Source organism: Camellia sinensis, chromosome 5 (assembly GCF_055761805.1).
Source record: "Camellia sinensis isolate YWXY chromosome 5, ASM5576180v1, whole genome shotgun sequence".
Classification (NCBI taxonomy): domain Eukaryota; kingdom Viridiplantae; phylum Streptophyta; class Magnoliopsida; order Ericales; family Theaceae; genus Camellia; species Camellia sinensis.
Genome location: NC_138965.1, coordinates 183370884 through 183430621, shown reverse-complemented (window position 1 = coordinate 183430621; position 59738 = coordinate 183370884). Strand labels below are relative to the sequence as shown.

At 38.6% G+C, this 59738-nt stretch overlaps 3 protein-coding genes across 5 annotated transcripts; 2 read left to right on the top strand and 1 right to left on the bottom strand.

Annotated features, from left to right (window-relative positions):
* Positions 1-17092: 17092 nt before the first annotated feature.
* On the top strand, positions 17093-30745 carry LOC114263018 (putative clathrin assembly protein At2g01600). 3 transcript variants are annotated; one of them, XM_028203510.2, is made up of 15 exons: positions 17093-17493; positions 17585-17654; positions 17773-17870; positions 22306-22444; positions 22542-22669; positions 22894-22986; positions 23115-23165; positions 24600-24665; positions 25023-25088; positions 25240-25320; positions 25411-25491; positions 25696-25875; positions 26832-26907; positions 26990-27111; positions 30082-30745. In XM_028203510.2, the coding sequence occupies exons 1-15, from the start codon at positions 17404-17406 to the stop codon at positions 30472-30474; spliced, it is 1734 nt and encodes a 577-aa protein (XP_028059311.2). In that variant the 5' UTR covers positions 17093-17403; the 3' UTR covers positions 30475-30745. The 3 variants fall into 3 exon arrangements, with proteins under 3 accessions (XP_028059311.2, XP_082726802.1, XP_082726803.1); XM_082870676.1 differs by lacking the exon at positions 24600-24665 and having other exon boundaries at positions 17115-17493; XM_082870677.1 differs by lacking the exon at positions 25023-25088 and having other exon boundaries at positions 17115-17493.
* Positions 30746-35151: 4406 nt separating this feature from the next.
* Positions 35152-36848, top strand: LOC145791931 (uncharacterized). The gene is made up of 3 exons (XM_082872384.1): positions 35152-35164; positions 35248-35906; positions 35983-36848. Exons 1-3 carry the CDS (start codon positions 35152-35154, stop codon positions 36706-36708), a joined length of 1398 nt encoding a protein of 465 aa, XP_082728510.1. The 3' UTR covers positions 36709-36848.
* Positions 36849-47406: 10558 nt separating this feature from the next.
* Positions 47407-51551, bottom strand: LOC145791038 (uncharacterized). The gene is made up of 6 exons (XM_082870675.1): positions 51231-51551; positions 51042-51123; positions 50849-50900; positions 50686-50754; positions 49484-49564; positions 47407-47888 (listed from the first exon to the last, which is right to left on the bottom strand). The coding sequence occupies exons 1-6, from the start codon at positions 51256-51258 to the stop codon at positions 47607-47609; spliced, it is 594 nt and encodes a 197-aa protein (XP_082726801.1). The 5' UTR covers positions 51259-51551; the 3' UTR covers positions 47407-47606.
* Positions 51552-59738: the final 8187 nt, after the last annotated feature.

Here is a 59738-nt window from a genome sequence, read left to right as displayed (position 1 = left end):
TGTTTTATTGGCCATGGATAAGGCCAAGCTCTCTATAGACACCACGCCCGAATAGCTGGTGGGCTTGGTTTTTTCGGGAGGAGCTACCCTGATATTGACCTTTTCTGATAAAGAACTGCCACCTGAAGGTGCGAACCATAACAAGCCACTCTACATCTCCGTGGAGTGCATGAACAAGTGGATACCCGTGGTGCTTGTAGACACAGGGTCCGCCATCAATGTGTATCCAGCGAGGACTGCCTATGCAATCGGCTTGAAGACCGTGGACTTTGTGCCAACAGCCCAGGTGATTCGGGCATACGACAATACAAGCAGAGAAGTCATGATGACAGCAAAAATTCAGACCAAGGTTGGGCCGGGGCAGCATGAAATTGACTTTCACGTCTTAGAGGTTCCCGCCACTTTCAATCTGCTCTTGGGGCGGCCATGGCTGCATCAAGTGAAGGCAGTTTCTTCTACCTTGCATCAAATGGTGAAATACCCCCATGGAAAGGGAGTAGCCATTGTTTTTGGGAATTCATCGATCCATTTACCGCCGGAAGTATCTACGCCAGTTTTGGAAATTAAGCACGGTATGAAGGATGTGTTCTTATCCGGTTTTACCCTAGCTGAGGCCCGGGTCGTGCAGAACATCTTAGCTGTTAATGAGGGGGTGTATGTCAGTGCTCAATCAGTATACCTCATGAACAAGCTTCAACACATCCCCGGGATGGGATTGGGAAAGAGCGGCCGGAAGGGCGTCGCAGCATTGGCCGAGGTGCCACACAACCCACATACCTTTGGCTTGGGTTATCTGCCCACCAAAGAGGATTAGATAAGGAAGGGTAAGGAGATGGCTGGGAAAGCCAGAGCGAAGAAGACGGGGAAGCCTTTTGACTTAATGCACCGGCCCATTCAGGGTGCCCTAAACGGACGCTTTGTTCGAGAGATGAAGGACTTTCCGTTTTGTGGTTTCCCAGAGCCGTGGCTGAACGCGGAGAGGAAACGTGTGCCGAGATTTGAGATATTCTTTGATCTGTAGTTACCCGAGGATGACGTTACCGAGGAGCAGATAGACCCATTGGCTGAGGCTGAGCAGAGTAAGAAAGTGCAGTTTGAGGACGTTGAAAATAAAATGGGGGTAGCACTGGCATGTCTACTTTCAGATCCTCCGATCGAACAGAAGTGCTTGGGGGATAACTTCTCGGTATGCATGATCGGGAATGGAACGGCTGCGGGCCTACCAGCAACTATTTTGGATGCATCTATCGCACCCTCTCTCATTTGGCAGTATGAAGAGGGATTTTTGTCAAGCAGCACCGGGTTAGGTAGTGAGCCGAAATCTGATTCCATCGAGTCTTATGAGTCGGAATCAGGTTCTAGCTCAACTGAGTCTGAGTCCGGTATTCCTGGGGGTGATAACCCGGATGCCACAGTCCTGTCCAGGTCGTCTTTTTCTTTCTCTTTTGAGTCTGTTGTAACAGAAGAATCGAACGGTTCAGAAACACTTAATGAGAATGATGTGGATGTGGTTTCTGAGTACTTTTCTGTGCCTTTGGTTTATTGCTTGAATTAGGACTTTCAAAATTTTGAAAAAAACGACGAGGAAGAAATTCCTCCAGTTTTGCAACGATTAATTGATCAAGAGCAGGAAAGATTTGCTAAGCCTTTAGTTGATGAAATCACTACTGTGAATATTGGTACTGAGAAGGACCCGCGGCTAGTCCAGATCGGGTCCACGTTGTCTTCGGAGGAACGCGAGCGCTTGGTCACTTTATTAAAAGATTTCAAAGATGTTTTCGCATAGTCCTACGAAGACATGCCTGGGATCGATCCTAAGATTGTACAGCACCGGATCCCTCTTGACCCCGAGGCCCGACCCATCAAACAAAAACTCAAAAGAATCCGCCCTGACTGGGCCATCAAGATTAAGGAAGAGGTCACCAAGCAAATCGACGTAGGGTTCTTGCTGGTATCCGAATACCCGACTTGGTTTGCCAACATTGTTCCGGTGCCGAAGAAGGATGGCAGGATCAGGGTATGCGTGGATTTTAGGGACTTGAACAGAGCTAGTCCGAAGGACGACTTTCCTTTGCCGCATATTGATGAGTTAGTGGATTTCACAGCGGGGCATGCTTTGCTCTCATTTATGGATGGCTTCTCAGGCTATAATCAGATAGTGATGGCACCTGAAGACTGGGAAAAGACTGCATTCACCACCTCGTGGGGGACATACTGCTACAGAGTAATGTCGTTTGGGTTGAAGAATGTTGGAGCTACATATCAACGGGCTGCGACCACAATATTGCATGACATGATCCACAAAGAGGTTGAGGTGTACGTGGACGACATGATTGTCAAATCCGAAGAAAGAGAGGGCCACTACACCGCCTTGCAAAAGTTCTTTAAAAGGATCAGAGAATTTCGGTTGCGGCTGAATCCTCAGAAGTGTACGTTTGGTGTTACAACGGGAAAGATGTTGGGATTCCTGATTACACAGAGAGGTATCGAAGTCGACCCTTCCAAAATCAAGGCCATCTTAGAAATGCCACCACCAAGGACTGAAAAGGAGGTGCGAGGCTTTCTAGGTAACGTGCAATTCAGATAGCCGAAGCAGATTGGCAACAGAGCAGATTTGAAGAACTCATGCTCTTTGACGAGCGCAGACTGAAAGCACTGTACCATGTTCAAGGTTATCAGCGCAGAATCGCCAGGGCTTTTAACAAGAAAGTTAAGTCCAGGAATCTGAAAGAAGGAGATTTGGTGCTCAAGGACAACCGAGCTCCCATTCACGACCCTAGGGGCAAGTTCAGGCCCAATTGGACTGGTCCCTACATCATCAAGTCTATCTGGTCAGGTAGAGCTGTGGTTCTGATGGATCTAGATAGCCTAGAGTTCTCACAACCGATCAACATGGACAAGTTGAAGAAATATTACCCCTGAGAGGCTCGCTAGGCCTAAAACCCAAAAGGGCGACCTAGGCAAAAGTTAGAGCACAGAAAATTGGAAAATATAAAAACCGAGCTCGCAAGGTTGAAAACCCGCAAAGGGCGGCCTTGGCAAAAGTTAGAGCGTAAAAGGAGAGTGAAAATACTCGAGTGAACCTAAGCCTGAACTATGTAAGGCTTGATTTCCATCTTTGGGATACGTAGGCAACTTCATCCTGAAGTTTAGCCATAAGCTTTTCCCCGATCAACTTAGTTTATTTGATCATCTCGGCCATCTTCATCTATTCAGCATTCAAGAGTTTGGTTATGATCTCCGGTGCAGTGCTCTTCAGACTAGAGGCAACTTTCCGTTGCTGTGCAGTACTGTGGTGCTAGTTAAACTAGGGGCAACTTTCCAGTTGCAGGGATCCGGGGTTGTGCATCTCAGTAACAGATTTCAAGCGTGTCCAGTTCTGATCCATATCGAAAATGGTTTTGAAAAGTTTTGATAAAAGTTGACTTTGTTCAAATTAATCTTTTTACAACTTAGACCATTTTTGGACCAAAGCGAAAAATTTTCAGTACCCATAACCTTCAATTTCATTGGTTTCAACACAGAGTTCTCCTGCTCCTGCATACAAATTGAAGTTGTTTTTTATTACATTCATAAAGAAAACTTGAAAGTTCTGATAAAGCAATAAATCCGGGGCATAGACAAGTCAGGTGCTCCTACGCCCCCTCCCAGAGCTGGTCGAAGCCTCTAATGCCAAGCTGGGCCCAATCTGTGCCTCTTCATTAAGCCAATATATGCACTCATCAGACAAAGTACAACTAAAAGTGGGAGCGGGGGCCAGGAGTTCCCTAGCCCCCCATGTTGTGACATGCCAAGCAAGCTGTGCACCTCGAACCGGGAACATAGCAGGATACTCTATCCCCTCTGGCGGACAAGTTTGATCGTGGCCAAACTGACGCTAGAACCGGAACGGGAAGTAGAACACACAGTGGGTTAAGCCAATCAACTAAATCCCAATCTGCCGGGACATGCTGTAGCCCATCGCCGGTAGGTTAAGCTAAGGGCACCGCCAAGCAATGCGATCTGCAGACAAACTGCACATCCAGTCGAACCACCAGCCTTCATCAAGGGCATTGACCAGACGACGTCGGAAGAAGTAGCCGGGAGCTGAGTAGGCCGGGCAAGAGTCCACAACCTGCAACTTATCCATCAACCACACCTGGGAAGGGATGAAAAATGAGAGAATAAAGAATAGAGAGATGTACGATGTGAGAAAAGTAAGAAAAGGGTTTTGTGAGAAAAATCGCGCTCGAGGGCCGAGTGGTGTCAGCAATACATATGTGAGATCGGGTGAGAAACATTACCTGTAGCAGTAGTGGACTTCCCGCAAATCTGGTTGTCTTTCGGCGATAAATGGCATCAAAGCCTATCAACGTCTCAGCCAGAGTCATGGCAATACTGCCCTTGCCCTCCTTCAAGCCTTGGGCAACCTCAATCAACCGGACGCTAGACCCTCCGGAGCCCGAGACAAACAAGAAATGGGATAACATGCACAAACAGAGGGCATGTCGCCGAAAACCTTGCCAATGATGGTCACTGCGGTCGCCGGCATCAGAAAACTGACAAATCAAACTCGGAACATCCAACATTTCGTCACAAATCAAAGATCGAGCGTCGTGCATAGTAAGTCCACACATTCGTCCTAAGGCTTGGGCGTGGCCAAAGTGAAGCTGAGGTAAGATTTCCTCATTACGCTCAGATTCCATCAAAGCTTGGAAGTTTTCGAAGGTAGGACACACCTCTTGCCCGCTAAAGCTAAAGACATGTGTTATCGGATTCCAAAACCTTGCCGCGGCGTAGAGAAACGGAAAGTGTAGCGAAGTGCGACTCAGCGTGAATAGTGTATTCATACCGAAACCCCGGAAGTTCAGCTTTTCCGAGCCGTCCAAGTTGGCAATCCAAGCTGTGAGATTTTAGGCAAGAAACTCTTCCATTTGGAGCAAATCAATATGGAATTGGGAAAAACTATGAAGCTGAAGCCTTTTGTACGGGATAAGGTTGAGTGGAGGACAGATGTCAGCATTCTGCTGGTCTCTGCCATTTATGGCCGGCCGGCCAAGTATAGTGCCAACCGACCATAACTTTTGGCCGATTATCAAAGATTCTGGCCGATGGCCACTTGTTGAGGCCGATGGTTTTCCCCTGCGGCCGGTGGTATTCCTTCTTGCTCCCTGAGCTGTTTTACATGTTGAACATGCTGAGGATTTGGGGAATACCACCATCTCCAATGCCCTCCGGTGATGATTTCTGCGGAGTCACGCCCATTTGCTTATCGAGTGGTTGTACATTTGCTTATCGAGTTGTATTTCACTCTCTTTAAGTCTTTGTTTTTGCTTACCAAGTTGTACTTACGCTCGGTTACCTTATCGAGTTTCTTTGTTTTGCTTATCGAGTTGTAAGTCGGTTCATTACTTGATTATTACGACGCAAGTGCTTAATTTTCAAACAAATTTCAATTTCATTCACATTGTTATGTGATACCGTGCGATACGATGCATAGAACAACAAATGTAACTCCTTTTTGAACAAATAGCCGCTTCATTTCCGTCATGCCTTTTGAAAAAGGTAAAACCTGCCTGAGGCAGTGCAATGTGCTAAAAACTAACAGTAGAGAAAGAAAGTAAAACAAAAGCAGAGCAGGGTAGCAGAGTATTGGGATTGATACCGGTAACCTCTCCTTGCGGTCGATGCACCTTCTGCGCCCTTGTTCAAGTCAATTATACGGTTTGGCACCTTCATTACTCGAGATAGTGCAAGAAAGTGCGCTTTGGAATGTTAACTGGTCTTCGTGGTTGACCTTGAGCCATGTCTTCTAGGTGCGATGTTCGGTGCATGCAAGGAGCATCCTTTCCCCACGCTCGTTACGCATCTTGCTTTCAACAAATGCCTCGTCTTGATTTGGTTGCATCTCAACAAATGCGAGTAGCTTGCCTTCACTACACTTATGTTGAAAATGTGTTCATTCTTGCTATACACATTGCCTGCATTATTGCATGCTTTACTTACATGTGTATATGTATTCTCAGGTGGTTACACATTGTGTACGTTTCTGCGTGTACTTTACTTACATGTGTTCATACCTTGCTCGCTTTACACATTGCGTGCATTTCCACGCATGCTTTACTTACATGTGTTTGCGCATCTCCCGGGAGGTTACACATTGCCTGCATTATTGTATGCTTTACTTACATGTGTTCAAGTTTCTTTCTATACACATTGCATGCGTTGTCGCGTCATGCTTTACTTACATGTGTTCAAGTTTCTTTCTATACACATTGCATGCGTTGTCGTGTCATGCTTTACTCACATGTGTTCAAGTTCCCCATCACACACATTGTACACATTGTCACGTGTTCTTTACTTACATGTGTTTGTGCCTTCATAGCATTGTTATGCTTGCCCCAAATTGCATTGTTATGCGTCCTACTCGACTTACGTTGTCACGCACTTTCAATTGCATTGATTGCATACTGCTAACAATATTATACTTGTTAAGTTTTCTTTCTCTTTCAGGCACGATATTGTATGTACGGTTCATTTGAAGCTGGTGCAACCAGACGAATTGCACAGGTATTGTATTCTCCGCGTGAAACGTAGCGAGAATTACATGATTCTCTTACATCCTTTCTGCATTGTAATGTAGTTGGATTGATGTATGCTAGCTTAAAACTGTTGCATGTTATGCTTCGTTACAGCTTTCTTTGCATGATCATAAGTTATGTTCGGCTTCTTGCATTGTCAGTTGCATTTTGCCCCCGCTTTCGGGCGCATATCTTATCTGTAGCTTATATGTTTGTCTAAGTCTTCGGCCTTGTCAAAAATGGGTCGTCTCTGGGCTTTGACACTCACTCCCGTCATTGTTATGATTTTCGAGTTCTGTCAAAGAGGGGCAACTGTAGACACCCTATTTTTGACCGTCCTCAAGACTTGGACGTCACCGTTTGAACACTCGATGATCATCCATGCTAGTGTTTGTTTTGAGTTCCCGGAGGTCTCGGCTACGTGCCTTGCCTCAGGATCTCTCGACTTGCTTGTTCTGTGCTTGGTTTTGCACCAAGGACTTGTGTGTGTTTGTACCTGACGGTAGAGAGTAGCTTGTTAGCTACCCCTGACACCCACCAGCCTCGGATTGAGGCCATCGGCTGTGTATTATTGCTACCTGCTATTGGTGAAATATACTATTGGCCGGTCGGCACTTAGTGTGGTCGGCCGACCATCTGTTTGGCTGATGGCCTCCTTTTCTGGTTGATGCCACATTTTTGCCTTTTTCAGGCATGGTGCAAGCCAGCTGTGCCAGCTGGAATGCACGGACCCTTCTCCCCATGCACGAGTGTGGCTGTTTTGCCCCTTTTGCACCTTTTTAGTCTAGCTTCTTGAGGAAACTTGGACCTTTGTCTTAGCTTCCTCAAGAAGCTTGGACACTTGTCCCAGCTTCCTAAGGAAGCCTTGGCCCCTTTGCCTTGGCTTCTTTAGGAAGCCTTGACCCCTTTGTTAGCTTCCCTTGGAAGCTTAACCTTTTCCATTGTCTATATAAGGAGCCTCCCCCTTCCTTTGTCTTGGTTGAACAAAAATCAGAGCAAAATATAGATATATATCTGATATACACTTTCTCTCTCTATATCTCCCTCTCTCTCTTCATTTTGTGTGTGTTTTATAGCCTAAAAGTGTGTTTAGTTCATAGTATTGTACTAAAACACACACTATTACACCATACTTCGACTTGGGAGGCCTTGAGGGTTTGTTCTTGAAGTTTTGAGCTGATTTTGATCATAAGAAGGGGTCTGAGCTTGCTATTCTTCAAGGGTCCTTCAAGGGTAACATTACTTACTTTATATTCCCCGATTTTGCACTAGCCTTTAGCCTATCTTGCGAACTGTTTTAGACTTTGTGTATAACTGAAAAAAGTCTTGTATTTTTATGCTTAAGACCTTTCATTAAGGTCATTTTGGTGTTGGGGGTCGACCTCTCCCTCTTAGGCCTTGTTTGGCCCCTTTTGTCCCCTCTTTGATTGAGCTTTGAACCTTTTGTGTATTGGCCTTCTCACCACTGAAACCCAGTGGATTTTCAGTGGTGAAGAAGAAGTTTTGAGGTCTTTCATAGGAGAGGGACACCCCTCTCCCCTTGTGTTTCTTTTGCTTGTGTTTAAGGCTTATTAAGGTAGCATGCATGCCTAGTTGTCTTTGACTCTATTTCAGAGGTTTTTGGGTGTTTTTTGGTCATATTATACCTCTGTCCCATGTTGGTTTGATGACCCTTTGCATGCATAATACACTTGCTTTGTATTCCCCCATTTTGCCTAGAAATGCATCTTGCTATTAGACCATCATGCTGGCATTTGTTTGCCTAGCTTTGTGAAGTTTTTGGTCATTTTTTTCCATGCTTGAGGTCTGTTGGGTGTTGATTTGGTCGTGTCTTTCATGCTTCGTATAGTCTCTTTACATTCTAGCATGTTGGCATCGGGTGTGTGAGTCATTGGCATGCATTACCTTGGCTATTTCAGTAATTCGGACTCACTTATTATGTCATTCCAGACCATGTTTTGGGCTTACATGCTTGCATTTGTTATCCTTTCAATGCCTTGAAGAGATGTGGCCTTAGGCTCCATGTTTGAGTCCTTGTGCATGCTTATGTGTTTGAGTCCTTGGATTGCCATTCATGTAGGTTTTAGGGTGTATTTTGATGCATTAGAACTCTGTTTTTGGTTGGAAACTCCATGCCATATTTGGTTGGGGGGAGGTGTAGAATAATGCCCTTTTGGTGACCTTGAATGCCTTTGTTTTGATGCCCATTTCGTAGCATGTTTCTTTTTGGCCCTATCCCATGCATGTTCCAGCCCTGTTTTAGGAGTCCTCTAGGACTGTTTTAGGTCATTTTTGGTCCATTGGGATTTGATTAACGTGGCCATGGTTTGACCCCTCTTGGTTGGCTTCAAGTTTGGATCATTGTTGCATGCCTTGCTTGCATGACATGGTTGATTTGGCATCTTCCTCTATGCATTTTCAGAGCTTAACATGTTAGTCTAGCATCCATGTTTGTCATCTAGTGAGTGTCCTTGAAAGCTGCCTTTCATGCCTTAGTCTTAAGCTCATTAGTTTGCATGCTTATTTTGCATGATTGACATCATTACACTGCTTGGTTTGGGGTGTCAAACCAAGCGCGAAGATTGAGGAGTGTTCGTACCCAAGGTGACGTAAGACGTCTCAATCCTCGGTCGCCGATGTCCTTGATCTCAATATGATAGGGTATTGGCACCCATTTGTTTGTTGCATGCATTTACATCAAGTTGCAAACTTGGCCGCTTAGGCCATCATGCATCGAAATGCACAATTGATGGCCCAAGGGTCGAGGGTCGCGCTCCATGGGGTTCATTACATGATAGGGAGTGTGTCCATGCATATATTTGCTTGAAAATTCCATACCATACATTGCTTGCCCTCTGCTGCTGTCAACTGCAGGTTTCAGTAGGAAGATTTGGCCGGCCGGCAGTGTTGAGTGCCGACCGGCAAAGAATTTTTGGCCGAGAGCACAATATTTAGCCGATGAGAGTATTCCCATGGCCAGTAGCATATTCCTTTGGCCGGTAACATTCCACAACACTCCAGGAGCAGTTATAAGGACTTTCAGAATTTTCAGAGGGGCAGGGCAGTGTTAACAGAGGCAATAGTGCTATGACAGTGAGTTTCCGAGCGGGGCAAGTCAAGCATGCATCATTCGCGCATTCCGAGGCAGAGCTGCGACAGTCTCTTTAAGCTTCACATTTAGTTTACTTTGTAATTAATTTGTTAATTAATTAAGGGTCTGTAATAATTAATTAGCTAGGATAGTTGATTCATTATTCGGACTGTATTATTCTTTCGGTCCCTTCGAGTGAGGGCGTATTTATAATAAATGTGCGTGAGTGTGTGCACGTCTTCCAACCCCACGTCTTTCTTCCCTTTTATTTGCCCGCTTATGATGGTTAGACTAGGGTATATTTAAAATTAACATACCTTATGCTATGCATGCGTGCATCCATACATTTGTCTTACATGCACCCGGCTCGGCGCATTATACTAACTGCATTTGTATTTCAATTCCAAAGTTGAATACAAGTTAGTTGTAACATCATCACATGCCATCTTAGAATAGCCGAGCCTATTGTAGTTGCATCTTGTATGTGTTGCATTAGCCATCTTAACATGAGCTAGGATCATGCATTGATTACTAACTAGCTTTTGTTTTGGCTCGGAGTACTAGGTAAGCTTTTATGCTTTAGCATCTTGCATGAGTGTGAGTGTTTGCCATGATAGCATGCTTACCATGAGGCTATGTGCTTACGTGTTATAACTGCCTGAATGCCTGTGGGTGAAGGCTGGGTTACTTAAATTGGAACAATGCATTAGATGCGAATTTTAAGCCCACTTGAGAGTGGCAAAACCATATTTTCTAAGCCCATTCGAGGGTGGCAAAATCCATGTCTTAGCCTACTCGCGGGTAGCACCATCAAACCATTCTCAAATAAACAAACATGAAATGTTTTGTTCCAATTTAGGCGACTTAGTCTATACTTGTTTGCAGTGCACATCATGTAGTAAATCTTGGCTAATAACCAGAATAAGAACGCATAATGTTTTTAAAATCAGATATCATGGTTAGTAGAGGCTGGTCTTCGGACCGGGCGAGAGGGGGTGCTCATAGCTGACCTTCCCCAATCGTACCCAAGTTCCTGAGCCGAGGCAACTTTGGTGATGACGGACACGTGGCCTTTGGCACCGAGTCAGGGTTTCCTAAATTCCCCCAATTAAAAAAATATTTAGGTGGCGACTCCATATCTGGCAAAACAGTCCATGTTTGGCACTTCTTTTCTAAAAATCTGTTTTCTCAAAACGATTTGCCGGATTTGGACTCTTTGGTTCAGATTAAGAACCGTGACAAAAATCGAGTCCGAACTGTAGCATGAAGGCCTCACGCGGGCGTGTTTACAGGTTGTCGGGCGGCGTTGGCACTGGGCTCCAATGAAATGGCTGAGGAAGGAGTCGCTGAGGTGCTGGAAAGTGGAGACAAAGTCTGCTGGTAACTGGCTGAACCACAGTCGAGCTGACCCCTTCAGTGTCACGGGGAAAGCCCGACACATGATCTCGTCACTGAAGGCATGGAGGATCATAAGGGTGCGGTAGATCTCCAAATGGTCGACTGGGTCCGTCGTACCGTCAAAAGAGTCAATGGTGGGCATCTTGAACTTGGCGGGCAGAGGTTTGCCCCGGATGGAGGTAACAAATGGTAAATTTGCCGTGGTAGAGGGTTTATGCTGAATGTTCTGCATGACCCCTTGGAGTTGGAGCTTCATTGCTCGGAGTTCAGCGTCCCAGAGGGGAACGTGGTCACCATGGTCAGTCAATGGAGGCTGGACGCTGCTGGCTTCCCCTTCAGGGGCTGGTGCTACGACCGACGGGGATGGGGGTGGGGGTGGTGGTGGTGGATTTATATATAAGTGAGGAGGTTGCAAACCTTCCAAGTTGGGTGGATGGGGTTGCAGAGCGGTATGGCTCGGGGCTCTTTCTTGGTTGGGCGGAATATCTAGGGGTGGTGGAGGAGGCATCGGAAGGTTTCTTTGGAGTAAAGCATTTATCAGGGCTTGGTTTTGCTCGGCCATGCAGTTAATGCTGTTGGTAAGCTCGATAAAATACTGCGGTGGGTTGTTTGGATTGGGGGGGTCGGCTTGATGGTTGGCAGCATTATTGTGAGAAGCCATGGATCTAGTCGTGACCATACACTTTGACGGGTAGGAGGAAAAGGTTATTGGAACGGGGTCTTCGGCGACAGTGAACACAAATGGCGCGAAGAGCAAAGCGTTCCCACAGACGGCGCCAACTGATGATACAGTTTATCCCAGTCAGTGGAGCGAACTGATCCAAGCCCCTCAAGCCCAAGTCCAGATGATCAAGCCCACCGGATAACCTGCAAACAAGTTCCACGGGGAACGGGGTAGTCCCCCAGGGAACCCTCCGACGAGCAAGTTAGGAAGAGAAGTAGAGTATAGAGGGAGAGATTAGAGATAGAAAGCTTAACTTTCTTCTTATCTTCAATGTTTGCTTATATCCTTTGGTAATCATTTCGCTGTCCTTTCCCACTTGCCCTACTCGCCGAAAGTCTATGTTGTAGCTTACCTTGTTCAAGGTAAGGGGGTCCTGTTCCGACGGGGAGGTGTTGTCGTAATAAATGCTGTGATGGGCTGCATTAATGGTGATGTGCAGTGACAATAACTTTGCAGATCTTTGTCTGCTGATGTGGCTCGTCCTTCACCTGCCACGTGTCTGAATGCCACCAGCTGGGTTATGTATTGGGCTCCAAGTGACGGGCTTGGGTTGTCTATAATGATTCATGGCCTTTGTGGACTTGTACATGTCAGGTTGGATTGTGTTGAGTTGGGTTTATGACTATTTTAGTTATAAAATGATAAAATAAGTTTTTTAACCTAATAAGACAAAAGATCACATCTAACCCATAATCATTGCATTCTTTCTCTCACAAAAAATCAAAAAAGTCAAAAAGCTCTTCCCAAATAAGACTTTTTAGCTCTAGGCTAAAATAGTTAAAAAGTAAAAAAAAAATGGATTGGCTTTTTGATTATTTTAACCTGGGGCTAAAAAGCTTAGTTTCAGAAAGATTTTTTTGGTTTTTTTTTTGACGTTTTATGAGAAAAAGAATGTAATGATTATAGGTTGGATATGATGTTTTGTCTTATCGAGCTAAAAAACATATTTTACTTTTTTTTTATGGCTATTTTAGCAAAAAAACCCAAAAACCTATTATGCCAAACGAAGGCTAAAGTCATCCCAGGACATCTCCCAGGATGATTGGCCGGACAACCGATATGTCTACTAGGAAGAAGATGAGCAGCATTTTAAACAATATTGTTGTGCTATCAATTTTAGTTGTAGGTAAAATCTGGCACAAGAGATAATAATTGCTATTTTTAGCAACTTGAATGGTAGACCATTAAAATATCATATTTTCCCATACCCTGTTATGTTTTGCCTTTAGCAGCCCTCTTAGTAAACCGTTGGAGATGATATAAGAGATGAATGTAATTTCCTGAACTAAAATGGTCAATTTGTTTATTCAATTTGTATTTTAAACAAATTTTACAGGAGTGATTCTAGTAACCTAAAAAAAAAAATGTGATTCTCATTACACTTATTATATTACTAAAACTAATCTTAAAGTAAGACTCTTCAAAACCCTTTCATATATTTACACCAATAGTTTTTTGAGGGAAAATAATGGAGCAGAGAAAAATGCAATAAGGGAAAAAAGAAAGACATAGGAAAGATAGTAAGTAGAGCATACATCGAAGTGCTTGTTCGGTCATACAGTGCTAAACAATTTACATTCCTCCGGTGTTTTGTTGCCGAAAAAAATAAACTTCTCCAGCGTTTTTTTGCTATACATTTACAGAACCACTTTATTCCAAACAATGATTTTTAAATTTGTGCCGGGCCTGTTCGGTAATACAATGCTAATGAATTTGAATTAATCTAGTGCGATATTTTTTCCCCATAAATATGTTGTTGTTCGATTGAATATTAACAAGAAATCAATTGGGGCCACTTGTGAAGTGCCTGTTCGGTGATACATTGATATACAAATTAGATTACTCTAGTGTCATGTTGCTCAACTATAATAAATTTGTCTAACTACCTATCGTTGTACATTGAAAGATTTAGGTTGTGTTTGGTTAGACTTTCAAAGTGTGATTTCACCATTTGGTTTCAGTATGGTGTTTGTTTGCAGTTTTCAAAAATTGATTCCACACTCATTTTTCAAAACACGTTTACCTGGTCATCCTTCCGTCCACCCGGATGTTAGGCCAGTTGACCGGAACAGTGTTCGTTTATTTTATTTTATTTGCACCTGTTATTTTTATATTTCAAATAAAAAATATTTTGGGATTCTTTTAAATTTTTTTAATGAATTTTGAATAGAATTTTGGGTTGTGTGTTTGGTTATGAGTTGTAAATTTTTGAATCAAATATCATATGTCACATCACTTAATTTAAACTCAATTAGAAACTCTTTTCAAAATTATAACCAAACAAATTTTCCACACTCAAATCATAATTCCAAAACTCACAAACTCAAAATACAACTCTATTATTAAATCATAATTCTAAAACTCTACCAAACGCAACCCTACTTTTTCCTTCAAGCATCCATAGAAAACATCCATAAATCAAACAGACATTCATAAAATTATACATAAAAAGTATCCATAAAAATATTCATAAAAATATCAAATGTACGAACATCCATAAAAGTATTCATAAAATCTGTCATTGTTTATATCCATCAACCAAACATGTTATCACAATTCGTCTATATCGATAGTTTTGGTAGTTACTACATCAGGGCTGATAAGCGTACATAATTAATAAATACGGGTAGTATATGCTTTCTCCCATCCACTAACACACGAGTGATGAAAATGAATCTAATTATTTGCCATCTAATGTATTTATAACAATCACAAATCTAGCATTCTTCTCAACGTCAAAAACTCAATTAATTAATGTTTGACGACTACTAAAAATTCAAAGATAATAAATGTATTTATACGTCAAATTATTAAGGCCTTGTTTGGTGTGTCCTAAAAAAGTCAAAAAGTCACAATCCTATTTAAGTCATATCATTTTATTTAAGTCACATCACTTTTCTACTACATCACTTCAAATCCAATCTATATTTTATAAAAAGTCAAAAAGTACATTTTTTAGAACATCCCAAACAACCCCTAATAAAGCTCAATACAATTAAAAATAATAAAAAAAATTGATTTTATAAAAAAAAAAACTTAACAACCCTTGTCTATAATGAATTCATAACTGGAGTCCACTAATAATGCAGTACTTGCATTATTACAATGAGTAGAAATATAATCCTTTCAAGTAAACAAATAAAAATATAAAAAAAAAAAAAATTAGAAATACATGGTGATTAGTAGTCAAACAAATTAAAAACATTCGGCTTTGAGTTATCGAAAATGTATTTTTTATTCGGCAGTTGGTTACTAGACATATATTTTTTGTTCGGCAATATAATGCCGGATTATTTTATTTTGTTCGATTTTAAAATACCGAACAAAAGTAGAAGAACAGTCAGAAAAACAAAACAAAAACCTATCAAACAAATAAAAAACTAATCATTTTACTTTTTTTTTTATGGTTCTTTATCATTGTTTTTTTATCAATTTATTTCTTTTATGATCAAAACAAGGCCTTGTTTGGTTTAACTCTTAAAACATAATTTTTTTAAAAAACATTTCAAAATTTTGTCTGGTTGGAAATTTTTTTATTTTTTTTTTCAAAATCACTTTCTCTATCCTACATATCAATAAATCACTTTTTCTCTCACACACATTTACTCAATTATAATAAAATATCAAATCATTCCAAACTCCCATACTCTAAAATTATTTTTAAAATATACAACTAAACAAACCAAAAAAATTTCTAAATTCTTTCCTCATTTTTTTTTTAAAAATTTATCTCTCAAAATTAAACCAAACACACCTTATGATTCTCATTTTTTTGAAAAGAATAAGAGAGAAGAAAAATTGAAAAAAAGAAGAAGAGGAGTAGGGATTAAACACTAAAGAATGTAAGGAGATAATAAAATTTATCCTTAAAAGTAATAACTATGCTTGGTTTCATTTTTTCAAAAACAGTTTTCAGAAAATTTTACTTTCTTATTTGTCGTGTTTTTTTGTTTTTACTAATTTTTTTAATATTTTAAGATTTTTTTTTTTACTTTTTAGACATGCCTAAGACCATCTCCAACGGTGAACCAAACCCAGCATCAGATTTAAATTTTGATGAAAAACCCACTTTTTCACGCTCCAACGGTTTCACCAAATCGATATCAAATCCAGAATTCAGCAAAAATGGTACCAAACTGAGTGCAGGCGAAGCATTTCAGCAAATCACTGTTCCTAACCGTTGGGATGAGACGAACAGGTCGACCATCCGGTTGACCAACCGGTTAACCAACCGGTCGCCCCGGAGAAAGTTCAGACCGTTCACAAAAAGGTTCAAACCAGTCCAAAAAAAATAAATAAATAAATAATTTTGCCTAGGTGGTCGACCACCCGGTCGACCGGCCGGTTGACCACCCGGTCGACCACAAAAAGTTCAAAAAGTTCCAAAAAAAAGGTTCAAACGGGTAAAAAAAAAAAAAAAAAAAAATTTTTTTTTGCCATTACCGGTTGACCGGCCGGTCGACCGGCCGGTCAACCAACCGGTTGCCCAGCGCAAATTTGATGAAACGGATTTGATGTTGAACCGTTGGAGCGCGAAGTATCAAATTAAGGAAATGACCCATTTTTTACACAGATTTGGTGAAATATTTGGTACACCGTTGGAGATGCTCTAACATAATTATACCTAAAAAGTAAAAAATTTGTGAAAAAAACCTTTTAAAAATTCACTAAATACTAAAAATACAAAAAAAAAAAAAATTATGTATATTTTTTGTATTTTTATGTATTTATTAATTTTTTAAAATATTTTTTTACAAATTTTTTACTTTTTAGATACATCTAAGTAAGGTGTATCTAAAAAAGTAAAAAAAATGTTTAAAATGTTAAAAATATTCACTAAAAATAAAAAAATACAAAAATCAAAAAACTTAATTTTTAAAAAACTTAGGCCTTGTTTGGTTTGTATTTCGGAAAAAATTTTAGGAAAAATTCTCTACAAATAAGTTTTCAAAGTTAATCAAACCAAACAAATTTTTCTAAATTTTTTTTTCCAAAACTTGTCTGGTTTACAAATTTTTCAAACAAATCTCTCTCTTATACACATCAAATCAATCATTTTTTTTAAAATCTCTCTCAAAATAATTTTTCAAAACATCTTTTGAAAAAAAATCAAACCAAATAAATTTTCATACTTTTATCTCAAAACATATTTCTCAAATACAAACTAAACAAGGTCTTAATTCAAAAAACTCAAACTAATCCACATGAATAAAATTGTAAAAAAAATCTCATATAAAGGTACAAGGAGGTAAAGTAGTAAGGAGGATCACTCTTGTACAGGTGAATTTATAAATTATTAATAAAAAATCTCATATAAAGGTTCAAGGTGGTAAGGAGGATCACTCTTGTACAGGTGTATCTATAAATTATTAAATAAAAAAAAAAAAAAATGAAGATGAACACACAGAGAGAGAGAGAGAGAGAGCGAGAGAGAGAGAAAAGAAGAAAAAAAAAAGGTAACATCCTGACATTTCTGTAATAGAGGCGGAGAGAGCGAGAGAAAGAGTGAGAGAAGAGAAAGAACAACACGTAAAGTGAAAAAATCACACCATTTCCCAAGAGAGAAAGAGAGAGAGAGAGAGAGAGGGCGATCTCAACGGCACCGGAATAGTACTAATTGACAGAGAAATATGGGGACGCTACAGACTTGGCGAAAAGCCTACGGCGCTCTCAAAGACCACACCAAAGTCGGCCTCGCCCAAATCAATAGCGATTTCAAGGTCCCTCTCTCTCTCTCTCTCTCTCTCTCTATCCGTATAACACATATTAATTAGTACATATATTGAATTCCTGATGGCGTTATATAATTAGGATGTTGATGTTGCGATCGTTAAAGCTACCAACCATGTTGAGTGTCCACCCAAAGAGAGACACATCAGGAGTGAGTTTTTATTTTTATTTTTGGACTAGCAGATCAAATATTCTATTTTTGGGTTTGGGGTTTCCTAATATTTGTGCAAGTATGTGAATTTTTGGTTTTTTTGGGTTAATTGTTTCAGAAATTTTTGCTGCCACATCAGCAATTCGGCCTCGGGCCGACGTTGCATATTGCATTCATGCGCTTGCCAGACGATTGGCTAAGACGCATAATTGGACGGTATGGATTTTCGCCTTTTTGAGTTCAATTTTGATTCCAGAGTTTATATATTTTGCCCCAATTTGATAGATTTTATGTGGGTTTTGTTCATATGTTTGGAAATGGATTGTGGTTACTCATCACTGTTATTTTTTCTGTAATTACTTAAAAACAATAAATTTCACACCTTTTAACAACAATTTGGCCCTTTTGAAGCTTTGGTTGGTGTTCACGTTGGGAGCATCCCAACAGAGAAACTTTGACTTAACAAATTCAAAAAATAGGACTAGCACAACAAAGACATGACAATGTTCTTGTACATTAATTTCTTAAGGACGCAAGGACATGGAAATATTGAAAAAAAAACCTAGTAGACACTAAGACCCAAGTCTTTTCCATTTTTAGGTGGAGCTGCAATGGCAGTTAGGTCTAGAGGGAAGTTATGAGCGTTACCTTCATGCATAACTTTACATTTGTTAAGTTGTTGATGATGGTTTCTGTTGGGCCTTCTTGGGCCTTTATGGTCCTAAAGGCATCATGGGATTGTGCTTGGTGTTTGGGAGGGGACTTCAATGGTGTAAGGTTTTCCTCGTGAGAGAGTGGGGTGCGAATCATGAAGCAAGGCTACAACGGATTTCTCAACTTTTATCTCTCAAGAGACTTTGGAGTATATTTTCTTTTGGTTGGTGGTAGCTTTACATGGCACAATAGTTGTTCTATGTCTAGGTTAGATTTTTCCTTGTTCCCTGGAGTGGGAGGACAACTATCTAAATATGAGTCAATCATGACTTCCTAGACTTACATCAGATCATGTGCCATTATTTTGGATTGTGGCAACTTGTGGGGGTCCAAGTCCCTCTTGCTTTAAGAATATGTGGCTCAGGAAGGAAGGATTTGTCGGTATGGTGAAGGATCAGTGGCAGGGATATAGGGTGGAAGGTCCCCAAGTTATGGGTTGATTGACATTCTCAGGCCTGGCTTAAGGGTTAGGCCACCAATGCTAATGTTTTAGGCCATTTATGTTACTGAGGCCCCAAATTTTCAAAAATTATAGTTAAAGCCTATATAGTTTTATCATTCTTTAATTTAAAACAGGCTTCACCCATTAAAAAAAAAAACCTTAAAATTGTTATTTCAAATGAGTAATATTATATAAATATTTTTTTTTACTAGTTTCTTTTACTAACCTGAAATAAATCTCTAATATGAGTAATGATGTACAAACTAACAAATTTTACAAACGTTTCTTACTCTTTGATGTGACATTTTCTTATAAATTGATGAAAAATTTGATAATGAAACAATACAACTTTTCAAGAATTTTTAGAATTAATTGAAGTATTAAACTTTGTAAAAAAAAAAAATTTAGTCATTTTCAAATGCATGTATTGTTGACAAAATGACATGAAAGAGATTAAGTGGATAAACTATACTATTAATTCAAAAAAATATATTAACGAAATTTGATATGAAAATTTAATTGGTAATTACGTATGTCAAAATCCTAGAAAAATAACTTCTAAATAATATTTTTATAATAACATTAAAAAATTGTAAAAAGGCTCTTTTTAACTTGTTGCTTTAGGCCTTAATTTTTCTTGAGCCGGCCCTAGACATTCTTTTAGAACAATGAAGTTTTTGCTAGGCTTTTAATAGAATCTAATATGCATATTCACCAATGGAATGTATGTATTACAATATTATGATTGATCTATTTGTTTAGATTGTTTTTGGATTTGTTTTATATATATATATTTTGTTTTTTTTTTTTTTGGGGGGGGGGGGGGGGTGAATAATGGATCTGCTATCTTAATCATGGCATTCTTGATTTGCAAAATTTTGAATTTGTTAGCATATCCCAATCTCATTTGTCTTTTGATGGAGCTTACGTAGCTTGTAGACTAATGGCAAGAAGTCTTCATTTTATGAAAGCTGTAATTTCTTAACTATCTCTTTGCTTGTGTACTTGGGTTGCTCTTCATCTGGCTATTATTATAATAACAATGGAACTTCATCTGACCATAGATTTTCAGTTTCATAGATGCAATGCAATCTTCGTCTCTTTTTCCAAATGAATTTGGTTATTTGCTGAAACTTTCAAGACTATATATTCACTAAGAAATCTAGCAGGATTAAGGTGATCATTGAAATTGGGACATTGATCCCAGGGCTGCGACTCCCATTGAGTTGGAGGTCAGACTCAACACGAGCAATGCAATTCTCTGTTTGAACCCAATCTGACCAGACTTAGCTCAGCCCATACTCAATTAATTCAATGATCTTGAGTTGAGCTCAGGTTGTCTGGACTACTCAGGTTTGGAAAGCTTGGTATGGGTTCCCTAAGTGGAGCACATGTTAAAATGTCTCCATGAAGGATGGGGAATCAGTGGATCCCTTTCCATTCACCACCTGGTATCTGGGGACCTTTGAACCTCAATCCTTTCTTGTTTTAGTATGGTTTGGGTGTTTCCGGCAGGTGTGATGGAGTTTCTACATTGCTGGCAGGGAGCGAAGGTGGCAAAGAGGCGGAGGAAGATTTGGACACTTTGCCTAGTGTGGCTCATTTGACGGGAAAGGAACCACGGACATTTCAATGCCGTAGGGAGTCCTTTGTACAGATTAAAGAGCTCTTTTGTTAGTCTATTGTATAAACGGCAGTCAAGGACTAATCATTCTTTAGACCAATTCATAGATTTTGTAGAGTTTTTTGTTGATGCGTATAGGGCATTTTTGTTATAGTGGCTTGACTTTATACATGGGTGGTATTCCTTTAATGTCTTCATTTAATAAAATTTCTTATTTATCAAAAAAAAAATCTCCATGAAGTAAAAACATGAAAAATACTCACCTTACAAATCATACGCTAGAATTGAAAATAAGATAATAAATCTAAATTCTAGAACTTGAAGTGGTTAATGCACCAAGATTGAACCAAGGGGTTGGAGTCTGTGTGGCTAGATACGTTACACATATTCTTTGAAATTTGGGAGGTACTCGTGTTGACATGGCATGATACGGGTACGAGTGTGGGATACAGCCGGGATACGACTCTTTACAAATGGATATGGCTCTATTTTGCCGTAAATGGAAAAGAAATGAAAGAGAGAGCAAGGGGAGAACCTGGTCTCTGGCTTTGATCCTTTATTTGACGATTTCGATCTCGTGCCCTTTGACTTCGACGAGTGTGGCCCCTCCGACTTCGTCTTCGTTGAGCACCACCGTAGACGATCTATCTTCGATGAGCTTGTCGATCTATCTTCTCTCTCTCTCTCTCTCTCGATCTTTGTTTCTATCTCTTCTCTCTGTCAATCTGTTTTCTTTTTTATTTGGTGAATATCAATCTGTTCTCTCTCTCTCTGTCTCTGTCTCTCTATCTCTCTCTCAAAAGAAATTTAATTAAATCATATATAATAAAAACAATCTAATAAAATCTATAAAACAAATCATCCATTTTTTATTTATTTTAACATAATTTGTTATTCTTTATTTGTTGTACTTTTTTATTTATAATATATATGTCAATTAAAAATAAAAAAATTATATAGATAAATTAAAAATATTATCAATAAAAATAATACATAAGATAAAAAATAAAAAATATATTTAAAAAATAACTATTTAACTAATCTTTATATAACAAATATATTTAAAAATTAACTATTTAACGTATCCCCGTACACGTATTTAAATTTGGATCTATATCCATGTATCCCAATTTTTAGTTTTGAAGTGTGTGACCCCTAGATACGCACCCACATCTGATATCCGCACCCGAGTCCATGTGACATAGGTGGCTAGCCCTTTGGCAACCAAGTCTCTCCTAAGGAGAAGTTTTGGGTTCTACTGTTAGGAGTGGAATGAGAGGCAAGATTTAGTGCTTGCAAGGAGAGGGTTTGTGAGTTGAACTCTCCCTAGGCGCTAATCTAACAACTAATTACTAACTTTTGCCAATCAAAAAAAAAAAAAGAAAAGAAAAGCATCAAGATTGCAATATATAGTTATCAAATGGAGCACTTATTTTTTCAATTTAAATGACAGAATCAAATAATGAAAATTATTACAAAAACTGGGTAAAATCTTTGCATTGAAAATTTTATACTTGGAGCTGGAAATTTTGATGCTCATATTTTTTGAGGGGGTTTTAAATTCTTCTTTATCCCTGTAGCTTTGGATTGCTCTGCCTGGGCATGTCACTGCCCTAGGGATTTTAATTTGAGTCAATTTTAAGGCAAAGCACCATAATTTTCTTATTTCATTTGGTAATATTACTCTGAAAAAAATTGAATCCTTGAAAATCTATGTTGTGATCTTTTCTTCATAAACTCTTCAATAGCTACTGAAGCTACATACAATTTGAGACAGTAACAATTGATGGTTACATCTTAGGCAAAAGTCTAGTTCATAATTATCCTGTGCATGCTCATAGCTATAAATATATTTCTTTTTTGATGAACAGGTGGCATTAAAGACATTGATAGTTGTTCATAGGACATTGAGGGAGGGGGATCCTACTTTTAGAGAAGAGTTTCTGAATTTCCAACAAAGAGGACGGATTCTACAATTGTCTAATTTCAAAGATGATTCAAGCCCTATCGGTTAATTTTAGCACTCTATACTTTTTCTAGTTTACTCCAATCATCACTGACATTTGTCCTGCTGACATGAGTTATTTTATTAATTTTCTACCTGTAGCTTGGGATTGCTCTGCTTGGGTACGTACATATGCACTGTTCTTGGAAGAACGACTCGAATGCTTTAGGATTCTGAGGTATGATATTGAAGCTGAGCGTTTACTTAAACCTGGCCAAGGGCAGGAGAAGGTATGCACCAAATGAATTATTACAGTTCTACTGGGGGAACCGGGAGGTTTAAATGGAAGACGGCACTTACAATATCTGAATTATAATTTAGATGGATATGATAAAATAATAAGATTATAAAACACTTGAATTATTTATATTGCAATATTTTGGGTGTCTTCAGTTTTAAGTTTTAACCAGTTTAGTTCTGTGACAGTTTCTTTGTTATTTCTCTTTACTGATAGGGCTACAGCAGAACTAGGGAGGTGGATAGTGAAGAACTGTTGGAGCAGTTGCCTGCTTTGCAGCAGCTGCTATATCGTCTCGTTGGATGCCGGGTACTCTTCTGAAACCTCAGACTCAGATGATTATATATAAGTTTCTATTTTTTAGATGATCTCTATCTGGGGATTCAGACTGTAGTAAAACATGTGAATGAAAATAAATGTTGTATTTTACTTTACAGCCTGAAGGAGCAGCAGTTAGCAATTACATAATACAATATGCTTTGGCTCTGGTATGTATGTTTTTATTTATTTCGTTTTATTTTATTTTGTGCTTCATACTCATGTTGAAAAGGAAATATGAATTGACTTGTCAAGTAGAGAATTAAGATGGTTTTCTGGGTTATCTAAATTGACATGCAGTTTAAATAAATTAAGCAATTGGAAACCTCTGAATTGTTGAACCAAGGGGGTTCTTCCACCTGTCCAGAGGTGAGTTGTTCACCACGGTTCTACCCTCGTAGGCCTTCCCCATGCACACAAGCACAAGATTAACATGAATTTGTCTATAATTGTGTTGATTCTGAGAATATCAAGAATATAGAATACAAAGAAAAGAAACTCCCTCTTTGAAATTTTATTAAACTTCAAAACTCTGATTAGTGCTAAGGCTTAAAAGGCTATATATAATAGAAGAAATCCTAATCCTTGCCTAAGGATTGGAATAAAAAAAAAGGAAAAATTATTGGCGAATAAGAGCTAGTCCTAAATTTGACTAAATTTTTAGGCCTGACAAAAAGCCTTGAATAAAGTCAAAGTTAGAAGTTCACCAAAAATTGTAAAAATAATGTTCTTTAAGTAACTATGCTCCTGTATTAGTAATGAAATCACGTCTTCCCTCTTCGACTACTGCCTCTCCCCGCTTCCCAAGGGTAGGAGGGATAAAGAAATTGCCGTGTAATTAATATGGGATTTAATCTGATTATTACCTATGAAGTACTGACACTTCCAACTTAGTTTTCATACTCATATCAAACACTTGTTGGACATTGATAAGCCTTGGACGTGCTGGGATTCATACCTGTTTTGTAATATTTTTACTTCGCCTGGATGCTTTAGTTACATATTATAGACACGCATGTCCTGCCATTGGATTGGCCCCAAGACATGATTATCTTGTCATGAGCTGTAAAAATAGTCTTTCAAATTCATAATCATGAGTGTGTAAACATGTCTGTGTTAATCATCATTATGTAGACTCTTATTCTTTAAACAATACAAATAAGTGCATTCCCTTAATTTTTTAATTAGTGTTTGATTGTTGAAATTGTTAATATAATATATATATATATATATATTTACTTGTAATGGTTATAGGAAAACTAATCTTCTTCTATTTGTGCTTGTAGTAACATCTATGATATAATGGTTTATGATTGATGAAATAGTATTTTCTATCTTAAAGTTCAAATTCTAGATTGAGTGGTTTTTTTATGTTGAATTAGTATTAGTTTTCATTTTTTAAGTTATCTGTGGATGTGGATTAATATTCTTCATATACATAGCAAATAGAAATATATACAAAATTATTTTTTGCTGTATCACCCCATGTCTATATCCTGATTTTTGAAAATTGCTGTGTTACGTGTCTGTATTTGTGTTTGTATGTATCTATGCTTCTTTGATAACAACTTATGCTTGACCTCGTTAATATATGTAATTTTCAGGTGCTCAAAGAGAGTTTTAAGATTTATTGTGCAATTAATGATGGAATCATCAATCTGGTTGATAAGGTGAATTGCCTTTATTTTCTTGCAATATTTCTAACTTTAACATGGTATTAGGTGGAGCTTTTTGCTTGCTTAGGCCTCGTTTGGGAACCAGCCAATTTAGCCAAAAAGCTAAAAAGTTACTAAAAAAGCCAAAAAGCCAACAACCCATACCAAAAAGTCAAAAATTCTCTTTTCTCTATACTTTTTGCACATCTTTTCGTAAAAAGTCAAAAAGCCATCCCAAACATGCTAGTTTTTTTTAGCTCATATTACTAAAAAATTAGCCAAATAGCCAAAAAATTACTAAATTAGCCTGTTCCCAAACGAGGCCTTAGCCTTTATGCTTTAGTTTTTTTATTTTTTATTTGTGTTTTTCAGTTTTTTGAGATGCCAAGACATGAAGCAATGAAAGCCTTAGATATATATAAACGAGCTGGCCAGCAGGTGATATTTGCATTGATTTTTGTTTGAATCATCACTTTTCAAAACTATTTTGTTAAATTAAAATGGGATGGATCTGACGTTTAGACTCTGGACTTGGTTTTAATCATTCAGATTCAAGTTCTAGTAGTTAAAAAGTTGGTGTTTACTGCAGGCTGGAAGCCTTTCTGATTTTTATGATATTTGCAAAGGTTTGGAACTTGCTAGAAATTTCCAGTTCCCTGCTCTAAAAGAGGTATGCTTTGGCTGAAATCCAATGTTTAGTTGGTTATATTGGTTTTTTAATGCAATTGTTTTCACTGGACATTTTGTTCATCTTTTGCAGCCTCCACAGTCCTTTCTTGCAACCATGGAAGAATATATAAGAGAGGCACCACGGATGGTTTCCTCACCAAGAGAGACATTGGTCAGTATGATTATATTGTTTGCAACATCAATTTTTATTGCACGACGTAATTTCTAACTTGGATTTCGGACTTCTAGCTATTTTGCTGCCACATTGATTGTTTTTTGTGATTTGTATCTGTTTAACTTTATCATTCCTTGCCAATTCAAATATGTTTTTACGAATTGTGTGTTGTGGGACTAACATGTGGTCATTATGAATCAGGAATATCCAGGAATGCTTCAATTGACATATAAACCAGAAGAAAATTCTTCTCCATCGGAAGATACAAATGTATCTGTTAATGAACCTCGGCCACTGCCTACAGATAATGTTACTGTCTCAAATTTTGAGGTTCCTTCCCCTCCTACTCCTCCAAACAACTTGGATACTGGAGATCTGCTGGTAAAATTCTCAACTCTTATTTTTGTTTTGTCACTTGATATTATTCTTCCCTATGAAGCATGGATATGAATATGGGATACGGAATTGGCGACACTGCAAAATCTGAAGAGATAGGATATGGGTATAGTCAGGATACTTCGAAAATATATATATATATATATATATATATATAATTTTTAATATTATAATAGTGAGAAACCATTCTTCTAGAATTAGACACTAGTTTAAGAGTCAATAGTTTGTTTACTTTCTTTTTAGTGGATATTTTAATTTGATAAAATCTGAAAAATTAATTTACTACTTTAATCTCACTATTTTTTTCTTTGGCTATACATAATTTTTTATTTATTTATTTATAAAAAAGCTAATTTTGTATTTATTATACTCTAATGCTATTCAAAAATCATTGCAATCTCAATTTGTAATAGTTTGGATATGCGATGTTTGAAAAGTATCCGATACTTTTCAAAATTGGCATCATGTATTTGATACGTTTAGAAAGTGATGCAGGACGATTAGGGACAGCCACAACAGTAGGCGTTGGGGCTGATTTTACACTGTTTTAGGGTGCTGTGAATAGGCTACAGCCCATGTAGGCAAATATAAAATTAACAAAATGCCCTTTGCCTAAAAATCCTAGAAACATAAAAATAATCATAAAATAAAACTATAATAATATTATAAACATGATTATGTATGGTTCTTATTGCTTTCTCTTTGAAATCATTCCAATTTCCGAATATCACCGCTACTTTGAATTTACTCTTCCTTGAGCTTCTCATATTTCGCATCAGAAAGGATTTGATATGCATACGTGTGTTTTTGAGTAGTATCGGTATCTTATATGGGTACAACTGCCCTTGTAGAAGTACCCGTGCTTCATAGATTCTTCCCCATCCTCTCTCTCTCTCTCTCTCTCTCCTGTGACTAATTCTTCTCTATTTTTGGTTTTTCAGGGATTATCTGTCACCAACCCTGATGCATCTGCAATTGAGGATAGCAATGCTTTGGCTTTGGCCATCATTCCATCCGGTAATCCAGCTGTACTACTGCACATATTTCTCTTGCATATTTTTGTTTTGTAAGAAAAGTGGTTATCTGTTTTTATGTGCAGATACAGCTTCATCACTCGACTCTGGTGCTGTTCAAGCAAAAGATTTTGATCCTACCGGCTGGGAACTTGCCTTGGTCACCACACCTAGCAGCAACATGTCTTCTGTTAATGAGAGACAACTGGTAGGCCCTCGTGCATTTTTTTTTTTTTATTTTCCCCTTTATTTTATTCTCATTGCTTTCTAGCCATTAGCTAAAGTATATTACTACTTCTAGTTTCTCTAAAAGGATGATGAACTAAGCATCTGTTCTTCCTGTGATTTAGTATATGTGTTGTGATTACATTGCCCAAACACTGATATGAGCAAAATAATTAACAATTGTAAAGAAATAGGATAGCAGGAGAATATGTTTGAACCTATGTTACCAAAAAATGTTAATACCCTAGCAAATTACGTATTGGTATGCACGTTCCAAAACATGGTACATTTTCGCTCCAAAACGATAAATTTAGTGATCCGAAGCGATCCCCAAATTTTTTTCCAACATATTTCCTTAAATGTTAACTTAGGAGGAAACAAATCAAATATATGAACTAAAATCCAAGGTGAGTTAAGTTTTGACAAAACAAGAATTAAAAATGAGTCATAATTTTTTTAGAAATGATTTGCTACATGAAAGAAAAGAAAAAAATATATTGGATACTTAATTATTAAAAGAAAATTACTTTAGAAGTATCTTAAATTGTTAAGTGTAATATATATGAGTCTACTTCTATCGTACCACATTTTAGAACATGTGGTGTACTACGTTCCCGTTCCATGTATCGAAACGATCCACGTTCTAAGTAACATAGGTTTGAACAATGTCATGGTGGAATCAATAGTTTCTTCAACATATCTACTGCATGCACACTCAGTTAGTTTCACGAGTCGGGTCGGACCGGGTTTGGCGTACACCCGTCACTCGAACTGATTACGTCAGGTTCAGCATATGCCCATCCGAGTTTGACCGATGCATTGTTTGAAATCGAATTGCTCACACTATTCGGATTCACGGCCGGTGGCAGATGGGTCTTGTTTTCTCAATTTGGGCTTCACACATTAAACAAGAAGAAGAAGAAAGGAGAAGAAGAAAATTACATGTGTCAAAGATCAGATCCAAACTCATCCCAAAATATCCAACAAAAAAAACTAAAATCATACACAAAAAAAACATAAAAAAATCCAAACTTAACCCCTTCCCAAATAAAATAAAAAAATTACAGACTTATCTCTCGATCTAGACTTCCAATCTCTTTGACTTGATACTTGTCGGATGTTGCAAATCTAGATCCAGTAGGTGCAACACCAAACAAACCCATCATCTACGATCACCTTCATCATCTGTGATTCTAACGTGCTAGGATTTCGGAAGGGAGTAAGACTAGAAGAGGGATTTGGAGGAGATCAAAGGGGGGTATGGGAAGAGTATTATCAGAGTGGGAAATAGTGCAAGAGACGATTGAGAGTCTCTAGTAGATGAGAGTGAGAGTGAGAGATGTTTTTACCAACTAAACTTCATCAGCGAAGTATTGAAAGAGATGTGAAAAATGAAAAGTTAAAATTTGTAATGATGAATTCCAGCTAAAGGGTTGAATAAGTTAAATGTATAAATATGATGTCTAGTTGAAAAGTTGAACAGATTGTAGTAATGATGCCTATACCCTAGGTTATCTTGGTAGATGAAATAAAACTAAATAAACACCTTATGTTGGTAATATTTTAATATCTATCTCCAACTAGTAAAGAGCAAACACGTGGATAGAAGCATCGTTTTAAAACATCGGTTGGGTCGGGTTAACCGATTTTTTATTCTTTAAATCCGACACTTGACTGCCAAAATGAAAATTTTCGGGTCAGGTCGGGCCAGACAATTAAATTGGTAGGCAATAACAAACTTCATTATTGCCTGAAATAATTGCATTGTACGCAGTTCCAACCTGAGTTAGTAAGATATTCTCTGAATTTTACTGCTATTCAATAGCTGTTGATGTTTGAATTCTGAAAGAAACTGGGAGGCTTTATAGAGTTTTTAGGCTGTGTTTGGTTATATTTTCTAATCATAATTCCACCCTTCCGTTTGCATGCACTGTTTGGATGGAGTTTTGAAAATGTGGTTCTCTCACACATTTCAAAAACATATTTTTCTTTCACGTTTGGCAGATTCGTACATACTTTCTCTCTTTTGTCTTTTTCATTCTGAAAAGTAGAGGAGTTTTGAATTTTGGATCTACTTGGTCATCCTCCGTTCGGCCGGCTGGTTGACCGGAACAGTGTAATTTCTTTTTTTTGCAATCGCCAATCGCCACCTATTATTTGGGGGAAAAAAAAAATATTTGTTTTTGATATTTTTTAAATGTAGAAATTATTTTTTTAGACCAAAATGACAAATTATTTTTTTGAATTGAATTTTAAAAAAAGTTTGGTTGTGAGTTCTGAATAGAATTTTCAATAGAGTTTTGAATTGTGTGTTTGGTTATGAGTTATAAGTTTTGAAAATTCTTTTCAAAACTCATAACCAAACAACTTTTCTCATTTCATGTCTCATCAAAAATTTAAAACTCTTTTCAAAACTCATAACTAAACAACTTTTCTCTTTTCAAATCATAATTCCAAAACTCACAAACTCAAAATATAACTCTATTTTCAAATCATAATTCTAAAATTCTACCAAACACTACCTTAATTTTTCTTTTTCCCTCTGGCTCTGTCCCCTGGATTAAAAGAAGGGTAGCGGTGCTGAAGTTGCCAATCGATATTCTATCAAGTGTTTGATAATGCATGATTACATAGTGCTTAAGTTTTAAATATCTACTTAAAATGGGTTTGAATTTTGAGTCAGGTTTTATGTACGATTGTATAGTAAACTTGAATTACCAAACATGCGGGTGCACTGGCAATAAGTATGGGTGGACACATATCTCATACCCTTTTTGTGCAACAGTTGTCTATCCAATGTGTATACTAACACATTTTGTGGAGTCCAAGAATGCTACAAAAAGCATATACACCACTTGCATTATGGTTTATTGTTTTTTGACTATTGCAATTTGTGAGTTTCAAGAATTACTCGGTAATCTTACACATGCTTCCCAAACACCATTAATGTCAGGCTGGGGGATTGGACTCGCTCACTCTGAATAGTTTGTACGATGATGCTGCATATAGAGCATCTCAGCAGGCCATGTATGGAACACCAGCCCCAAATCCATTTGAAGTCTCAGATCCATTTGCTTTCTCAAACAATGTTGCCCTTCCTCCATCGGTGCAAATGTCAGCAATGGCTCAGCAGCAGCAGACCAATCCCTTTGGTCCGTACCAACCTGCCTATCCTCCACAGCCACATCAGCAACATTTGATGATGGGCCCACAAAATCCATATCAGCAACATTTGATGATGGGCCCGCAAAATCCATTTGGCGATGCAGGGTTCGGAGCATTTCATGCTAACCCTGTTGGTCATCCACAAACAAACAATCCATTTGGAAGCACAGGTCTACTCTAAACATCTTGGAAGTTGGGAACATCTAAAATAGTGTAATTGTAACTTTACCCGGCGCAGTTAAACTTTTGTGTATTTGGAGGTGAGCAAAAAAGCAGTGTGTGGCTGTGTATTCCATTTTTTTAAATTTTTTTTAATAATTGATGATTTTAGAGCTTGAATTATATGCTTTTGTAGAAGATAGTATGGTAATTGGGTAATGAAGATGTAACATTTTTCAGTCAAAATGAATAATGATTCCATGTATAGTCATTTATACAGTCTCCCTTGTTTATTGGGGCTTGGTGTATTATTGTTGGTTACATTACATGCTTGGCTAAACACGAGCTTCATGTGTGTGACATCTGGCTTGGGTGAAAGGGCAATCATTACCAACACGGAGTTGGTTCAGTGGTAAGGTTTTCGGATTCTTTACTTAAAGTTTAGGTTCGAAAATCTATAATATCTTGTTAAGGTTAAACATAATTTTTAGCACTTAAAACACGTGAGAGCCTTGGCTTTGGTCCAAACGTATCTGCGGTGGGATTTTCTATAGATATATTGTGGGTGGTAAGGAACAATTCTTTGGTAAGGTATGTGGAGTAGTCTGTCTATATTTCTGTTTTATAAATCTAAAAATGGGCAATCACAACTAAGGGTGAGCTTGGCTTACAACTATCAGCTCCCTTTCTTCATACATTTTAATTATGTTCTCTGCACTTTCTCTGCAACCACTAAGCATTATTTCTTTTATCAAACAATCGAACATGAAAACTAAAAATACTATAAAAAAAGAAGAAGAAGATATTTACATAAATATACAACACACTTGATGATGATCCGGCTCTAGAGGTATTTTTATAATTGACTCTCTTGCTCTTGCACTTGCTCCAGAATTTTGTTATTTAGATTTTGATGAAGTTGAAATTATTTTATGAGTAAACTACCAATAAGTCGTAATAGTTGGATTTAATTGCCATCAAGTCATGTTGAAAATAAGTCTTAATAAAAGCATTGTTAAAAATAATTTGTTGTGACCCTTTTTGCATGTCGCTGAAAATTGACATTGGGTATTTTTTTTTTTGTCACGGTTTTTATAAATTGTCGCTAAAATTTACAATTAGTGACTTTTTTTGTGACGAATTTTTCAAATTGTCACTGAAAGTTGAAACTTAGTGATTTTTTTTGTGACGATTTTTTTAAACTATTGCTAAAACTTATAATCAGTAACATTTTTTGTGATGATTTTTAAATTGTTGCTGAAAATTAACAATTAGTGACTTTTTTTTTTAATAATGTTTGATGAAAAACACCATTAATTCTCACAAGATTTATTGGATAATAAGTTTACTTATTAGAACATACACGTCAGTTCTCCTTATTTTAAAATGTTCTAAAAAAGTCAACAAAAAAAAAAAAAGAAAATAAAATTTATTATTGAATGTATTTTACCACTTTATTTTATTTATGTAATTATATATCTATATATACATGTGAGATTCATCATATTTACAAATTATTAATTGAATTTCCATGATACATAAAAAAAAATCATATCATATACAAAAATTAAGAGTTGTTTTAAAAAGGGTAAATTAGAAATACAATTCTTGAGATTTGCTTAATTACAAATACCTCCTGTCAAAATTTTTTATTTAGCAGAATTAATTGAAAAAGTGAAATTTCTAACTGTTCACCTATAAAATAATAAAATTATCTAAATTATTAATTGAAATAAAATTTTTACATTATTAAAAACTGTTAATTAACTTAATGATTTATTAATAAAAGGACATATTTGTTATGAAATTAGAAACCTTAGGGGGCATAATGTAATTTCTAAAGTCACAAAAGATAATTTATAATTTATGTAAATCTCAGGTTTGTGTTTGTAATTTACTCTTTTAAATAACATTTTCATCATATATAACAGCCATATAGAAAAGAAGGAAAAAAAATATATGGTTCAAATGATGAATGTCCAGGGCCAGGCCACCTAATGATTAACCCACACAGTTCATTATGTAAATATGTATATATATATATATATATATATATATATGTTTATCAGCAAAAAAAAAAGATGATTTTATTATAAAATTTTAGAAATTACAAGACAAGTATATAAATATATTCTGTTTTGTACGGGGAGGAAATAATTCTCCTCGTATAATCCTGTTGACCAAGTCCACGCTCCTCCGTACGACGTCGCTTTGTCACCTGAAAACACAAACGTGAGCTAGCCGGCGGGTGTGTGCCGGAAACCTCTCCGATGCCTAAGTCAGAAAACTTGACAAATAGACAAAGCTCTAAGTTCTCAGAAAGATTGTGTTCAATTACCTCCTCCAAGGTGTTGCTTGTGAGCTTTTATAAGTTTCGTATGGCACAATCCTAGTAGGACTTGTACTTCTCCATGCAGAGTCCTCCTAGGATTCATTCTCCTAAGGATAATGCTTATCCTTTTGCACCCTCCCCCACTGCTTAAACCAAGTGGGATGGTTTTTTATATGACCGAACTTCCACATGACCGAAGTAAAATTGGCTATACCGAGCCACAGAGGGCCGAACTATACTTAGCTCGGTCTGCTCCTCCAATTGATTACTTCGGCTGCCCTGTTTGACCTTGATGTGCTTAGTTCAAACTTCCAAGTAGCAAGTTCTGACCGTCCCAACCGCTGTATGTCACGACCGGACTAATTCTAAAACCGGTCTTCCCAGAACATACTGCGGCCGGACTAACTCTGAGACCGGCCTAACTCCGAGTTGCCTCCGGACCGGAGTGGCTTTACTCTTCCTTGGACCGGAGTAATCTCACCTCCTCGGGCCGAAGTAACTTTGTCTCCTTAAGGCCGGAGTAACCTTGCCCCTAGGCCGAAGTAGCCATTACGGCCTTTTTACTTAGTCCTTCGCGTTTTGGGCCTCGAAGCCAAACTCGGAGCTCGGCCCAATTTTTCCCAAAAATTACCCTCTCAATTGCCCCTTAATTCCATCTGTGCAACAAGATTGGGATTACCAGTCTACTGGCCGAGCTAGAGTTTCATTAGGCTTTTTCAGCCGATCTAAGAACCCTTTAGCCTCTCTAGCCGATCTAACTTTACCTCGGATATCACTATGTCCGGTCAAAAACGTCTCTTCAATCACAGCGACTGTAACGCTTCTCATTCCAATGACACGTGGCAGGCTCTGATTGGTTAAGGACGGCTGTCACGCCGTCTTCGTGCTTTGTGATCTTGAAACGGTTCCCGCCCAAATTTTGGGCTTTCTAACAAAAGTAATTCCTGAGGCTAGGGTCTCTACACTTTTGCTATTCCTTCGTCTTCTCTCTCTGTTCTCTTGCTGCTCGAGTTCTGAGCTTACTGTGTTCGTGCTTCTGTTGCTGCTACTGCTCCATCTTCAGCTTCTTCTTCTTCAATCTGGTAAGCAGGTCTACCCTTCTCGCTTTTGTTACTTGTTTTTCCATCTGTTTTTGCTTTGTATGCTTTTTGCAAACATTTTTCTTCATTTGTCTGCTTTGCTCTTCGTACTTTGATGAAGAAACCATAGAACCCAAGAGTATATGTCATATACCCTAGAGAAAACTCGATTTCGATCCAGAATCACATCCCAACCGAACCAGGATACTGTTTGTGTTGTGTATGTAGATAGATTTCAGAGAACAACCGAACTAGGACTCAAAGGAATAGCAGTAGTTTCTTCTCAACCACTCTAGCCAAGATAAACTCACCGGAAAAACGTGCACGTACCGAACTAGGTACTTCGGTCAATAACCGAGCTAAGGCTTTCGGGGCCCAGCCGGCTTTCTTAGTTCTTAAACCGAACTCAGAAAGCCGCCCCTAGGGGCTTCGACCGAAGTAACTTTCCTCAAACTGCAACCGATTTAGGCCTTGGGACTAAACCAGCTTTCTGAGTTTTTTAGACCGAACTCAGAAAGCTGCCCCTAGACGTTAAAACCGGTCTAACCTGCTCAAAACCGAGTTAACAAACCTTCTGATGAGCCGAGGTAGAACCAGCCCACTGAGCCGAAGTAGGATTTGTATATCTTGCTTATAATTTGTAGCGCGGTCCCACGATCTGTGCTTAACCCCTTTGTTTTCTACCTTGCAGACTTAGGTTGCCCAGGCACTCCTACGTGTGCTCAACCGGGCTACTGAGCCAAATTTTTGTACCGAAATAATTTATTCGTAACTTATTCAACAAATGGGTAAGTATAGATATTTAGTCGAAACCCCTGGTGGCATGGCCGAATTCAGGCAGGACTACCAGATTCCTGATGATGTCCAACTGGAGTTGGCCAAGAAAAATGCTACTCCCTGGGACAATGAAGGCTCCGTCCCTTTTACCCTTCAGTCAATAATTGAAACCGGACTACGGTTTCCTGTCCAACCGCTCATCTGCGAATTTCTTAGACAGACTAGGTTATGTCCTACCCAACTGTCCACCAATACTTACCGTATTATAATGGGAATAGACGCATTAAACCACCAAACCGGACTAAATCTTGGTCTAGCCGAAATATTCCATCAGTATTCCATCGGCTCAAAGAATGCTGGGTGGGTCTACTACCTCAGAATTCGCCGCCGCCGAGAGAAGATAATTAAGCATACTCCGGACAAAGATCTTAACGATGATGATTTCCTTTGGGTCTCTGGGAATTTTGAGGATTATCAAGCTCAAATTCCTGGCCGACCTATAAATTGGAAAATGGGAGAGCCTGGTAATTTTGCTTCGGTCTTCTGTCTTGTTTGTTATCTCGGTTGTTTAGTTTATTAGCCGAACTAACACTTCTCTTTATTGCAGATTTCGCCCATCTCCGTTCCCTGTACAGTTATCCCAACCTTGGGGTTCTGCGAGCCGCACTACGGGTTAAAGAAAGAAGTTGGTCAAAGCTGCTAAATTTTGAGCCGACCTACCGGTATAGCGGTCGCCGCAAAGCAAAGGTAACTGATTTTCTTCTCGAGGAAGCACCGGAGCCGGACCCAACTCTGCCCGAGATAAGACTTGTCCCTCTAACAGCAGAAGAAGAGATGGCGAAAAGGAGCAGAGTTAGGGCCCTTCTTACCGAAACGGCTAGGCCCGAAGTAACGCCTCCCAGTCAATCGCAGCCTGCCGTTGTCGCCCTCCCTTCCCAACAGCCATCCTCTTCCCGCCGGACCAAACGTCCCCGGACTGCCGAACCCGAACGAGTTTTGGTTGATGAAGAACCTGTCATTCAGCCGAGCTTACCACCAAGCCCTCGACCGGAGTCTTCCGACCGGACCATCAGTTGCTGGGCACCGAAGCTATCTTTCAACGACCGAGACATTCTGGAAACAGACTCGGTTGTTGCTGAGAAGGACCACCTGTTGGCCATCAATTTGGCCAAGAGTGTGTGTCTGCCTAAAGACATGGAACATCACCACAAACAGTTAACCACCGAGCTGAAGTCCATCCGGTCAGCCACGAAATCAATGATTCTGGTAAGTAACTTCGGTCGTATTTCTGTTTTTCTACTTTTCTTTTTCTTCGGCTAAATTGAAGTTGTTGCTTTGTCAGGCTATCCAGAAAAATCAAATCACCCATAGGAAGGTGCTGGAGCTGAGGAAAGTGACAAGGCAAGCTGCGGCAGAGGCGGAGGCGAAATCGGCCGAACTAGAGGAGGCCAGAAAGGAAATGGCCGAACTCCGAGGTGAGGTCGGTCGTCTGACCGGAATGGTTAGTTCGGCCGAGGCCGAAAAGCAAAAGACTGCCATTGTGCTGAAGGACAAGTACTTGCGCGAGTTGCTAAAACTTGAAAGAAAGAAGGATGCCGAAATAAAAGAGAAGGTGAAGGAAGCCGACAAACAAGGCTTCAAGAGGGCAGAGGATGCTTATGCCCAACAATGCAATGCGGCCAAGGATCTGTTCTTTAAGTGCGGCTGGAGGGGAGCCGTTGAGAAGCTTGGTCATGATCCTCAGACCGAGGTTTTCAACCCTCCAGCCTACTTTATACCGAACTCCCTGATGGATTATGCCACGGCCATGCAACAGCAGTTCCTTGAGGGCTCAGACGATGAAGTTTCTGATGAAGACTCTGCCCCTGAGGATACTTCGGTTGTGAATGCAGATCAGGTAGTTCGGTCGGAGCCCGTGGTGGAAGATCTAACTCTTGATCAACCAAGTGAAGCCGTGGCTCCAGCCGAACCCGTTCTTCCTTCTGAAAATGTTGTAGTGCCCGAAACCGGTCTTCAAGTTGACGCCGATGCTGCCTTCGACGCCGAAATAGATGAACTTTTTTCTTAATTTTGTAGTCTTTTCTTTGTAACCGAACTAAGCAGCCTTGTAATGACTTCTTTTTGAATGAAAATTTTACTTCTCTTATTCCGGTTATTGTGTATATGCTTGCATTTGTAATGTCTTCTATTACTCCAAGTGTTGTTTCGGTTTTTGGTTGGTTAAACTATACTTACCAGCCAACCACTCCTTAGCCGACATAATTGCTTCGGCTGGGGAGTACTAAGTGTTGGTTTAATCCAGCCAACCACTCTTCAGCCTTACACTTACTTCGGCTGAAGAGTAACAAGAGTTGGTTTATTCCAGCCAACCACTCCTTAGTCATGCACTTACTTCGGCTAAGGAGTACAAAGTGTTGGTTTAATCCCGCCAACCACTCTTCAGCCTTACACTTACTTCGGCTGAAGAGTAACAAGAGTTGGTTTATTCCAGCCAACCACTCCTTAGTCATGCACTTACTTCGGCTAAGGAGTACAAAGTGTTGGTTTAATCCAGCCAACCACTCTTCAGCCTTATACTTACTTCGGCTGAAGAGTAACAAGAGTTGGTTTATTCCAGCCAACCACTCCTTAGTCATGCACTTACTTCGGCTAAGGAGTACAAAGTGTTGGTTTGTTCCAGCCAACCACTCTTCAGCCTTACACTTACTTCGGCTGAAGAGTAAGAGTTGGTTTATTCCAGCCAACCACTCCTTAGTCATGCGCTTACTTCGGCTAAGGAGTAACAGGTGTTGGTTTATTCCAGCCAACCATTGAAGTTTGTTTTTCCAGCTAACTTCTAGTATTTGGTTATTCCGACCAAATGTCCTGCAGCCTGGATCCTTATCCTGGGCTTAGGATGGGTGTTGGTTTAATCCAGCCAACCTTTAAGTTAGTTTTTCCAGCTAACTTAGAGTAACATGTTTGTAATATACGTAAGTCTTGAAAGCTAACTTTTACAAAGGGTAATTTGCGCCAAAAAGAATTTCTTATTTTATTGAAGGAAGAGAAAATTACATATGTTTGAAAAAGAAAAAGCTAAAAGTAAAATAACTTGAGATTGGCCGTGTTCCATGGCCTAGGGATTGCCTTGCCGTCCTTGTCTTCTAGGTGGTATGCCCCTTTGCCTGCTAATCCAACCACCTTATAAGGACCTTCCCAATTTGGGCCTAACTTGCCGTCTCCTGGGATTAGGGTGTTTCCCATTACTTTGCGTAGTACCCAATCCCCAATCTTGAATTGTCTTGGATGTACCTTTTTGCTGTATTTTCTGATTAACTCTCGTTGGTAGGCGGCGATGTGAACCATTGCTTTTTCTCTTCTTTCTTCTATAAGGTCGAGTTCTAAGGCTATGGCTTCTCCATTTAAGTCTGGATCAAAATTTTCGCTTCGGATTGTGGGGAGGCCAACTTCTAGTGGGATGACTGCCTCTATTCCATAGGCCAAGGAGAATGGTGTTTCTCCTGTTGATCGCCGAGGTGTGGTTCGGTAAGCCCATAAGACGTGAGGGAGTTCGTCCGCCCATTTGCCTTTTGCTTTCTCTAGCCTTTTCTTTAGTCCATCCAAGACGACTTTATTTGATGCTTCAGCCTGCCCATTTGCTTGAGGATATGCCGGAGTAGAATTGTAGAACTCTATCTTGTATTCTTCGCAAAAGCTTCTAAAGATCCTGCCGTCGAACTGAGTTCCATTGTCTGAGATCAGTGCTTTTGGTATGCCAAACCGAGTGATAATATTCTGCCAAACAAACTTCTTCACATCCTTCTCTTTGATTAACGCCAATGCTTCTGCTTCCACCCACTTTGTGAAGTAGTCTGTTGCTGCGAGAAAGAATTTTCTGCCACCGGGCGCTGTTGGAAGTGGTCCTACTATGTCCAAGCCCCACATTGCGAAAGGCCATGGGCTAGTTAAGGGTAGGAGTTCTCTTGCTGGTTGATGTATTTGGTGCGCGAATTTCTGGCATTTTTCACACTTCTTCACATATTTTTCTGAGTCTGCTTGCATATATGGCCACCAATATCCTTGCGAAATAGCCCTGTAGGCGAGCGACCTTCCCCCTTGATGACTTCCACATACCCCTTCATGTATTTCGAACAGGAAGGCTTCTACTTTGCTGGGATGAACGCACTTGAGGTAAGGCCCAGAGAATGACTTCTTGTATAATGCCAAGGATGGAGATAGCCAAAATCACTGCGACTTTGCCCTTATTTTGTTGGCTTCTTTTTTCTCTGCTGGTAGGATGCCGTCTTTTAGGAACAGGATGATGGGATCCATCCATGAAGGGCCTAATTCAGTGCAATATACTTCTTCTGCTTCGGGGTCTTCTATACTTGGTCTTGGTAAGAAGTCGATGAGTAATGGATGAGGGATCGATGTATCTGCCATTGAGGCCAGGCCTGCTAGCTCGTCCGCTCGGCTGTTTTCCTCCCTGCCAATTTGTTCTATCCTTACCACATCAAACTTCTTGATCTCTGTTCTGACTAACTCTTGGTACTTGGCCATTCTGTCGTCCTTTGCTTCGTATTCGCCCGAAATTTGGTTTACCACCAGCAGAGAGTCACTGTATACCATTAGTTCGGCTGCTTTCATGAAGTGTGCTGACTTGAGTCCTGCGATAAGCGCCTCATACTCTGCTTCATTGTTGGATGCTGGGAAGCCAAGGTTGATTGCTTGCTCTATAACCAGGCCGTCTGGAGAGATGAGGACTATGCCAAGCCCTGCACCATGTCGGTTGGATGCTCCATCCACAAAGAGCTTCCACATCTCTCCAACAAATAGTTTCCAGCATGTGGAAGGGTCAGACGATGCCGTGGGGTCAAGGATGGTGTTTTCTTCAAAGTCCATATTGGCTGTCTGCCCTTCGTCCTCTGTTTGAAGTGCTGGTGAGCCTTCGTTTGGCTCCTCCTTGTCGTCCTTAATGTGGTCTGCCTTTGTGCTTGATGGACTACTTTCCACTAGGGGTTGCGCTATTCCGGCGTCAACTTCCGTCCTTAGTTCGGTTGATGGACTATCTTTCACTAGGGGTTGTGCTATTCCGGCGTCAACTTCCGTCCCTAGTTCGGTTGAGTCAGTCAGGTCGACTGGGCAGATATGATGACTTCCAGGAGTAAACTCTGCGACGAAGTCTGCCAAAGATTGAGCTTTTATTGCGGTCTTCGGTTGGAACTTGATATCGAATTGTCCCAACTCTACTGCCCATTTCAAAATTCGCCCACTGAAGTTCGCCCTTTCAAACAGAGCTTTTAAGGGAAAGGCCGTGAGGACGACTATGGTGTGGGCATGAAAGTAGTGCGCCAATTTCCTGGATGCCATCATTAATGCTAATGCTAGTTTCTCCAATGGTAAGTACCTTGTTTCGGCTCCCAATAATGTCTTGCTGACATAAAAGATGGGCAAGTGTTGTATTCCTTCTGCGCGAACCAACACTGCGCTGACTGCGTGTTGAGAGACTGCTAGGTACAAAAAGAGTTCTTCACCAGGTACTGGAGTAACAAGAAGTGGTGGGGAAGACATGTATTCCTTTAAGCTTTCCAGAGCTCGGTCGCATTCTTCATCCCACTCAAACTTGGCCTTTAAAGCTTGGAAGAACGGTCGTAGTCTGTCCGACGATCTGCTTATGAACCGGTTGAGTGCAGCCGCCATACCAGTAAGATGCTGCACTTCTTTGACTGAGTTTGGTCTCTCCAACTCCTGGATCGCTTTGATCTGAGAGGGGTCGGCTTCTATACCTCGGTTGGTCACCAGGAAGCCCAAGAATTTGCCAGATCCAACTCCGAATGCGCATTTGGACGCATTGAGGCGTAGCTTGTGTTTCTTCAGGATCTGGAACATCTCGCCTAAGTCTTTCAGATGGTCATTCTCATCCTTGCTTTCGACCACCATGTCGTCGATGTATGCCTCCATTGTTCTGCCTAACAATGGTTCAAACATCTTGGTGACCATCCTTTGGAATGTCGCCCCTGCGTTCTTTAGGCCAAAGGGCATGGCCTTGTAGCAATATAACCCCCTTGGTGTTGTGAAGGAAGTGACCTCTTGGTCTGGTTCGTGCATGGCGATCTGGTGGTAGCCTCTGTATGCATCCAAAAAGCTAAGTCGGTTATGTCCTGCTGTTAAGTCCACCAGTTGATCTATCCTTGGTAGAGGGAAGCTATCTTTTGGGCACGCTTTGTTGACTGTTTTGTAGTCGACGCAGACACGCCATTTACCATTCTTTTTTGGCACTACGACGGTGTTGGAGATCCATTTTGGGTAGTGCACTTCCCTTATCGCTCCTGCCTCCAACAGGTTGCCTACCTCTTCTGCCACTATTTCGGCGTGGTGGAGCGCCGATCTGCGTGTGCGTTGAATGACTGGTCTGGCGGATGGGTGGACATTGAGTTGGTGACTGATGAAGTTTGGATCAATGCCTGGCATGTCGTACGGTGTCCAGGCAAACACTTCGATATTAGAGGTCAAGAATTCCATGACCTCTAATCTCTCAGCGCTGGACAATGATGAGCCAAGCAAGAAGAACTTATCCGGGTTCTTCTCATCTATTTTTACCTCCACCAAGTCTTCCACCGCTTTCTGATCAGCCTCTTTGCCGACGTCCGCGAATAGTTCATTACTCTCTGGTTCTTCCACCGAATGAACGTATCCTTTGGCAGCTCGGCTTCCATTTGCTGTGGCGAAGCACTGTTTTGACATGATCTGATTGCCATAGACTTCTTCAATTATACCGGCGTCATTGGGGAACCGCATTACCTGATGGTATGATGACGCTACTGAACGCATGGCATGCAGCCATGTTCTGCCCAGGATGATGTTGTAGGTGGAGGGGACCTTCAATACCCAGAACTCCACCTGTTTGGATACACTTCCTGCTCTGACTGGAAGGATTATTTTGCCGACAGGCCACTCAGGCATGGAGTTGAATCCAATCAGGGGAGAAACTGCGGGTGCCAAGTCTTTGTCTTGCAGTTTTAGTTGTTTGAATGTGTCGTAATACATGATCTCACATGAACTACCCTGGTCAATCAGAATCCGCTTGACGTCAAAATCCTTGACTCGGAGAGTGACAACCAGGGCATCATTATGGGGGCAGTAAATTCGTTCCAAGTCTTTATCCGAAAAGGACATGACGTTTGTTGCCTCTGTCCTCCCCTTCTTGATGGCGGGTTGGGCACTTAATACTTCCCTAAAGTGTTCAGCCTTCTTGATTGAACCTCTAAGCTCGCATACGCGCTCAGGTTCAAAAACACCATGAATTACATTGATAATGCCTTGTGGTGGTGCTTCGTTTGGCATTCTGTTGGGTTGGTCATCATGATCATGGGGGGCCGGTTGCGCTCCTCCTTCAATGTATTCGTCCAAGTGGCCTGCTGCCACCAATTCTTCTAAATGTTGTCTTAGTGGCGTGCAATTCTCAGTTCGGTGCCCCTTTTCTTTGTGGAAGGTGCACCGTGATCTGTCGTCGTAATTCTTCTGAGCTTCCCCAAGCTTGGCTGGCCACTTGACAAAAGGCTTGTCTTTGATTTCGCTCAGGATCCGATATATTGGTTTTTTGAACACCGTTGTTATGGCAGTGCGGATTCTCAACCATCTTTTGTCTGGGTCTTCTCCGTTATCTCGTCTACCACGCCCGTTTTTGTTACTTCGGTCCACCGTATTAACCTTTGCTGAGGTTTTCTTTTCTGGTACCATGGCCGCACTTGTTTTGGCTTTGGAACGTGCGCCATCTTCTTCTACCCTGATGTGCTGATGCACTCTCTCCATCAGGGCTTCCATGGTGAGGGGTGGTGTCATGGTAATTGAATCCCTTAGTCGGTTCCCTACTGGTAGGCCTCTTTTATATTGCGCAATGGCTAGATTGGTGGGGCAGTCTCCAATCTGGTTGAATGTCTCCCAGTAGCGACTGTTGTAAGATCTGAGGGTTTCTTTCTCACCCATGTCGATGGAGAGTAGCTGGTCTATCTCCACCGGTGTTTTAGTATTTGTCCGAAACCTTGTTACGAATGCTTCTGCCAATTGGGCCCAGGAGGCTATGCTACCTTCTGGGAGCTTTTCGAACCAAGTCAAGCCCAGGTCGCCCAGACTTGATGGGAAAAGTATGCACATTAAGGCCTCGTTTCGCCTGTACACGGCCATGACTTGGCGAAAGTGGCTCAAGTGTGAATACGGGTCCGTCTTCCCTTCATATGTATTGAACTTCGGTTGAAGGAAGCCTGATGGTAGGGGCGCGTTTTCGATCGCTGGGACAAACGGCGAAGTCTGTAGTCTTGCCAATGCCTTGTCCGTTGGTTCGTAGGCCGGTCGTGGCATTGGCATTCCAACCTCGACGCTTCCGTGCGTCCGAGGAGCCAACCGTTGTAAGGCCGAAACTCGGTGTGGATCCCTTGCCCTGGCATCCTCCTTGCATCGTGCTTTTTCTTCTAGCACGGTTCGTAAGTCGGATGACCTGGGTAGCTCGGTTTGTCTGGATCTGGTTTGGTGTGAATGTGAAGGCCAATACGTGCTTCCTTCAGTACATGATCTTTCGGATCTCGTCCTCTCAGACCTGGAGTGACGAGTTCTTGAAGATAAGGAGTGAGTGTCGCCTGTCCTGAGGCTTCTGCTCTCTCCTTGGGAGGGCGTAGTATTCCTACTACGATTCTCTGAGTGGCGAGGGGGTGTTTTGTGCTTACGCCCCTCTCCTGTCGCCACCTCTTTAGTCTTCATCTGGCGTTTGAGTGCTTCCATGTCCGCCGCCATCCTTCGAATTAGTTCATCTTGCTCCTTCACGCGATCTTCCAGGGCTCGAGGATCAACCCTCCTCCTTTGCCTGTCAGGACTTTGAGAGTGACGAGGGCTGCTATTCCGCCTTCCCCTGCCACTCCTCCTGGAGTTATGTTGTTGGGGCTCCAGCTCCGCCATAGGAGGGACAGAGGGTAATCCTTCTCTCCTTGCGCCTCCGTCTGGAGTTAGCCCGTCGACGGCGGACTGCGGTAGTTCTTCAATGTGTGCCATTGACTTGAAAAAAAAAAAGAAGAGAAGCTTAGTCAAGAGGTTTTGTTCTTGTCTGTTCTTCCCACAGACGGCGCCAATTGTACGGGGAGGAAATAATTCTCCTCGTATAATCCTGTTGACCAAGTCCACGCTCCTCCGTACGACGTCGCTTTGTCACCTGAAAACACAAACGTGAGCTAGCCGGCGGGTGTGTGCCGGAAACCTCTCCGATGCCTAAGTCAGAAAACTTGACAAATAGACAAAGCTCTAAGTTCTCAGAAAGATTGTGTTCAATTACCTCCTCCAAGGTGTTGCTTGTGAGCTTTTATAAGTTTCGTATGGCACAATCCTAGTAGGACTTGTACTTCTCCATGCAGAGTCCTCCTAGGATTCATTCTCCTAAGGATAATGCTTATCCTTTTGCACCCTCCCCCACTGCTTAAACCAAGTGGGATGGTTTTTTATATGACCGAACTTCCACATGACCGAAGTAAAATTGGCTATACCGAGCCACAGAGGGCCGAACTATACTTAGCTCGGTCTGCTCCTCCAATTGATTACTTCGGCTGCCCTGTTTGACCTTGATGTGCTTAGTTCAAACTTCCAAGTAGCAAGTTCTGACCGTCCCAACCGCTGTATGTCACGACCGGACTAATTCTAAAACCGGTCTTCCCAGAACATACTGCGGCCGGACTAACTCTGAGACCGGCCTAACTCCGAGTTGCCTCCGGACCGGAGTGGCTTTACTCTTCCTTGGACCGGAGTAATCTCACCTCCTCGGGCCGAAGTAACTTTGTCTCCTTAAGGCCGGAGTAACCTTGCCCCTAGGCCGAAGTAGCCATTACGGCCTTTTTACTTAGTCCTTCGCGTTTTGGGCCTCGAAGCCAAACTCGGAGCTCGGCCCAATTTTTCCCAAAAATTACCCTCTCATGTTTAATATGGCAAAGGCAAATATATTCTATTTTATCTCTACTTTGTAAAGACTAGTCAATTTATATACGTAACTTTTTTAGTAGGTGTGAATTCGGATGAAAATCTTATTATTGATGAACTAAACAAAAAGAGCTTTTGAATCAATATGCATCAAAGGACAATAATGAGGACATAAAATGAGAAGAACTCATAAAGAATTTGATAGAAACATTTGAGTCTTTTGCTGCTCCTTTGAAATTGGTTATTTTAGTGATTTTTTAATATTTTTTTAAGAAAATAAGTGCAAAAAAATAAAAAAAGTGATGTGATATTTTATAATGACCTTTTAACTTTTTAGCTAAAATAACTTATGGACAAACGAGGCTTTATATTGGGCTAAATTTATTTTATTTGGAGTCTAGTAACAACTTATTATGTAATTCTATATTCACTCAACAATATAAGGTATATGATCATCTTATTTGAAAATAGGAGATAAAATAGTCATGCATTCTTCTACTACTGAACGAGAGAAATTTTTATAGTGAAAGTTACAAATATTTATGGCGTGTTATTTAGGCCACTCTATGTTAAAAGTTATAAATGGCGGCCATTGTGATCATGTTATGGAAAGTGTGTTGAAAATATGACGAATGATTTGTGTTGAGAAATATTTTGAACCATTTTGGTAAAAAAACTAATAACGTGTTGTGATATTTATTAGGGAACGTTGTGCTTGTATATTATGCTTATATTGTGTAAGGTGCCTTTTTAGGGATATGCATCATAATAGGTCCTTTAAAAGTGTGTAAGGAGAGTTAATTTGAGCCCACTAAATTAATTAGGCGCAATAGTTCAAGGTTGGTGGGCCCGAATTTATCGCAAGTCCAAGATTGGTGGGTTCGGATTTATCACCATCAAACAGGCCGAATCGCTCTAAGTCTCGAAAGGGTTCGGATCCATGAACTTAGAGACTTACTCGGGCCTGGACTCGAAAGGGTATTGAGCAAGCCTGGAGATCCGAGGCACTCGGGTTTCAAACAGATTCGATTGCAATCTAGAAGCTGCTCCATTGATGAGTCCCAGAATATTTGCGGACTTGGAGTATTCCGGGATCAACCCTCCGGGATCATGAGTGAGTTTAGAGTCCGAACAAAGGGCCCGAATCCCAAGGACGAGGGGTGGAGATGAATTCACTCATCAGTTAATTTAGTCTATACCTGGGTCGAGGTGGCACGACCCCGGGGGGTCCATGAGACTCGGCATTATTTAGTGGCAGGGGGTCCCCTAGGACTATCTTGGCCCTTTGGAATGATTGGGGATCATTGGTTAGGTGTGGCTAAGAAGGAGGGTCGCCGAGAGGTTGATCTCCTCTTCGAGGGTTTTCCTCATCCTCGGAGAGATTACCTCCTCGGATAAGGTGGTTAGAGAGAATATTCCCCATATGTTTTGTACATGGACTCTATCTTACATCATGAGGTGCACATGAATAGCACCCATCCATAGCTTTACAAGGGATGAATTTTGGAGAGATAACTCTTGGAAAAGAACTATTTTTCCTTCTCTATTATCAACCTTGAGAGTGAAAGTGGGAGATTCATGGAAGAGCCATGCCATTATTCTTTCTCTAACTACTTTGCTTTCTTCTTCACCCAATCTCTCATCTCCATCATCTCTTTGCTTTTGTGTTCTTAGATGTGACTATTGAAAAATTTAAGCCTCTCATCATTTCTAAAAGAATTCGTGTCTTCTTCAAAGATCTTTGAAAATCTTTTAATTTTCCAACAACGTTCTTGAACCCTCTCATACAAAGTATACACCATGTCTTAAGTAGAGGTATTTCGTTTTGAGGGTTTGTTTATTGTCTTATGTTTTTATTATTTATTTGAACAACTTTACACTTATGTTCAAAGTTATGCTAAAACCCCACATTTTCTAAAATGTGTTTACCATGTTTTTTTAGTTTCTTATTTATTTTGAAAGCATAGTGAAAGTGTGGTTGTCAAATTTTTTAAGAAAAAAGAAAAGAAAAGAAAAGAAAAAAAGGACTACGCTTTTACTAGATTTACAATGTTAAAAAATCACTTCTCCTTCAAACTTAACAGATTTTTACCTTAAACAAAATAAAAAAGTGAGATTGCTAATTAAGCTTTTTAGGAGTGTTCAGTTAGTAACCATTCTTTTATGTAATTTGATAATAATGTTTAAAGTGATACAATTGTTTAAATATATATATACTACAAAAAAATTGACTTTTTGCGACGGTAAAATACCGTCGCTAATACTCCTAATGCCGTCGCTAATACTTTTTGCGACGGCAAGAGAGGGGTCGCAACTGCAGGGGTTGCAAAAGAGTTTTTGCGACGGTAAGTCCGTCGCTAATGTTTTGTGACGGCATTTTTGCCTTTTTGCGACGGTGCCGTGCAGTCGCTAATAACGTTTGAAATTTCTTGACTTTTTTGCAACGGCCCTATTTTACCGTCGCTAAAAATGTTATTTGAGACGGCAAAAAACACCGTCGCCAATAGTTTTTTTTTTTAAAAAAAACACTTTTTTGCGACGGATGGTGCCGTCGCAGAAAGTATAAAGAAATGAAATTTTTTATTTTTTGCGACAATGTAATGCCGTCGCAAAAAATATTAAAAAATAATAAAATTTCTATTTTTTGCGACAGTATAATGTCGTCACAAAAAGTAAACCCTGTAACAAAATTAATAAAAATATTAAAATTTTCTATTTTCTATTAACAACTGATGAATATTCAACTAAATTAGCAGCATTTAAATCTTCTGATCCAATTAAAATATCATCACCAAATTAATTAAACCTAAGATCAAAAACATAATGCAACCAATTGTGTAATGGATCATGAGATTTTCAATTGCCAAATTAAAACAGAGAGTACCAAGTCAGCAACAAAGCATATTCTTAAGAATAAAAGAAGGACCAGATGTAACATAAGATAGATAAGGAGACAGGTGAAGGGAAACGTCATAGTCCTAGAAAGGCATGTAAACCTCTTGTTCTTCTCCCTCCATGGTTCTTCTATATTGATCAACATTTATTTTTTATGTCTTTTAGTGACATGGTATCAAAGCAGGTTGATCCTTGATCCATAGCAGATAATATTTCCCCCATTGATCGATGAGACTCGCTACCAGGTACAATACTAGGACTGTCCATCTCATTTACGCTTGGATTCTGTTGGCCTTGTTGCTCATTTAATTGAATGTCAGACTCTCTAAGTGACTGAGAATCTACAGGAGGATTTGATTTTGCTGTTGCTGTGAGATTAATCCTGGGGGATCCAACATCTGAATCATCACCTCCAAAAGCCTAAATGAACAAAAAAGAAAACATAATAATGAGGAAATAACAATGTCAGACCTGGTTAAATGTCTAAATAATAAAGACCAAATCACATTTTTTAAAGAAATAAACGAATGTTAAAAACAAATTATTACATTTTAAATAATTGTTGTTTCTATTCTTTGATCTGTGAAACTATTCAGCTAATCATTCAGCTCATATAATCTCTAAAGTGAGCACTAAATCCCTAGTCTTCGTCTTATTTAGTTTCTCAACCAAACCTGATCTCAAGGTACTGTTCTGAAGGCACTATTCACAGCATCCCAAAGGACCCAAACAGTCCTTTCCTTCTTTGTTCAATTAATTCTCCAACCCTTGACCTTATGATATACTCTTAACCCCCACCCACCCCACCCCCCAACATCCCTTCAAATATATTTCTTAAGAAATCATCAATCTCTTATTTTCTTTTCTTCTTTTCTTATTTTTATTTTTATGTTTTCAATCTATGTAAAGGACGTCAAAAAAAGGTTTCTTAATTTAAAGAGAGAGTTTTTAACTTACAGATGAAAAGAGAATCTATTAACAACACAATCTGCTTAAAGGATTAAGACTTGCCTTAGAACAGAAAACCTCAATCCATATCCATTCAAAGCTTCATGGGTTTCAGATCACAAGTCTCAGAGCACATAAGGAAGTACAGAAATGAATATAAAAAAGCAATCTGAGAACATTTCCTTGGGTGACTTTGTGTTTCATAGTTTTCAGTATATTATAAACTAAAGTAACATTTATTCTCTATCTCACTGTGTATGTGTGACAAGCACATGTGGCTGGGCTATGTCCAAGTGAATCCAAAATGTTGCCCCCTTTATCCTTGATTAATGATTGGGTAATGAAATAAACATAGAATTTAACTTTTCATCATTTAATTTTTCTTCAGCTCTACCCAATTATTTATTACTTGTTCTGTTTGGACTCTTGAGGTTCCTCACTGAATAGGAGCACCATAAAATTTTTACTTCTTGAGGTTCCTCACTATAAAAGTATAGGTTATGGTTCAATTTGCACCAACTTCACAAAAGTGTCTTTCTCATTCTCTTTCAAGCCTCTTTCCAAATAAGACACTTTCGCATGTTCTACCATTGATTTCCATTTGTCTCCACTAACTTTTTCAACAACATCATATTTAATATTTTGATGATCTCCGTCAACTGCCTCATAAAAATGAAAATGAAGAAGGCACAAGCAAGCTTCTTAATTTCAAGATTTTTCCATCTAGCTCCTCTTTTATCTACATCAAAGTTGATTTTTGCACCTTCAACCACACCAATAGATGTTCAGCATGACAACCAAAAATTCTAAATGAATCGTGACTTGCAGCGAACACTTTGGCAACTTCCAAAATTATAACTAAAAAAAAAATAAAACTATAAACAGCATTATAAGCTACACCAAACGACACATATATCTCATATAAAATGGGACTAGTGAGAAAATGGACACATGCACATGCCCCAAGACCCATGATGTATGAAATAGAAATAGAAATCACAAAGAAGGTATTTAAACAGCTGCACCTTTATTAAACAAAATAAAAAATCACATTAAGAGCAACTTACATCAAAAATGTTCTCATACTCCTCCAAAAGTGTTGTGATGATGGCTTGAGCATTATTAGCAGCATTTGCGGCTGCAAGAAGCTGGGCAGAATTATCACCGTTGACATCAAAATCATCCTCCAATTCACATTCACTAGCTAAAAGAGGGCACAACAGCAATGGTGCCATAGAAATTGAAGGTAGAGGCTAAGGATTTGGGTTTCAAATGTTAAGAATGATAGTAGAATTGAGATTTAAGGATGGTGTTCAAATTAGGGCTAGCAGGGTTGGCTTGGACGGGTTGAGGAGTGGCAAAAAATGTGGGGGAGGGACTGCCAAAAGTGAAAGTAAGTGCTAGGATTAGGGTTTCAAATGTTAGAGATAATGATAGAATTGAGATTAAGGTCGGTGTTCAAAGTAAAAGACAAATTTTTTAAATTTTGAGGTGACAGTTCAAAGAACATAACGGTCCAAGGTTTAAATATAGACAAGCATGTATTAACCAATTCAAAATACGATTAACATCAAATCAATGGTAGTGGAAAGTTGGTACATGAAAATAGTTGTTACAGGTCAATGGTAGTGGAAAGTTGAAAACTGTGTAGTTAAGGTTGCTTTCAAGATTTTGTGAAGCTTCAAGTTGCATACATGTAAACAGAGACGACGAAGAAAAAAAAAAGAATACAAGAGAAAAAGTGCACCAATTGTACTTCATTATATTATATGTACAGTCATTTATATTGAGTGAGATGGGTTTGGACAGGTCAAAATTGATTATGTATTAAAATAATTTAACTTAAATTCTTGCTTATTTAACTAATAAATGGGTTAAGTTCAATTGTGTAGCTCGACTAACCCATTTATTTTATCGATTTCTCTTTCCAGGTTTTTGTATTTGTAATTTTGGTTAAGTTTATCACCTTTAGTTGAGCATGTACGTTACTATTCAATCTAATAAAATTAGAGAAATTTTTAATCCTATCACTAATAATGTAAAACAAATATATGATTGGAATTATATATCTCCGTATCCATTGCAAAGTAAAACATGAACAAGAGGGGATTGTTTATTCCACCAATCAAGTTGGATAACTAATCTTATCTATTGTTAATTCTCTCACTATTAATTCCAATAATCAAACAGAACCAAAGAGCTTTACAAAGAGGAAGAGTAAGGCAGTCATGAGGGGAAGTATTAGCAAGAGATATATTGCCTTCTTTACCTTGCCATTGAAGGCTGCATCATACAAACCAATCTTGTCCATTACAGTCAGCACAACACCCATCATTTTCTGGCATAAAGAGACAAGAGAAGAAAATCCATTAAAACCAGTTGATCGTAATACGATTTCTCCAACAAAACTGTAATTCAAACTTTCGGCTCACCAATCGAAGGGGTTCAATGTGAAGAAGTGGTTCCATGAACATCTCAACATTCCTGAATCATTTCATGTATCAAAGTAATAAAATAAAATAAAATAAAAAGTAGTATAGGAAATTACTTTGCTATTAATATTTACTACGTGCATGCATGCGATGATCAAATCTTTTTTATTCTGCAAATTAATTGTTCACTAACCTTATCACTGCCTTCCCTTGGTAGATATGGCATGTGTAGAAGCCGAAGCCCTTTCCCAGAAGTACATTAGGTGTGTTCCATTCTGCACCAATAAACAAATAAATAATAAAAAAAGAAAAAAGATGCCAAATGGAGTGGAGCAGGCCATGCAAGAATATCACTTGGGGGCAAGGAGGAGAAGGAACAAACCTAATCTCCAAGCAACACTAACATTCATTCCATCATTCAATGTTGGTTGCACCACAAACTGAATGTTGTTTCCCAAGCATTTCTTACTAGCAACTTATTGACCATAGATTGATGCTTGGTTAAACTTGATCTCAGATTAAGCTACTGTTATGGAGGTGTAATTCATTTATGAATTGAGTTAGATTCTGTTTAGGTATTTATCAACCTTATTAGTCTAGGGGTCAAACATCCACCTTGGAATGTTACGACATTGCTCAAAATTTAAATGTGTAGTATAGATTTAAACCTTAGTATTATATTATTAAATAGAATCTATCACCAAAGAACATAAAAAAACACTGCTAGTATTATATTATTAAATAGAATCTATCACCAAAGAACAAGAAAACTAGGAGTTCTCTCTTCTTTTTGACCCACAAGGGTATACATACCCCTCACACAATTGGTAGCACGTGCAGCCCATGTGATTCAAATATGCATTTCCGGGTTGTACATTCAAAGGGCAAGATATTTTCTCTTCTTCTGTCCTAATGTATTCTCACTCAAATAATCTTACTTACAAATAATCATATCTTGAGATACATGCGCAAGTTCAGTGCATGTGATTCAAATATGCATTAATGGGTTGTACCTATTAAAAGGACAAGGGATCCTTCCTTCTTTTGTCCCAATGTAATCTCAGTCAAATATTCATGTATCGAGATTTTTGTATTTTGAAATTTTTAAATTGATCTAACAGCGAAAAATATTCAGACAAAGAAACAGATAAATTTAAAGACGGGTGATTTTGATTGCATAAAGAGGTTGAATGATATGAAAATATTTAAGTAAAAGATAATCAAGAAATTAAGTCAGCCATTTTTATATTCTCTTGCAAATCATACCTAAAGTTCATCAGAAAACTGAACCACCTAGTAATCCCAATTGTCAATAGTTGCCATTTGGAATTATATATAACCATTGATCAGATAATGTAGGAAGGAATAAGGATGACGATGATGAATCAATGGTTTCCACAAATGGCTATAAACAACTCAATAATTCTAGTCTAACAAAATTAGCCACCCCAATTGAAAATAACAAACCTTTTGTTTAGAAAATCAAACATATACATGTATGTATGTGTATAGATATGCACACACACACACACACACACACATATATATATATATAATTAGGGGGTGAAACTAAACTGTATTGTGATCACAAACTTCAAAAAATAACCACCATCAACTCAAATTTGTGATATTCATACTGGATTACATGCTTGACAGTACAAGTAGGATTAACTCCTTTATCCCTTCTTGGAAAAATATAAAAAGTGAAAACTTGTTAAAAAGAAAATCAAACCAAACTAAGTCTTGTGTTGGTTTTCATTTTTGTGCCTTTCCGCTCTGTCAAGAGCTATATATACAGTTAAATTAAATAAATTGAAATCTTATTTCACTACAACATTGCATATCAGTTTAGTCTATTCCTCTTACATTTCCATTTATAGTGATCATATATCAAATGGAAAACCAAATGGTGACAAAACGTAAAGTAAAAACATTTCCTTGGAATTTAGATGATACATAAAGGTAGTCATCAATCACAACCAAAAGATGTACCAAGTGCTGCTTCCACAACCAAAACCAGATCATATATATATATATATATGTAACAGATCAAAAACTCAATAAAAGATCAACTCATATATATATATATATATATTTAAAATAAATAAACAGAAATGATATGTATGCTAAGCTAATGTATAATGTAAAGTTTAAAGGATAGAAATTGAATTACTCTCCAATTGCTTCTAAAAGAAGGCTGTCGTGTTCGTCCACAGCAGAGAGGCTGGTATGAGTAGCAGTACTAGGCAGATCTGTATGGGAAAAACAGATCAAGAAAAAAAAACATATCATATATATATATATATGTAACAGATCAAAAACCCCCCTATATACACTCACAGATGTATATATATATATATATATATGTGTGTGTGTGTGTGTGTATGAAAACCCCCTATATCCGAAATCCCGACACAGAGAGAGAGAGAGATACCCTTTGAAATCGGCGGTGAGGGAAGATCGCCGGTGAGGGAGGAGTGGCGGTGAGGGGCGAGCAACCGTCAACGTCGTTTGTGAGAGAGAGAGAGAGGGAGGTAGCAGCGGCGGTAAGGGAGGAGGATCGACAGTGAGGTACGAGCGACGGTGAGGGAGGATCGGGAGTGAGGGAGGATCGGCGGTGACGGATGATCGGCGCCGTCGTTGTGTGAAAGAGAGAGAGGAAGGCGAAACCCTAGATGGAGAGAGAGAGAGAGAGAGAGTGAGCAGGAGGAGAGGAGACGGTTGTTGTGTTTGTGTTGTGTGTGTTCTCAAACAAAACCCTACACACCCCCACAATGTTATAGTTAATGAATTTTTTATTAAAATAAAAATTTATTAAAATAATTTTTGTAGTTGATGATTTTTTTTTCATTTGGTAAAGTTAAAAATTTATTTGTTTTATATTTATTTTAATGAATAAAAAATTATTATTATTTTTTTATTTGGTAAAAGTAGGAATAATATTTTTCATTAAAATAAAGTTAATTTTTTGTGGTCAATGAAAAAGAGACAAGATAGATGAGAGAAGAGATACATGAATGAGATAGAGAGAAGAGAGACAGAGAGAGAAGATATATGAAAGAGATGAGCGAGAGAGCGAGAGAGAAAAAAAATAAGAGAGAGAGAAGAGAGACAGAGAGAGAAGATATATGAAAGAGATAGAGAGAAGAGAGATGGACGAGAGACATAGAGAAAAAGAGAGAGATAGACAGACATAGAGAAAAAGAGAGAGATAGACAGATAGAGAAGACGACTTTTCTAAATTTTTGCTGATATTTCTTCACCATACCCTCCATCCTCACCTACCCAAGAGACGACAGGTGTCGAAGGGAAAGTCGGAGGGAGGGAAGAGAGGGTAGTCGAAGTTGAGAGAGGAGAGAGAGAACCAGAGGTTTCGCCATTTGTGAGAGAGACAGGTGGTTCGAATGGCATCAAGAGTGGGGAGAAATGAGAGGATGAGGAGGAGGATGAGGTCCGGAAAGTCATTCAGGTTAGGAACGGTGGTGAAGTCACCGGTTGTCTCCGCCGTCGCCGTCTATCTCGAGAGAGGGGGGTAAGAACAGATTAGGGATTTTTGGGTTTGAGAGATTGGGGATTTTTTTGCTTTTGGGGGCGAGGGAGCGGGAAAGCTAAGACAAATGAGAGAGAAACAGAGAGATGAGCGAGAGAAACAGAGAGAGAAAAAAGAGATGAGCGAGAGAAACAAAGAGAGAAAAGAGATGAGAGAGATAGAGAGAAGAGAGATGAGCGAGAGAGACATAGAGAGAAGACAAATGAGAGAGATAGAAAGAAGAAAGATGAACGAAAGACACACAGACAAACAGACAAACAGACAGATAGACAAACAGACAGAGAAAGAAGAGTGATGAGTGAAAGAGAGAAAGAAAAGAGTGGTGGTAGTTAAATGGCATTTGCAGTAGTGGTAAATGTGGTAGAGAAGATGAGTGGTGAGAAAGAGAGATGAGTGAGAGACGAATAGAGAAAAGAGATAGAGAGACAGAGAAAGAGACAGAATGATGAGCGAGAAAGAGACAAAGTGGTCGCTAAAAATGGATTTTCTTGTAGTGGATCGATAAATCGAAAGGGAGCTCAATAAATAAAGAAGACAGATAATTCAAAACTCTTTTCAAAACTTAATTCAAATCAATTTTTTAAATATTTTAAAAATATTTTAATTTTGTGAGAGACAGATAAAGAAGAGAGATAGAGAGAGAGAGAGAGAGACAGAGATAGAGTGATGAGCGAGAGAGAGAGAGATAGACAAAGTGGTTGCTAAAAGTGTATTTTCTTATAGTGGATCGATAAATCGAGAAGGAGCTCGATAAATAGAGAAGATGGGAGTAAGAGAGTGAACAAGGCGAACATAGTGAGGGAGAAATAGACAAATAGACAAGTAGACAGAGAGAGAGTGAGAGAAGAGTGATGAGTGATGAGTGATGAGTGAGAGAGAGACAGGAAGAGAGAGATGGACAGAAAAAGAGATAGAGAGAGAGAGATGGAGAGATAGAAAAAGAGAGAGAAACAAGAGATAAGCGAGAGAGAGACACAGAAAAAGAGAGAGACAAAAAGAGAAGAGAAATGAGCGAGAGAGATAGAGAGATAAGAGAGAGAGAGAGAGAAAAAAGAAATGAGAGAGATAGAGAGAAGAGAGATAGGCGCGAGACACAGAGAGAATGGGAGAAAGAAACAGGCAGACATAGAAAGAAGAGTGATGAGTGAAAGAGATAAAGAGAAGAGAGAGAGAGATAGAGACAGAGAGACGGATCAAAAGAGTAAGACGACATTATTTTTTTTAATTTTTTTTGCGGCAGAAAAATACCGTTGAATTTATTCAAACCATTTTGTGACTGTATATATATGAAGCTATCTCAAAACCACAATCACTATGCTAGGTTAGAGTTTTCCAAAAACTCTTTTGAGAAAATTAAACTTTCTTGTTTTCCGTGTTATATTGTTTTTACTGAATTTTTTAAATATTTTAAGTATTTTTTAAAATTTTTAGACACACCTAATATAAATACACCTAAAAATTAAAAAAATTGTAAAAAAAATCTTTTAAAAATTCACTAAATATCAAAAATACAATAATTCAATACATTTTTTTGTATTTTTATGTATTTATTAATTTTTAAAAATATTTTTTCATAATTTTTTTATTTTGTAGATACATCTAAGTAAGGTACATCTAAAAAAAAATATTTAAAATTTTAAAAATATTCACTAAAAAAAAAAACACGAAAGTCACTTTTTTGCGACGGCAGAAAATGCCGTCTCAAAAAAGTAGAGTATTTGCGACGACACCATTTACCGTCTCAAAAAAGCAGAGCATTTGCGACGGCACCATTTACCGTCTCAAAAAAACAGAGCATTTGCGACGGTATTTAGTGCCGTCGCAAATGCTCTGCTTTTTTGAGACGGCAAATGATGCCGTCGCAAATACTCTGCTTTTTTGAGATGGCATTTTCTGCCGTCGCAAATAGTTCCGTCTCATATACCCAGTTTTCTTAAAAAGAGCATTAAGGGTTAACAAGCATGAATTTTGATGTATGATTGTTAATTTGTAGTTTATAATCCAACCTCATGAATAGAAAATATTGAAGAATCAAATCTTGATGAGATTTTTTTTTAATGTTTTCGTCCCAAGAATAACAAACATATTGATGTATTATAATCTGTTGCTTTGTTCATCTACATTTTACATTTTGGCTATTGGTTTTGGTTGGATACCTAATATTACTTTTGTACTTCTTTATTTTTTTTCTACATTCAAAGAGGTTCAAAGTTTGGTATTGATATTGTACCCAAAGACGAAAAACAAAAACAATGTTTGGTATTGATATTGATTGCATATAAAAATAAGGGTATATAGAATATATTGATGTTGCAAATAGTTATTTTACCTTAACAACTATGATAGAGAGTTCTAATTTTTGAGTTCTAAAAAGAGCTCTAGTAATGTGGCGAGGGTAAAAAAAAAAAAAAAATCACACACACATCACATAACATACGGGTCCCATACCCACTAGAGCTCTTTTTCTAGAGTTCGCAGTGGTGCTTTGGGAAGTTAGTAAAAGCTGACTTTTTTGACTTTTTTAGTCTATTTTGTCTTTTTGTGAATAAAAAATGTAAGAGATAATGTCTTCGTTTGGGAAGTTGCTATTTTAGTTTTTGGCTATTTTAGTAGGCTAAAATTTTTGTGTTTGGAAAGATAATTGGATTTTTTTGTGGTTGGATGTGATGTTTGTGAGAGAAAAAGTGAAATGATTATGGATTTGATGTGATATTTTGTCTTATTAGCTATTTTAGCCTATTTTATCTTTTTGTAAATTTTAACTTAAACTAAGCTATTTTTTTCCTTGCCAAATCCAAAATAGATAAAAAGTTAAAAACTAGTTTTTTATTTGCTTCCCAAAACATTTATTCCTTGCCTTAAATCTTATGGAAATGGATTTTGAATCCCAACTGCTCAACAGGACCACTAGTCCAGCTAGCTAGTGAATGAGATCAGTAGTCCACCTGGACTAACAATCTAGTTGGTAATTTACCAACCAAACAATCTCCTCACTTGGTAGACAAGTAAATGAGATCATTTTTTTTTTTTTTTGGATAACTGACTATTCGGGCCAGCACCCTTTCGGAGTGTCGTACCTCGACTAATCTCGAGGCCCTGAGCTTATCGACCGGACAAAGACGCAGTGACCCGCCAGTAGCCAACTGGGGGTGAGATTCGAACCTGAGACCTAGTGAGAAGCATACTCTTAGGTCCCTGGTCCCTTGCCCTGAACCAACTAGGCTACCCTTGCGGGTTAAGTAAATGAGATCATTGTAATAACAATAGATCTCTTAGATATTATATATTTATTTTCTATATTTAAATAATTAATAAAGAAGTATGTTGAATTATTTCTAAATTAATTTTTTTGAAATTTTGAAGTTTTAGCTCTTCTCGAATTGAAACAGGAAGTTTCCCCCCTATAAATGTATCTTTTCTTCCTCTTTTTTTCTAATCTTATTTTATTACAAAAGGTTTCGTATCATTATCCAAATATAAAATACATGCACAAACCATCTTGCACACTTGAAAAGTACATAAGTCATATTCATTCAGATTTTATTTTTATTTTCCTACTTGAAGCTGAGTGAAAACAACAATTTACAAAATCAGAGAGAGGGGGTGATACTTGGTATTTTCATTTTTATAGGGTTATTTCTTCATTTCAAAATTTAATCATTCAACCAATTTCATTTCCACTTTGTCAAAAAAAATCAATTTTATTTCCACTGAATCTCATCAATATTAGTGAGAAATGACATAGTGTTTTTAAAGAATTATTTTTCTCATCATTTATCTCCCTTTGATCTCACTATTTCTCACTTAATCATTTAAACAAGTGATACAATTTTCTTTTCTTATCATTTTTTTTTCTTTTCTTACCAAACCTATCAATCCAAATGGGTTGTTGGGAAGGAGTTACAGCTTGTTGGGATTATGTAATTTAGATAGGAAAAAATGAAAATCGTTTTTTACTAATCACCTGTTTGGATAACAAAAAAGGAGATAAATTGAGTGAAATATGAAGAAGTGAAGAGAAACAATTCTTAAAACTCACTTTTTGAATCTCTCAAAAAATTGAAAAAATGTGGAGATGAAAGAAATCAATAAACGTTGACTTTTGTATCAAAATTACCTGTCTATATACAAAGAAATTAAAAAAAATATATATCATGAAAGATTACTTTGATTGAACAATGTAGATTTTATTTATTTATTTATTTTTATGTAATCTAATCAAACAAGATGGGAGAAAAGTCATTATTTATATTTAAACAAAGAAAAAAATTTATTTTTTTATCTCTCTAAAAGTAATCGTTTCTTTTTCTTTTTTCTCTTTTGTTATATAGTATAGTGAGTACTTGTGAATGTACCTAGAGGTGAGAATCATATTGTGACATGCCATTTTCGTGTCGTATTATCTTAGATTCGTGTCTAAAATACTCTAACACTAACATGACCACTTAGCCTGTTTTTTGCCAACACATTCTAGATGTTTTCACTAGTTCTTATACCCTGATTTAGTTGAGCATTTTAGTTTGTTCAATACTATTTTCTCAGATTTAATGAATTGTTTGTCTAATCAAAAGCTAAATTGGCAATTTAAAAAAGTTGGTTGACCCTCTTTTCCAATATCTTGCGAATTTTGTAGGAATTTGAACAAATTTTACTTGACCACGTCTCATTGACCTAATAAATAAAAGCCTCCATCATAGGAATAGTTCAACACCTAAAAAGTGTATGATGAAAAAGAAAGTTTCATTCGTTCATTCATTTTTTTCTTTTTCTTTTTCTTTTTCTTTGTTAAATAAATGAAAGTTGCACAGGTGGTGGTTTAGATTATTTGATGAGAACACATATAGGTAATAAGGTGCTTAATGACGGATTAGTCCACACGTGAATGCTATTTAAAAACAAAATAAAGATTTTTTTTAAAAAAAATTTAATTATACTTTTAGTTTCTAAAATCAGGGCCACACAAGCCACAGGGTGATGGGTTCCATTCACCCATATTATATCAAAGCCTTGAATATATCTATTTTTTATAGTAAAAATTTTATTTGAAAACTAATTAATTTCATCAAAAAAATAAAGGATCCCATTTATTTTATTTTAGTACAGTTAGGTTACAACTTAAAAGGGCCACCGCTGATACATCAACTCAAACTTCAGACCTTCCACTCATCGCATCCTAAGGCACGGCTACATTAGCAACTTGTGTTTGGTTAAATTTTCAAATAACTTTTGCAATGAAAAATTCAAAAACTATGTTTGGTTTATAATTTTTGAAAATTGTTTTCAAAATTATTCTCTCTCCTCTTTGTTTCTCTTTTTTTTTTTTTTTTTTTTTTTACACAT

Bases quoted from the DNA above. Each gene is read 5' to 3' on its own strand.
- LOC114263018 (XM_028203510.2), top strand. From the start codon at position 17,404: ATGGGGACGCTACAGACTTGGCGAAAAGCCTACGGCGCTCTCAAAGAC. The intron at 17,494-17,584 runs GTCCCTCTCTCT...TTATATAATTAG, and splicing joins AAATCAATAGCGATTTCAAG to GATGTTGATGTTGCGATCGT. The intron at 26,908-26,989 runs GTAATCCAGCTG...TTTTATGTGCAG, and splicing joins TTTGGCCATCATTCCATCCG to ATACAGCTTCATCACTCGAC.
- LOC145791931 (XM_082872384.1), top strand. The intron at 35,907-35,982 runs GTAAGTAACTTC...TTGCTTTGTCAG, and splicing joins CCACGAAATCAATGATTCTG to GCTATCCAGAAAAATCAAAT.
- LOC145791038 (XM_082870675.1), bottom strand. From the start codon at position 51,258: ATGAATGTTAGTGTTGCTTGGAGATTAG. The intron at 50,755-50,848 runs GTGAGCCGAAAG...TCTTTATGCCAG, and splicing joins ACATTGAACCCCTTCGATTG to AAAATGATGGGTGTTGTGCT. The intron at 49,565-50,685 runs GTAAAGAAGGCA...AATTCTGCCCAG, and splicing joins ATGCAGCCTTCAATGGCAAG to CTTCTTGCAGCCGCAAATGC.